Genomic DNA, 72,089 nt, shown 5'->3' on the forward strand with positions numbered 1-72,089 from the left:
CAGGGAGCCAGCGGGCTGGCCTGGCGCCATCACCCCAGCAGGGAACAGGCAGAGGGGTGGACTCTTGGATGAGCTCCAGATGAAGAGGTGGAACACTGCTGGGCACTGCTCTGTCCATGCACTCCAACCCCTGTGCACCTGCCACACTCTGCCGGAGGCCAGGGCACTGTGGGTGTGCCTGAGCACCGGGAGCGGTGAGGCCGGATGAGGCGAAGAGGCCGAGTGAGGCTGGGATTGGAGGCCAGGAAGGGTGAGGACAGCTCCTTGCTATCACTGGGACAGATGTCCCGATTTAACAACAGTAGAAACCCTGGCCCACTCCCCACTGCCCCTGCACCCAAGACGGCACCTCTGTCCCTGTGCTCCCTCCAATGGCATGCTTTTCCCCACACTGGCCTAGGCACTCGCACCCATCAATGCATCCAGCCCCAGGTGGTGGGGCCATGCTCCTGCCAGTGTTAAGCCCTGTGCTGGGCTCGAGGACGAGCCGATGACACAGACCAGGCCTCATGGGGAAGACAGATCCCACATGGGTGCTGCACACACTGTGAGGGTGGGGAGGCAGGGAGGAGAGGTGAGGAAACGGTCCACTGTGAGGGAAGCTGGGGCTTCCCTACAGGCAGGTGTTGAGACGATCATGCTCCCACCCAGCAAACAGCTTCCAAAATCCTGCTTGAGTGGTTCCTGCTCAGAAGTGCCTCCACCTATCCTGACAGAGGGTCTGGCCTGTCTGTAGCTGGCCTCCACCAAACTCTACCCATTGCAAGTGGCCATACACAGCCTTGCAGAAGGTGCCACACTCCTCTGAAGTCCCAGAGCCACCTGCGTGCAGCACTCTGTCCCTCTGGGCTTTCCACCTTCCACCCCACATTGTAGGCTCTGCCCTACATGGCAGGCTCCACCCCATATGACAGACTCCACCCACACAGCAGGCTCCACCCCATATGACAGACTCCACCCACACAGCAGGCTTCACTCCATATGACAGGCTCCTTCTACACCACAGGTTCCACCCCATATGACAGGCTCCTTCTACACCACAGGCTCCACCCCATATGACAGGCTCCTTCTACACAGCAGGTTCCACCCCATATGACAGGCTCCACCCACACAGCAGGCTTTTACCCCATATGACAAATTCCACCCACACAGCAGGCTCCACCCCATATGACAGACTCCACCCACACAGCAGGCTTCACCCCATATGACAGGCTCCTTCTACACCACAGGCTCCACCCCATATGACAGGCTCCTTCTACACCGCAGGCTCCACCCCATATGACAGACTCCACCCACACAGCAGGCTCCACCCCCTATGACAGACTCCACCCACACAGCAGGCTCCACCACATATGACAGGCTCCTTCTACACAGCAGGCTCCTCCCACTGCAGGCTCCACACCACCATTTAAGGGCTGCAGAGATGCAGCTGGGTCTTCACCTAAAGTGCCATTGCATTCTGCAAGGGACAGAGACCTTTCAGACCAAAGTGATGGACTTCACCAGGGAAAGCACACACTTCCAGCCACCCATGGCCTCACCCTGGGGTCCCAGGCTGACAAGGGCTTACTGTGAACTGCTCCTGGGACTCGTAATCTCATGCAGATTGATGTAAGCTGTGCTGAACTCCGTCATCATGCCACTGGACAGGAACTCTCTGGAAGAGAAAAGGTGACTCTTTAATGCAAACCCACCCAGGCACCTCACAGTTCTGCGGGCACAAGGGTGCCGGCTCCAACACTTTCACACCCTGACAATCATGAGGCAGAGGAAGGGATAAGTGAAGGATACTGACAGCTGGGACAGGAGCCAGCAAGCCTGTGTATGTTTGGGTGTAGGGCACTGAGCCCCCAGTCACCCCACAGGCCCCCAGATGGAGGACCCTGGCAGGGGTGCAGCTGTGGCATTCCCTCGGGCACCGGGCACAGGGACTCCGGTCACCTCACAACCCCGAGATGGGGGACCCTGCCAGGGGTGCAGCCTGGGTACCTCGTCACGGTGCACATTGGGCTCCATGTGGACACCCGAGCTCTAGCAGCAGTAGTCACACTCACACTTTCACACTCATAGTCCTGGGGCCATGAGGGAGGGCAGTGAACAAGATCTTCTTGCCTCCGTGGTTTCTGCTGAGAAATCTACATATAGTCTTATTGGGCTTCCCTTGTATGTGATGGATTGCTTTTCTCTTGCTGCTTTCAAGATTCTCTCTTTCTCTTTGACCTCTAACATTCTGAATAGTAAGTGTCTTGGAGTACATCTATTTGAATCTATTCTCTTTTGGGTATGCTGCACTTCTTGGATGTATAATTTTAAGTCTTTCATAAGAGTTGGGAAATTTTTAGTGATAATTTCTTCCATTAGTTTTTCTCCTTCTTTTCCCTTCTCCTCTCCTTCTGGGACACCCAAAACATGTATATTTGTGTGCTTCATATTGTCGTTCAATTTCTGAGTCTCTGGGAATTAAATTATCCTTTTTCCCCATATTTTCTTGTTCTTGTTGGATTTCAGAGGATCCGTCCTCCAGTTTAGTAATTCTGTGTTCTGCTTCTCGAAATCTACCATTGTAGGTTTCCATTGTTTTCTTTTTTTTTTATTTCTTCTACTATGCCTTTCATTCCCGTAAGTTCTGTGATATGTTTTTTCAGACTTTTGATTTCTTCTTTTTGTTTATTCCTTGACTTCTTTATATCCTCCTTCAATTCATTGATTTGGTTTTTGATGAGGTTTTCATTGTCTGTTGATATATTCTGAATTAATGGTTTGGTTTCAACTCCTGTATCTCATTTGAATTGTTGGTTTGTTCCTTTGTCTGGGCCATATCTTCAATTTTCCTAGTGTGATTTGTTATTTTTTTGCTGGTGTCTAGGCATTTAATTACCTTAATCAGTTTATTCTGGAGATTGTTTTCACTTCTTTTATCTAGGGCCTTCTTGCTGGATGAATTTTCTCTCTATCTGTTCTCTGACCTTCAGTTCACCTTTTTCTGGACCTCTAGCTTAGATTTTGTTTTGTTTAACAGAGAAGAATTTTTCAGTTCATGTTTTCTTGTTTCTTGCCCTGCCTGTACAATGCCTTTGCCCCCCTCCCACCCTTAGGACAGTTTACTTAGGTATTATAGACCCCAGCTGGATTTTCCCAGACCAAACTGGCCTCCCATCAGGAGGAAAGAGTCACCTGCATTGGTTTTCCCTGAGGGTGAGACCCAGCAGGTTGAAAGACTTTCCTGTGAAGTCTCTGGACACTGTTTTTCTTGTCCTGCCCAGTATGTGGCACTTGTCTGCCTGCAGGCCCCACCAGCATAAGATGATGTGGTACCTTTAACTCTGGCAGACTCTCCCTACTGGGGGCATGGCAGAGACAGAGGAGAGGTTGTAGGCTGGTTTTAATGGCTTCAAATTATGAAACCCTGGTGTCTGAATTCCTTGAGGGAGGGATTCAACCAGAACTGGGCCTCACCCCTCCCCTGGGGAAGGCACCAGCTCCAGACAAGCTCTCAAAGAAGCTTGTTTATGCCTATGCCTGGGGCAGTTGCAGCCTCAGAAGTCCTGCCACTATATCCAAAGGCAGCCAAGCCTCTATAGAAACACAGCCACAAAAACCACTGTTTCTTTTTTTTTTCTTTTTCTGTCAGCCCTGCCCTGTTAGCACCAGGGCAAAAATGAGCCAGCTCTACTCTGACCAGGTTCACCTGAACTGGGGGCCTATTTTTAGTAGTCAGAATTTGTGAATTAATTCCACACTTGAAGCTAAGTTGTGCTCAGCCCCTGCTGCTGGTCAAGTTCCTTTCCTTTCCCCTCTGGGAAGCAGCCTGTTGGGGAGGGGCGCTGGCTGCCTTGGCTTGGGGAACTCATGATTCTGGGGGGGCTCACAGCCAGTCCAGCTGGTCCAGACTGGGGTATGCTGTGTGTCTGGTCACTCACGTGGTCCCAGGAGCTATTCTGTACTTTTCCTGGTTATTTAGTAGCTGTTCTGGAGGACGAACTAAATCCCGCACCTCGCTAAGCTGCCATCTTGGCTCGTCCTCAATATGTACTATTTTTAAAAAAGGGCTATGATGCTAAGATTCACAAAACACAGATTCAGTTAACATTACTGAATTCAAGATAGCTTTTGTCATTACATATTTTATTCCACTGACAGATACTAAAATATAAACATTATCTTCCTGAGCTTCTCAAAAATCTCTGGTATTAAAGACGTCTTTACTTGAGATTTTATGTCAATAAGAATTCAGAATCAGGAAAGTTACATCATATATTTTGATGTGTTTCAAAAGTTTACAAGGGTGAATTTACAAATGGAGGAATAAAATGCCAAAAGTCAATATTTTCTAATGCAAAATAAAATTAAATTTAATACCAAAGCAGGAAATACCTTTAAATGAAGCAGAACCACTGGACCTATTGGAATTTATAGCCACCTTGCAAATCTTATCTGGAATCGTGCTAATGTTAACAGTATCAAGGGATTCAGGGTAACTGAGTTTCTCGGACTGGGCTCAACTCCATTCCAGTCAGGGTTCAAAGGACAGACTAGCTCTTGCTCCTACAGAATGTAGTATAGAAGAGTAACTTCCATCCCATGAAGGGTCAATCGCTGAAGTTATTATTCACAGCTTAGGTAGTGTGTTCTACATATTTGAATTTTCCATCCCAAAGTTATTTAATTGGTTTCTGAAGCCTGGCTTCAGAGAGTTCATCTTTTATGTAACAAATGGTTATTTTCACCTTCAGCCAAAATCTGACATAGGGAAAGACAGACTTTGAATACAAAATCTTAGTATTTGAAGGACTACCCAGGCCAGTTACAGATTCAAGACACCTGTAAGCAGGGATCTAAAGCCTAATATTCAATCTCACATGCCCTTAAGAAAGTCACTAAAAAGGGCAGCCAGGGCAAGGGGTGGGGTGGTGTGCTGCTTACCTTCACACTTAGGGAAGTCTAAGTTCTAGACACTCGCACCAAGAACAAGAATATAAACCACTATGGCCATTCTTCAGGTATAGAAACAAAATTGCCTGAGAAGCTGAGAATAGTCATCACCACAGCTGATATTCATGTATGCTCATGATGAGCCAGACAATCTAGGCCCTTCACAAATGCGGATTTATGTAGTCACCACATCAACGTCATGAGATGGGGACTAGTTTTATCCCACTTTTGTAGATGAGGAAACTGAAGCAGAGGATCACAATAATGGAAGAGTGGAGGCAAGAGTCACTCCCAGGAAGTCATGGACTCAGAGTGATGGGCCTGAGAAGAGCTGGGACCTAGGATAATTTAACTCCTATGCCACAAGACCACAAACAGAACACAAGCACAAGCAAGGTATCAAGGCATGCATTGTGCTTTGTTCAGAGGGGGCACAAACACAAGTCAGTGTGGCTATGGTAGGGGACGTGAAAGAAGCACTGGTGCCCTAGAGTTACATCCTACTGCACTACCAGGCTGGGTTTATTCTGCTGGCCCCTACTTCAGTATGAATCTCTAGCAAGAGAGTCCTCTGATCCCTCTCTTGAACAGACCTTTTAAGAGGAAGAGCCAGGTAAAAGTAGCATACTCAGCCACAATACTTATATCTGGTTAATACCTGGGCTGCTCACCACTTTCTGTGGGACACCTACAGGGGCTAGCAAACTACAGTTGGTGGGCCACACCTGCCCACCACCTGTTTCTATGAATGATGTTTTACTGGACAAGCTCACTCATTTACATAGTGTCCATGATCCATGGCTGCTTTTGCATTACAACAAAAGAGATGATTAGTTGTGAAAGAGACCCTATGGCCTGAAAAGCCAAAATTTTTTTTTCACCATCTGGACCATTAGAGAAAAGTTTGCTGATCTCTGTACTAGGAAGTTCCAGAGAACAAAGACACTGGAAAATTCTGCTGTAAAACTCAGGTGATTTCTCAGAAAGCACTGAAACACTCATAGAAAAAGGTATTTTAAAATAGTGCATCCATTTTTCAGTGAGAAAGAATTTCACATCATCTGGCTCTCACCCTTTATCTCCCGAGGCAAGTTCCTTCTGTCCAAGTGTACTGGGCCCACCTGTCCGTTACTCATTCACAGGGGCCCTCTTCTTCTCCTCACCTTCCTCCTTAGGAATGACTGAGCTGTGCCCCCAGGTTTTGCTGCTTTCACCTGGTGCCACTGTAAATTACAATGGATGGGTGGGATCTGGAAAAAGACACACAGAGCCCTTCCCAGATTAACCTCTACCCTGCCAGATCAACGCCCACATTTGGAGCCTCAGGGAAAAAAGTTAGACTTCATAAAAAAAACCTCTGTACCCAAGTAGAGCCTTCCAGGAAAATAATGAAAGTCTCAGCCACCAATCATTTACCTTTCTCAAAGCACATAGAAAAATTTCCTAAATTCCCCTAAGTCCAATGCAAAGCTGAAGCTCAGACCAACCAGACATCAGAGTTCCAAACGGATCTGACTTAAGCAACTTACTCTGTCGGGTGGGATGGGGAGGCAAGGGTGAGTGATGAAAAGAGAGGTGGGAGAGAAGAAGAGAAGGGGTTAAGGAAGATGAAAAAGGCAAAGCAAGAAAGGGCTGGAAACAAAGAAAATGAGGAGCTCAAGCTTAAGGAGAAGAAAGTCAAGAGTAGGAGGTGATGGGAAAAAAACAGGCCTAGAGAAATATAAAATATAAGAGAAAAGGCGCATTCTTCTGACATGGATACCTTAGAGCAACAGTCAAACCCTCGGGACCAGGCTTCTATCTAAACTGTGTGAAGGGAGCCAGTTACCATCAAACAGGAAGTTGAAGGGACTGAGGTAAAATTTAGAGCATATGAAAGCGCCCATCTGTTAGAGCAAACTGTGGACATGTGTAAAAGACCCCAGTGATTTGATCTTTGAATAAAAGTCATAAATCCTGTTTTTTAGTTTCAGTTTTTGTTTTGTTTTTTTTTTTTTGCATGGGAAGGCAACAGGAACTGAACCCGGGTCTCCAGCATGGCAGGCAAGAACTCTACCTGTTGAGCCATCATGGCCTGTCCCTTTTTTTTTTTAATTTAATTTTTTTCCCTTTGTTTTGGTGAAACCTCTCTATCTATCTATAAATTAGGAAAATTATTTCTTTAATTTATTTTATTTATTTACTTTTTCACACTGCAATATAAGCAAAATTGGTCCAGATCCAGCTGACCATAAAAAGTATTTAGCAAGTTTCTTCAGGACTCAAGACTTTGCAAAAGCCCTTCCCTGGGAAGGACGGACAAAAGAAACACAATGGTGCCCCAAATATGGCAGAGGACATGCCTGGGCCCCAGGTCAGGGTACCAACCTGTATCAACACAAGACACTAAATTGCAAATCACGGTGTATATAAGTTGAGCTACCACTGATACCTCCAAAACCTTTTGCTGATATTTGACTAGGAATAAAAGGTAGTTCTGGGTCAAGATGGTGGCTTAACAACGTACACGTTTCAGTCCGTCCTCCAGAACAACTACTAAATAACCAGAAACAGTACAGAACAGCTCCCGGAGCCATGAGAGTGACCGGACACACAGCGTACCCCAGTCCGGACCAGCTAGACCAGCTGCAAGCACCCCCCAGAACCGTAAGTTCCCAAAGCTGCGGTAGCCAACGCCCCTCCCCCACAGGCTGCTTCCCAGACGGGAAAGGACTTTACCAGTAGCAGGGGCTGGGCACAATCAAACACCAACTGTGGAACTAATTAACAAATTCTGACTACTAAAAATAGGCCCCCAGCTTAGGTGAACCTGATCAAAGCGGAGATTGCAATTTTTGCCCCAGTGCCAAGGGGGCAGGACTAACAGAAAAAGGGGAAAAAAAAAGAAGGAAACAGAGATTTTTGTGGCTGTGTATCTACAAAGGTTTGACTGCCTCTGAATACAGTGGCAGGACTTTTCAGGCTGCAACTGCCCCAGGCATAGGCAGAAGTGAGCTCTTTTGGGGGCTTGTCTGGAGCCTGTGCCTTTCCCAGGGGAGAGGTGAAGCCCAACTCAGGTGGAATCCCTCCATCAAGGAATTCAGAAACCAGGGCTTGGTAATTTGAAGCCATTAAAACCAGCCTACAACCTCTCCTCTGTCTCCACCATGCCCCCAGCAGGGAGGGTCTGCCAAAGTTAAAGGTACCACATCACCTTATGCTGGTGGGACCTGTAGTCAGACAAGCACCACACACAGGGCAGGATAAGAAAAACAGAGTCCAGAGATTTCACAGGAAAGTCTTTCAACCTGCTGGGCCTCACCCTCAGGGAAAACCAATGCAGGTGACTCTTTCCTCCTGATAGGAGGCCAGTTTGGTCTGGGAAAATCTGGCTGGGGTATATAATATCTAAGTAGACACTCCTAAGCATGGGTGGGCAGGGAAGGCACCACACAAGCAGGGCAAGAAACAAGAACTGAAAAACTCCCCTCTGTAAACAAAACTTAAGCTAAAGATCCAGATGAAGCTGAACGGAATGTCAAAGAACAGATAGACAACAAATTCATCTAGCAAGAAAACCCTACATAAAAGAAGGGAAAACAATCTCCAGAATAAACTAATCAAGGTAATTAAATGCCTCAATGCCAGCAAAAAATAGCAAATCACACTAGGGATATTGAAGATATGGCCCAGTCAGAGAAACAAACTAACAATTCAAATGACATACAGGAGCTGAAACAATTAATTCAGAATGTACAAACAGACATGGAAAACCTCATCAAAAACCAAATCAATGAATTGAGGGAGGATATAAAGAAGGCAAGGAAAGAACAAAAAGAAAAAACTGAAAGTCTGAAAAAACAAATCACAGAACTTATGGGAATGAAAGACACAGTAGAAGAGATGAAAAAGACAATGGAAACCTACAATGGTAGATTTCGAGAGACAGAAGATAGGATTTCAAAACTGGAGGACGGAACATCTGAAATCTGACAAGATACGGAAACTGTAGGGAGAAAAATGGAAAAATATGAGCAGGGACTCAGGGAATTGAAAGACAATATGAAGCGCACGAATATACATGTTGGGGGTGTCCCAGAAGGAGAAGAGAAGGGAAAAGGAGGAGAAAAACTAATGGAGGAAATTATCACTGAAAATTTCCCAACTCTTATGAAAGACTTAAAATTACAGATCCAAGAAGTGCAGCGTACCCCAAAGAGAATAGATCCAAATAGACATACTCCAAGATATTTAATAATCAGAATGTCAGAGGTCAAAGAGAAAGAGAGGATCTTGAAAGCAGCAAGAGAAAAGCAATCCATCATATACAAGGGAAGCCCAATTAGACTATGCGCAGATCTCTCAGCAGAAACCATGGAGGCGAGAAGACAGTGGGATAATATATTTAAATTATTAAAAGAGAAAAACTGCCAACCAAGAATTCTATATCCAGCAAAATTGTCCTTCAAAAATGAGGGAGAAATTAAAACATTTTCAGACAAAAAAATCACTGAGAGAATTTGTGACCAAGAGACCAGCTCTGCAAGAAATACTAACGGGAACACTAGAGACAGATACAAAGAAGAGAGAGGTGTGGAGAAGAGTGTAGAAAGGAAGACTATGAGTAAAGGTAAAAAGAAGGAAAATTAGATATGAAATACAAAATCCAGAAGGCAAAATAGTAGAAGAAAGTACTACCCATCCAGTAATAACACTGAATGTTAATGGATTAAACTCTCCAATCAAAAGACATAGTCTGGCAGAATGGATTAAAAAACAGGACCCATCTATATGCTGTCTCTACTCTAAGGACACGAGGCCAAGGACACAAATGGACATTTACACACCAATGTTTATAGCAGCATTATTAACAATTACCAAGAGATGGAAACAGCCAAAATTTCCATCAACAGTTGGCTAAACAAACTGTGACATTTACATAAGATGGAATATTATGCAGCTGTAAAACAGAATAAAGTTATGAAGTATGTAACAATATGAATGGACCTTAAGGACATTATGCTGAGTGTGATTAGCCAGAAACAAAAGGACAAATACTGTATGGTCTCACTGATATGAACTGACATTAGTGAAAAAACTTGGAATATTTCCTTCGTAACAGAGACCATCAGGAGACAGAAATAGGGTGAGATATTGGGTAATTGGAGCTGAAGGGATACATATCGTGTAACAGGACTGAATATAAAAACTCAGAAATGGACAGCACAATACTACCTAACTGTAATGTAATTATGTTAAAACACTGAATGAAGCTGCATGTGAGAATGATAGAGGGAGGAGGGCTGGGGACATAAATGAAATCAGAAAGAAAGATAGATGGTAAAGATCGAGATGGTATAATCTAGGAATGCCTAGAGTCTATAATAATAGTGAAATGTACAATGTACAAATTTTAAAAATGTTTTTGCATGAGGAAGAACAAAGGAATGTCATTATTGCAGGGTGCTGAAAATAGATGATAATACTTTAAAATGTCACCTTATGTGTGAGACTAAAGCAAAAAAATGTTTATTTGTTACAAAATTTATACTTTGACTAGAGCATTTCCTAATATAACTCATGTAGATAGTTTGATTGAATGTCATAAGTACTTGGAATCTCAGGTAGGACATTAGACTTTGTTGTTTTGTCCAGAGTGATGCCCCGATGAATCCCAGAGTGATTTGATCAGTGACTGGAAAAGTATTTACAAGCTCCCTTCGGGGAATGGTGAGAGTGGGGAGAAATTCAACTTCCCCAAGTTGAATTCTTCATATTCTCACAAGCAGTGTGGACAACCAAAGCTATAGGCTGAGCCCCCAGTCTTGGGGTTTGTTCATATGAAACTTAACCCCACAAAGGATAGGTCAAGTCTACTTAAAATTTAGGTCTAAGAGTCACCCCCAAGAGAGCCTGTTTTGTTGCTCAGATGTGGCCCCTCTCTCCAGCCAACATGATGAGCAGTCTCACCACCGTCCCCCTCTCTGCATGGGACATGACTCCCAGGGGTGTGGACCTTCCTGGCAACGTGGGACAGAGATCCTGGAATGAGCTGAGACTCAGCATCAAGGGACTGAGAAAAACCCTAGAATGAGCTGAGAATTAACATCAAGGGATTGAGAGAACCTTCTCGACCAAAGGGGGAAGAGTGAAATGAGACTAAATGTCAATGGCTAAGAGATTCCAAACAGAGCTGAGAGGTTATCCTGGAGGTTATTCTTATGCATTAAGTAGATATCACCTTGTTGTTCAAGATGAAGTGGAGAAGCTGGAAGGAACTGCCTGAAAATGTAGAGCTGTGTTCGAGTAGCCATGTTTCTTGATGATTGAACAATGATATAGCTTTCACAATGAGACTCTATGAATGTGAAAACCTTGTGTCTGATGCTCCTTTTAGCTACTATATCAACAGAAGAGTAGAACATATGGAATAAAAATAAATAATAGGGGGAACAAATGTTAAAACAAATTTAGTTTGAAATGCTAGTGGTAAATGAAAGCGAGGGGTAAGGGGTATGGTATGTAAAATCTTTTTTTCTCTTTTATTGTTTTATTTCTTTTTCTGTTGTCTTTTTGTTTCTTTTTCTAAATCGATGCAAATGTTCTAAGAAATGATGAATTGCAACTATGTGATGATATTAAGAATTACTGATTGTATATGTAGAATGGAATGTTATCTTAATGTTTTGTTTGTTAATTTTTTTTAATTAATAAAAAAGTTAAAAAAACAAAAAAAAAGAATAAAACGTAGAGGAGACCATAGTAAAGTTAATGAAGAGAGACAAAGGGAAAGGCAACAGGTATGCTTATGTACGTACATGTACATACGTGCCGTCGAGGACAGGTGGCAGAAGTTATGGATGAAGCAAGCCTGGACCCGTTGGTGGCTGGACAGAGCAGGACACCTGGTGTGTTCTGACCCCAACTAATTTAGCAAATTGTCTCACACTGGATGGCATGAAGGCGAGGAATGATGGTGGGGTTTGCAGGAGGACTAGAGTGGCTGCTGATCAGACTTTTCCTTTTGTTCATGGATGGAGATGCCTGCACCGTGAACTTCTGCTGGAAATCTGCTTGAGGAAACACAGAGAGATAGCATGTGCATTTGAATTTTCCCATAATGAAATTCAATTAAGAAAACTGACAGGCATGAAAAGCTCATTGTTCACCTGGAAAATGTTCTCTTTCAGAATTCTCTTTTTCCCAAAGGGACATGGAAGGCAGAGATACGGAAAGGAGGAAAATTCATTTTCTGAGTGACCTTTCATTAGACAGTCTTCAGAAAGCTGTCTATATAATATACACTTACAGGTAATATATGATTATATATCTAGAATAGCTTTTTAGACAATGAGACCTTGTAGATTATTTTAGGAAATTTAACTTAAAATTCTCTATTTCATATGATCTATTAGTATTTGCCCCTTTTTCTCAGGGAACAAAGGAGGGGGACTGATGCTTTTTACTAAGGAGGGGGCAGAGGTGGGTATTACGAAATAGTCTTTGGTGAGAAAACCTAAGGAAATGAGGGAGATGGTCCAAACTCTAATATCTTCCAAAGGCAGTTATGGTACAGCAGAAAGAATGTAGAACTTAAAGGACAGTAAACCAGGGTTTGCGTTTAGCTCTGAATTTCTGAGTTTCACTTTCCTCATCTGTCAAAGAGGAATAACAACAGCTGTTGTCTGCACCTGGGTCTCCCCACTAAGTTGTATTCCCTGCACCTGGCAATATGCTCAACACATGTTAGATGCTCAAGAGGTGCTCAAAGACTCAAGGTTGTGTGAAAAGAAATAGATACGCAGCAAGGAGATCAGTAAACACATCCCATGAATGCATTCACTGAATTTCAGTGAATTAATTCCCTTGTCTATACTTAAGCTACCATTGAAAGCCAACCACTGCTATTCCTATCATGCTATTTTTTCTTAGTTCCTTATACTTCTAATAGGCTTGCTTCCTTGGGCCTTATGTATCAGAACACAAGTGAACATTTTTATCTATACATACATACATACACTGGAACACTCACCTTCTTCAATGGGTGCATTATACACCACAAAGATTCTAATTCATAGCTTCATATTTCTTTGCATTTTTCCCAGTCTGTACAAGTCAAAAATGTATATTTTTTTAGCCAATGTGTTTCTAAAGCTTATGTGTAAAATCAAAGTCCTGTGAGTTAAACATAAACTCAAGTGCATTCAGAGAACTAGTCATTTAAATAAACCTTGACATGAGCTATTCTGCAAAGGCAAGATTTCTCCTGCCTCACACATATACACCTTGAAATCTACAAACTGCTCTCCCACCCCACCCCAATCACATGCTTCCTTCTCCAAGTCTGCCTAAAAGGAAAGGTGCCTATGTGAGCAGCCATGCTTCTAGCAGCCTGGACCACACTCACCTATCAGTTCACTCTCTGTGTTCAGTCACAGTCACTAATGCCCCTAAAGTGGGTGAGATTTTCAGGAGGCCAGCGTCTTTGTACTGAACAGAATGGCCGATTTCAACAAAGGTCCATTTTGAAACCCTAGGTCTTGTGTTTCCAAAAGCTCAGTCCCTACTATTGGGACAGAGTAGGTAGGGATCCTTGCCCATACCAAGCCCTTGCCCCACCCCACAACCAGGCTCTCTGTTCTTACTTCCAGCAGGCTCCTGGCCACTGACCAGAGGGAAGGCTGATGCGGTTGCCATCCTTAAGCTTCAGCCGGCTCTTCCTGAACTCGCCCATGTGTTTTTTCAGTCGGGGCTTCTCCTGGCACAGCTGGTGGAGGATGATGTTAAGCTCCCACTCCAGGATGTCGATCTCCTGCTCAGCCAGCTTCTGCTCCCTGCACCACAGCAGCTCTTTCAGGTTCTTCTGCTGGAGCGCAGCCCTCATCAGCTCCTCCTCCCAGGTGCGGAGCTCCTGCAGGACAGGTGGGAACCATGAGAGAGTATCGGGACACTGAGTGCACAGCGGTTAGGGGGGTAAGGCCAGAGAGCCCCAGAGGGCAAGTGCTCGTGGCAACCTGAGGGACTGGCCAGGCCCTGCAGAACTTGTACTAGGTGCCCCATGCTCCAAGTCTCCAGTGGGGAGAGGAGGCTGGTAGTTAACTGATCAATGAGCCCCTAACCCCCATGGATGGTGGGGAAAGGAAGGCGTAACATAGGCATACTGAGGATGCAGCCAGAGTAGCTAAAGCCACAGGCCAACCCCTAGAAAGGGAAGCTGCAATCTCCCAGCTACCCCTTGAACCTTGTTTAAAATTGCCTGTGGCTGAAAACTATAGTCCTGTATTTGAAAAACACAGTCTTATTTCTATTCTACTTTTTTTCATTTTATATAGGATTAAAAAAAGACAAACAGAACCAAATTAATGTGATTTAACTTAAAATATGGTCACTGCAAATGAATCACCCTGTAGGCATCACCTAAAATTCAAATAAAAACAAATATATTTTCAGGATGGCTGTTCAAGAAGTATGTCAGGCATGCCATCTAAATCTTAGTTTATTTGGTGAATAAATCCACTGAGGCACATGGTTTTAACTCTCATCTGGTCCAAAAGGATAATAATTTGCTCTGGAAAGATCAGGAGAGCACAGCAAGAAGAGAGAACATTCCCTGAAGTCTTTGCCAAAAGAAGCTCACCTGCTGTTCTGCCACATACCCCTGAAATGAACTTTCAATGAACATGTTAAGATGTCATCCCAGACCACGCTGTGCTTCTGCAGCAACTCAAGACAGCCAGAGAATCTCAAAAAATGCAGACAGAGAACTCTCTTTTCCTTCTCAGAAGGAGAGCAGAATACAGAAAGCTGGATGAGTAGAAGTGGGGTAAAAATCCCATTTTCACTCCCATATCCTGAGCCAAGAATGCTCCTTTCCATTTTGCTCTGAGAATGGGGGTGGAAGCATACAGGTGGGCAGAACCTCTTTCCAGTTTCTCCTTTATCCTTCTGCATGAATTTATAAATGAACACAACACTGGTTCTCAGGAAGAGGGTGGAGGGTATGGAATCAGGAAACAGGAAAGAGAACAAAGGATGTGCATAAAAGTTTAAAACCTAGAATATAAACTATTAACACTAGTTCACCTTTGTGGAACTGAAGTGAGGTGGCAGTTGGAGGCTAAGACTTAAGAGGACTTAATATCATTAACCAGAGACCCACACCAAAAAAGCAGGACGTTTCTTTCAATAAAGGAGCTACAACAACACTTTGACAGCTGAAACTTGAATTTTCCCCAGTGAAATGCTCCACTACGAGAAGTCATTCTGGACTAAAATAAAGTATAGCAAAAAAGGAACTGAGAAGTAAATAAAAACATATATATATGTGAATGTGTGTATGTGTGTGTGTGAGAGAGAACAGGTATGGGGAAAGCTGAGCAGGCAGAAAAAAAAAGAACAGAGTCAAGATATGAATAAAATACTTTTATGTACTTTTCATCCAACTTGCCCCCATCCCCAAGAGAAAGTCAAAACAGCCATGAAAGTGATAGAAAGGAGATACATAGGAAGATGATTAACACCTTGAAAAGTGTTACAGGGTAGCGGCATCATGGGATTGACAAACGCTTCCTGACCAAAAGGGAAATGAGACAAAATGAAGTTTCAGTGGCTGAGAGATTTTAAACAGTAAAGAGGTTATCCTGGAGGTTATTCTTATGCATTATATGTAGGTATTCCTTTTTAGTTTATGGTGTATTGGAGTGGCTAGAGGGAACTCCCTGAAACCACTGAGTTATGTTTCAGAAGCGTTGATTCTTGAAGATGACTATATAACTAACACCTTTTACAATATGACTGTTTGACTATGAAAACCTTGTGTCTCATTGCTCCTTTTATTCAGGGTATGGACAGATGAGTGAAAAAATAAGGTTAAAATAAATAAATAATGGGGGGTGGGGGGAATAAACGGTAAAAAATTGGGTAGATTGACCTACTTGTGGTCAATGAGAGGGAGGTATAAGGGGTATGGAATGTATGCGCTTTCTCTTTTTTCTTTTTCTTTCTTTTCTGGAGTGATGCAAATGTTCTAGAAATGATTATGGTGATCACCAACACATGATGATAATGTGAGTCATTGATGGTACACTATGTATGGACTGCATGTGTCTGAAGATTCCTCAGTTAAAAAAAAAGATAATACAGAAAATGTAAAGCCAAAATAAAAAAAAGTTACAGGGTGGGTACCAATAGTTGAATAATTGCTGAGTCAATGAATGAATGAACTACAAATAGGAAGAAGAGATAGAAGATAATTTTCTAAATGCAAACCATTATGTAAACAGGTTCATCACAACTTCCGCCAAGAGGGCAGTGTGACAGACACTGTGGGCCTCCATGGACGGAAGGTAGGAAGACCTGGGCAAACCCCAACCCCAAGCCCAGACGTCCGGGTGGCCAGGCCCTGGGAGCACAGACACTGCCCAGCACTCACTTAGGCTATCACAGAAAACTCTATGGCAGAAGGAAGGCTATGATTACACACAACTACCTCACAGGCTGGCTTTGATTAGCAACCAGATTTATGGGAAAGGAAAGTCTATTCTTTTCAAGTTTATTATGATGCTGACTGTAGGAAACTAGTTTCAGAATTTAAAACTTATATATAATTGACATAAGATGGTTCAAAATGCTACATTAAATAATACACTTTAATACCTACATTGTTAATGAACAAACACTTAGAGGAGATGAGATCTAGACATGATGCTAACACAAGGCAACATGTAATAATCAACATAAAAACTGACCAAGTGTGTTGAAAATAATTCAAAACCATCAAAGAATACTTTTAGTCAGGATTATCAGAAAAATCTGGTAAACTATTTAGAACAAGCCAAATATAAAAAAAAACTTTCAAGTGTATTTAACTTTACTGATATTTTAGGGTGCTTTAAAATTTTAAATGATTCTACTTTTTTCATTTGTTTTTCATAATGTAAAAATAAGCCACTTGGTATATGAGATACACAACCTTTGTAAGCAATCTCAGGTTTGGTAAGTACAGTACTAGAAGAGTTTACATACTTAAGGATATCAAGATTCATTCTTTTATATCATAAATATAAATTTTAGAAGAAATTCTACCTTTCTCTCATCCACTGGACTGTCAGTTATATGGACCACAGGTCTTGGGTGAGATTTAGATGACCTAAAAGGGAAAAAAGTTAGACTTTTTTTCTCAAAAATTTCAAACACAACTAAATGAGAATATATATATATGGGAAATAAAGAGGTCTGTATAAAGGATACAAACATTTCAGTAAGTAATAGTTTGATATGGATCAGAGCAGGAAGAGGGAAAAAAATGGAAATAACTTGCATGTTGATACAAGCCAGCAAAATTTGCAAATAAAGACCTCCTGTGTAAGAAAGACTCTTGGATTCAGTCAAAGCATTCCATACCCCAGAAACCGGTACCCAGAAGAGTTCTCCAAGCTGAGGTTTCTACACGACTGTCAGTGTTGGCCTCATGCCACCTGTTCTAGTCTGCTAGCTGCAAGAATGCAACACAACAGAAATGGATTGGCTTTTAACAAAAGGGGATTTATTTTGTTAGTTCTTCACAGGAAAGGCAGCTAACTTTCAACTGAGGTTCTTTCTTACATGGGAAGGCACACAGAATGGTCTCTGTCGGCCTTCTCTCCAGGCCTCTGAGTTCCAACAACTTTCCCCAGGGTGATTCCTTTCTGATTCTCCAAAGGCCTAGGCTGAGCTGTGAGTGCTGAGATGAGGTATGCTGAGCTGCTTTGGCTGTGCTACATTGCACTCTCTCATTTAAGCAGCAACCAATTAAGTCAAATGTCATTCATTGCAGCAGGCATGCCTCCTAGCCAACTGCAGATGTAAGCAGCAACAGATGAGATTCACATACTATTGGCTCATGTCCACAGCAACAAAACTAGGTGCCTTTCACCTGGCCAAGTTGACAACTGAATCTAACTACCACATGTCCACCCCTCGTCAACTTGGCAATGACAAGCATCACCTTAAACAGGTGTAAAAAATTCTCTTCTGGCTGCAGACCTGTGAATCCCAAAACAAGTTATCTGATGCCAATATGCAAAGGAGGACAGTCACAGGATTGGAGAAACTGGAAGGAAAACCTGTATGGCACACACCACTGGATTTCAAAGTCTGAAAGTCATTTATCCTTCAGCTTTAGAAACTGGCAATCCCACCCTTTCCGAGGGCCTATGCAGTGGCCGGCCTCTTTCCAAATCAACCTCAAGGAACATCGAGGAGACCACCTTTTTTTTGGCTCCACTCTCCCCAGGCATCAGGGCCACCCCTGGGCTCTCTGCCATTTCCAGGGCACATGCTGGACCCCACCATGTGGGGGCAGCCAGGCTCTTCCCAGTCCCCCAATGAGCATGTTCTACCTTCTCCAAGGCCTGAGGCTGCACAAGGTTGGAGACTCATCCTCACCCTTTAGGGTAAACTCACCCTCTCCATGTATATGGGTGGGTCCACTCTCCAGGCTGAGGTTTCTTGGCTTCAGGCCTGAGCTTCCATGGTTCTCACTCTGCAAACTCCAATCTCTCCCTTTTGTGTCTACCTTTGTCCAGATTGGCAGCGGTTCCGTTTACACCAACAGTCTCTTCAAGCACTCCAGGAATTCTCCTTCATTCTCTTCACAGTTCCTCCAGAATCTTCCCCTTAGCCATCCAACACACCGTTCCAACATACCTGGTATTTGCAAATTGCAGCAGCACTCCACTCTCAGATACCAAAATCTGTTCTAGTTTGCTAGCTGCCAGAATGCAATATACCAGAAACAGAACGGCTTTCAAAAGGGGGATTTTAATGAGTTGCCAGTTTACAGTTCTAAGGCCGAGAAAATGCCCCAATTAAAACAAGTCTATAGAAATGTCCAATCTAAGGCATCCATCCAGGGAAAGCTATCTTGTTTCAAGAAGGCTGATGAAGTTCAGGGCTTCTCTCTCAAGTGAGAAGGCACATGGCAAACACAGTCAGGGCTTCTTTCTCGGCTGGAAGGTCACATGGCGGTCATGGTGTAATCTGCTAGCTTTCTCTCCTGGCTTCCGGTTTCATGAAGCTCACATGGAGGCATTTTCCTTCTTCATCTCCAAAGGTCTCTGGCTGGTGGATTCTCTGCTTCATGGTGCTGTAGCATTCTCTGCTCTCTGAATCAAATGGGTGGAGACATGTCATCACCTAATTCAGTTTAACAATCACTCTTGACTAAATCACATCATCCAGGGAGATGATCTGATTACAGTTTCAAACATGCAGTATTGAATACAGATTATTCTACCTTTATGAAATGGGATGTTGGTTAAAACATGGATTTTCTAGGGGGCATACTTTCTTTCAAACCAGCACACCACCCGAGCCCTCAGTGGGGCAGCTGAGAGGCAGTGACACCTCTCCCCCTGGTAGAGAGAGGCAGACCTGTGTAGAAAACAAGGAGCCTAGGTGAGGAGGCCAGCACCTGTGTGACCAGGGCACCCAGCTCGGGGTGGTATAGGCTCCACCACCCCTGAGCAGCACCAACAGCTGCGGGGGTCAGTCAATGCTGTTCTCAGGTCAGAGACACGAGGATGTCACGAGTGCAACCTACAAGCTATCTGTTCCCAAAAAAAAGAGAAAAGGACAGAACAAAAACCAGCACTGAAAAAGCACCCCACCAAGGTAGACTCCTTAGGGTCCCATGGTTTTTGTTGTTAAAATTAGTTAAAACAATCACCGCACACCTAAACTAAGAAAAACCAGCCTTTGGTTAACATGGCAGTCTGCGGACCTTCACCAGAAATTAGGTCACAGGCATCAATTAGTAGGTTTAAAATAAGTGGGGTTGAGGCAATATTTTCAAACACCCATTACTGGGTCGTGACTGGCATCAGAACAGAAGGAGAAGGATGAAGTTTTTCACCCAGCAAGAGCAAGGACTGCTCTACACAGCACATTCTGGTTCACGCCCATGTGAAAACACACTGCGGTGTGCATGGGGTTCCTGCAGGAGTATGCACAAAGCACTCAAATCTGCAAACTGCCAACTGGGTGTGCACAGGGGAGCAGGAGGCTGGGGAGGCCCAGGCACTCTTGGGAAGGTGGGGGACTCACAGCTTGATGGCTCTGTTCCACATGATGATGTGGCTGGACAGAGAGAAGGCCTCCATGTTTATGATGGGAATGCTGCCTCATCTGGCACCCACATACAGCCACCTACTCTGGAAGGGCAGATGGCAAAATTTCACCCTGGCTGAGGAAAAACCCAAAAGCAATGAGAGATAAGGCACACAGGTTTCAGGAGGTGTGTGAGAGGATCCCTCACACATGTACTTCCAGAAAACGAGGAGGGTGGACTGCCACCCACCACGTCCCTCCCCACGGGGGCAAGAATGCACGAACACGTGGACTGGGGCAGGAGGAGGCAAGGGTCAGGAATCGGGAGCAGTCTTGGGGTGCCTAGCACATCCTTGGTGGTCCAACCACGCATCCTTCCAAGCCACCATGAGATGAGTGTCACTGGCCCCGTCACCATCCCCACCTGGGCTCAGGCTGCTTCCCGGCAGGACGCTCCCGCCCCTGGCTTTCACCTGGCTTTCAGTCCACAGGCCAACTCTCATGGGCCTGGAGGAGTGGCCGGGTCTAGTTCCTGGCCTGTAGGCACAGGCTCTCTGCTCCAGCCCTCTAGAATGTTCCCCTGGGGGTCAACTAGGGGAAAGCACGGCCCTCTACGGTGTTCACCTGGGAGTCAACTACGGGTTAGCAGAGCCCTCTTCAGTGTCCATGGGGGAGTCAACCATGGGTTAGTAGAGCCCTCTACAGTGTTCACCAGGGAGTCAACTACAGGTGAGCGGATGCCACAATCTCAAGCACTTAGTGAGAAGACATCAACACCCCTGAACATACAGGAAGAGTACTGAGGGCTTAAAGGATAAAGTAATTAAAGAATAACTGAGAAGTCTTCCATATAAAAATTAAAACTAAGACAATTCCACTGAATATTAAAAGAGACAGCATTATTAGAACACTTAAGACTATGCATGTGTCTGTATTTATATCTCCATAGTGACAGAAAACATAGATTTATGGGTTATGTAACAACTCTAAGAACGTGACCCACGATGAAACCTAGCAATTTTCAGGAAGAAGCCATGAAACAAATGTCACTGGACATTTTGCCATTACGGTAGCTTGGAGCTCTGTATACCAGAAAACATGCTCTTAAATTTCATCCATTCCTGCGGCTGTGAATTCTCATAGATAAAACCTTTTGATGAGCTTACTTCAGCTAAGGTATGGCCCAGCTCAATCGGGATGGATCTTAATCTTACTACGGAAGGCCTTATAGGGAAGGTCAGAGAGAGAAAAAGATACAGGAATAGCCAGAAGGAAATACGGAAAACCAGAAGAGAAGTCAGAGGCCAGAGAAAGCAGCATGTACACTATCACATGATAGAGGCGACAAGGACCAATCATGCTGGCAGCCAGACCCCAATCACCACCGTCTTTGGAACGGAAGCATCACCTTGATGACACCTTGATTTGGACCTCCCACAGCGCCCTGGACACATGTGGGAGAGACAAGGATGGGGAGGGATATCGGTACATATAGGAGAGACTCAAAGGGAGAAGAGAGCCCTCAGCACATGGACAAGAAACTCGAGGATGAAGAAGGACCATGTCACATGTAGGAGATGTATGAGGATAGAGATGGACCACGGCACATGTAGGTGACACATGAGGATGGAGAGGGACCTCGGTATGTGTAGGAGACACACGAGGATGGAGAGGGACCTCAGTACATGGAGGAGACACACGAGGATAGAGGGGGAACTCGGTATGTGTAGGAGACACACGAGGATGGAGAAGGACCTCAGCACATGAGGAAAACACGAGGATGGAGAGAGACCTCAGCACACAAAGGAGATACATGAGGATGGAGTGGAACCTTGTCAAATGCAGAAGCACAGGAGGATGGTGAGGGACCTTGTAAATGTAGAAGCACACGAGGATGTAGAGGGAATCCCTACAGCTACTTCAGGGGCTGGCTCTGCTGCTCTGTGGACAGGGAGGAAAAGCAGGCAGCAGGGGTCTACACACAGCACCTGGTCTCTGGGGTGCAGCGACATGTCCACTCACAGGGTCCAGCACCTCCCAGACAGCAACATCCTGCATTACACCTTGCATGCCTGAACCATCTGAGTGCTTCCTGTCTCTGCACTGAACGCTGACTAACACAGCAAGGAGACACACCAGACCCGAAAGTCTCTGGAGGCCAAAAAAACCCACTGATGATGATCTGAAGCTAGACCAGGTCAACCTTCCCCAACTGAACATCCCTGGTCCACACCAAGCGAGGCCTGAGCCGGCAGCTTGCATCATGACTGCCACAGATCCCACCACAAAGACCCCTGCCCTGGCAATGCACCAAATTGCCACTAATACTCCAGTTCTGCTCCTGTGGGTGCCTGTGTTAACCCATTACATAAGACACAGCCCTTTTCTGATTAGTCTTTAAAACTTCATAGAAAATTTCATTACATTCATATGACAGAATATTTTCCACTGTATTTTAATTTACCAACATGCTGACCTTGGTCAGTTATAACTTTCATATGCCAGAACGTATCACTATTGTCAGGGGCCAAAAATTAAATCAGGCTCCTCCCTCCCCGGGCTCCCTCCTACCCGGGCTCCTTCCTCTCCAGTATCCTCCCACCCTGGGCCCCTTCCTCCCTAGGCTCCTCCCTTTCTGGGATCCTCTGTCCCCAGCCTCCTCCCTGCCTGGACAGTGTGCCCGGTGGCCTCCCCTGGCTGGCCCCTTCTCTCCAGTGTCCTACAGACTCTAGCCTCTGCAGGCACCCTCCTGCCTTCTCTCCCATGACCTTTCTTCCCCATGAGGCCTCTGGTCAAAGCACAGGACCCATTCTGAGCCGGCTGGGCCACACCTTCATTGAGGTGGCTTCATCAGAAGCTCCTACTGACAATGGGCACACACCACACGAGCAGACTGCGTTGCAGAACATGTTTTTCCGGGGTGCACAGGGCCCGAGCCACCGCATGTGCTCAACAGGGCTCTACAGGTTGAAAGGAAAGGACAACAGACAAGAGCTAGAAGCTGCCTGAAGAAGCAGAGATCTCTGGTGGGGCAACAATGTGGATACCTGTAATGACAGGACTAGTGTAATCTTGGCTTGCAACTGCACTTTTTCTCTCCCTCAGGATCTAAAAGGCAGGTGGATAGAACACAATGATAATTCAGTGGCTTGGGACTCAATCCACACATAACGTGAGACAAGAACTACATAAAGGTGGGGGGCTGGAGGGGTATAGCAACACAGTTTGCATTTACTACTGGAGTTGGTGTCAAAGTAAACAAGACTGCTAGTGCTTAAGGACCTTAAAGTTAAGCCCCGGTAACTACAAACAAAGCATCAGAGAAAATCAAGCTCAGGGAGACAGAAATTAGAGTACAAGTTGCAGGGGCAGGGTGTGGGGTGGAGGGTGGGACAGGGAGGTAAGGCACAGCATAAAAGCAGGGCAAGAAACAAGAAAAGAAGAACTGAAAAATTCTCCTCTGTTAAACAAAACCTAAGCTAGAAGTCCACAAAAGGCTGAACTGAATGTCAAAGAACAGCCAGACAACAAATTCATCCAGCAAGAAAACCCTAGGTAAAAGAAGTGAAAACAATCTCCAGAATAAACTAATTAAGGTAATTAAATGCCTAGACACCAGGAAAAAATAACAAATCGCACCAGGAAAACTGAACATATGGCCCAGTCAAAGGAACAAACCAACACTTCAAATGAGATACAGGAGTTGAAACAATTAATTCAGAATACATGAACAGACATCAAAAACCTCATCAAAAATCAAATCAATGAATTGATAGAGGATATAAGAAAGGCAAGGAACGAACAAAAAGAAGAAATTGAAGTTCTGAAAAAATATATCACAGAACTTATGGGAATGAAAGGCACAGTAGAAGAGATGAAAAAAATAATGGAAAATCACAATGGTAGATTTCGAGAAGCAGAACACAGGATTAGTGAACTGGAGGACAGGACATCTGAAATCCAACAATCCGATGAAAATATAGGGAAAAATGGAAAAAAATATGAGAAAGGACTCAGGGAATTGAATGACAATATGAAGTGCACGAATATATGTGTTGTGGGTGTCCCAGAAGGAGAAGGGGAAAGGAAGAGAAAAACTAATGGAGGAAACGATCACTAAACATTTCCCAACTCTTATGAAAGACTTAAAATTACAGATCCAAGAAGAGCAGCATATCCCAAAGAGAATAGATCCAAACAGACACACTCCAAGACACTTACTAAAATCAGAATGTCAGAGGTCAAACAGAAAGAGAGAATCTTGAAAGGAGCAAGAGAAAAGCAGTCCATCACATACAAGGGAAGCCCAATAAGACTATGCATCAATTTCTCAGCAGAAACCATGGTGGCAAGAAGACAGTGGGATGATATATTTAAATTACTAAAAGAGAAAAACCACCAACCAAGAATTCTATATCCAGTAAAATTGCCCTTCAAAAATGAGGGAGAAATTAAAATTCTTTCAGGCAAAACATCACAGAGAGAATTTGTGACCAAGAGACCAGCTCTGCAAGAAATACTCAAGGGAGCAGTAGAGATAGACACAAAAAGACAGAAGAGAGAGGTGAGGTGTAGAGAAGAGTGGAGAAAGGAAGACTATGAGTAAAATGAGTAAAAAGAAGGAAAATTAGGTAGGACATATAAAATCCAAAAGGCCAAATGGTAGAAGAAAAATGCTACCTGTACAGTAATAACACTAAACATCAATGGATTAAACTCCCCAATGAAAACACAAAGACTGGCAGAATGGATTAAAAAACTGGACCTATCTATATGCTGTCAACAGGAGACACATCTGAGACCCAAGGATAAACATAGGTTGAAAGTGAAAGGTTGGGAAAAGATATTTTATGCAAATAACAATCAGAAAAGAGCAGCAGTAGCTATTCTAATACCCAACCAATTCGACTTCAAATGTAAAACAGTGAAAAGAGTCAAAGAAGGAGACTATGTATTAATAAAAGGAACAATTCAGCAAGAAGACATAACAATCATAAATATTTATGCACCCAGCCTGAATGCACCAAAACACATGAGGCAAACAATGAAAAGAGAAATAGACGCGTCTACCATAATAGTTGGAGACTTCAATTCACCACTCTGATCAATGGAGAAAACATCTCAACAGAGGATTAATAAAGAAGCAGTGAATTTGAACAACACAATAAATGAGGAAGACTTAACAGACATTTATAAAACATTATACCCCACAACAGCAGGATACATCTTTTTCTCTAGTCCTCATGGATCATTCTCAAGGATAGACCAACCATATGTGGGCTCACAAAGCAAGTCTCAATAAATTCAAAAAGATTGAAATCATACAAAACACTTTCTCAGATCATAAAGGAATGAAGTTGGAAATCAATAATAGGCACAGTGTCAGAAAATGCACAAATATTTGGAGGCTCAACAACACACTCTTAAACAACCAGTGGGTCCAGGAAGAAATTATAAGAGAAATCAGTGAGCATCTCGAGGCAAATGAAAATGAAAACAAAACATATCAAAACTTATGGGACGCAGCAAAGGCAGTGCTAAGAGGGAAATTTATTGCCCTAAATGCTTATATCAAAAAAAGAAGAAAGGGCAAAAATCGAGGAACTAATTGTCCACTTGGAAGAAGTAGAGAAAGAACAGCAAACTAACCCCAAAGCAAGCAAAAGGAACGAAATAACGAAGATCAGAGAGAAATAAAAGAAACTGAGAATGTGAAAACAATTGAGAAAATCAACAAAACCAGAAACTGGTTCAATGAGAAAATCAGTAAGATTGATGGACCCTTGGCAAGACTGACAAAAAGAAGAGAGAGGACACAAATAAATAAGATCAGAAATGGAAGAGAAGACATAATCACTGACCCCACAGAAATAAAGGAAGTAATGACAGGATACTACGAACAACTTTATGCTAATAAATACAACAATGGAGATGAAATGGACAACTTTCTAGAAAGGCATGAACAACCAACACTGACTCGAGAAGAAATAGACAACCCCAAAAACCAATCACAAGTAAAGAAATTGAATCAGTCATTTAGAAGCTCCCCCAAAAGAAAAGTACAGGACCAGATGTCTTCACATGTGAATTTTACCAAACATTCCAGAATCTTTCTAGGAAGCCAACATCCCCCTCACACCAAAGCCAGACAAAGATATTACAAAAAAAAGAAAACTGCAGACCAATCTCTCTAATGAATATAGATGCCAAAAATCCTCACCAAAACTTTAGCAAATTGAATCCAGCAACACATTAGAAGAATTACACATTATGACCAAGTAGGATTCATCCCAGGTATGCAAGGAGGGTTCAACACAAGAAAACCACATCAATGAATCAAAGCAGAAAAACCACATGATCACCTGGATTGATGCAGAAAAGGCATTTGACAAAATTCAACATACTCTTCCGTTCAAGACACTTCAAAGGATAGGAATAGAAGGGAACTTCCTCAAAATGATAGAGGGAATATATGAAAAACCCACAGCTAACAACATCCCCAATGGGGAAAAACTGAAAACTTTCCACCTAAGATTAGGAACAAGACAAGGATGTCCACTGTCACCACTGTTATTCAACACTGTGTTGGAAGTTCTAGCCAGAGCAATTAGACAAAAGAAAGAAACACAAGGCATCAAAATTGGAAAGGAAGAAGTAAAATTCTCACTGTTTGCAGATGATATGATACTCTATGACCAACACCCTGAAAAATCCACAGCAAAACTACTGCAGCTAAGAAATGAGTACAGCGAAGTGGCAGGTTACAAGATTAACACTCAAAAATCTGTAGTATTTCTATACACTAGTAATGAACAATCTAAGGGGGAAATCAAGAAAAGAATTCCATTTACAACAGCAACCAAAAGAATAAAATACCTAGGAATAAATTTAACTAAAAAGACATAAGGCCTATACAGAGAAAACTACAAGGAATTGTTAAAAAAAAAATCACAGAACGCCTAAATAGATGGAAGGGCATACTGTGTTCATGGATTGGAAGGCTAAGTATAGTTAAGATGTCAATTCAACATAAATTGATTTACAGATTCAATGCAATACCAATTAAAATCCAAAAAAAACCTTACTTTTCAGAAACAGAAAAACCAATAACCAAATTTTTTCAGGAAAGGCTGCGTGTACCAAATAGCTAAAAGTATCCTGAGAAAAAAATGAAGTCGGAGGTCTCACACTACCTGATTTTAAGGCATATTATGAAGCTACAGTGATCAAAACAGCATGGTACTGGCATAAAGATAGATATACTGACCAACAGAATTGAATACAGTATTGAGATACAGACCCTCTTACTTATGGACAATTGATCTTTGATAAGGCAGTCAAGCCAACTCACCTGGGACAGAAGAGTCTCTTCAATAAATGGTGCCTAGAGAACTGGATATCCATATGCAAAACAATGAAAGAGGACCCAAACCTCACACCCTATACAAAAGTCAACTCAAAATGGATCAAAGACCTAAACATTAGATCTAAGACCATAAAACTGTTAGAAGAAAATGTACGGAAATATCTTATAAATCTCATACCTAGAGCCGGGTTTCTAGACATTACACCCAAAGCAAGAGCACTGAAGAAAGAAAGACAGAAATGGGAACTTCTCAAAAGTAAACATTTTTGTGTGTCAAAGAACTTCATCAAGAAAGGAAAAAGACAACCTACACAATGGGAGACAATATTTGGAAACAACATATCAGATAAAAGTCTAGTATGCCCAATGGGAGGCAATATTTGAAAACGACATATCAGATAAAGGTCTAGTATCCAGAATTTATAAAGAGATTGTTCAACTCAACAACATCAAGACAGCCAACCCAATTGCAAAACAGGCAAAAGACGTGATCAGACACTTCTCAGAAGAAAGACAAATGGCCAAAAGGCACATGAAGGCATGCTCAACTTCCATGGCTGTTAGAGAAATGCAAATCAAAACCACAGTGAGATGTCATCTCACACCCACCAGAATGCCCATTATCAATAAAACAGAAAATGACAAGTGCTGGAGAGTATGTGGAGAAAGAGGCACACTTATCTACTGTTGGTGTGGCTGTCAAATGGTACAACCGCTGTGGAAGGCAGTTGGCTGTTTCCTCAAAAAGCTAAATATAGAATTGCCATGTGACCCCGCAATACCATTGCTAGGTATCTACTCAGAGGACATGAGGGCAAGGACACATACAGACATTTGCACACCAATGTTTATAGCAGCATTATTTACAATTGTCAAGAGATGGAAACACAGCCAAAATGTCCGTTAACTGGCAAGTGGCTAAACAAATTGTGGTATATACATACAATGGAATATTATGCAGCTGTTAGACAGAATAAAGTTATGAACTATGTAACAACATGGATGGACCTTAAGAATATTATGCTGAGTGAGCATAATAAATATTATGCTCCACAAATATTATGTGGTCTCACTGATATGAACTGACATTAACTGAATAAACTTGGGAGAATTTTGCTGGTAACAGAGAGACCATCAGGAGATAGAAATAGGATAAGACATTGGGTAACTGGAGCTGAAGGGACACAGACTGTGCCACAGAGCTGAATGTAAAGACTCAGAAATGGACAGTACAGTACTACCTAAGTGTAATATAATTATGTTAAAACACTGAATGAAGCTGAATGTGGGAATACTAGAGGGAGGAGAGCTGGGGGCACAAATGAAATGAGAAAGAAAGATAGACAACAAAGACTGAGGTGGTATAATCTAGGAATGTCTAGACTGTATAATGATAGTGACTACATGTACAAATTTTTAAAATGTTTCTGCATGAGGAAGAACAAAGGAATGTCATTACTGCAGGGTGCTGAAAATAGATGGTAATTAATATTTTAAAATTTCAAATTATGTGTGAGACTAAAGCAAAAAATGTTTATTTGGTACAAAATTTATACTCTGACTATTGCATTTCCTAATACAACTTACATAGATGGCTTAACTGAACACCATAAGTACAAGGAACCTTGCAAAGGACAGGAGATTTTGTTGGTTTGTCCAGAGTGATGCCCCAATAAATCCCAGAATCATTTGAACAGTGAATAAAAAAGTATTTGGAAAGTCCACTTCAGGGAATGGTGAGAACGGGGGAAAATTCAACTTCCCCAAGTTGAATTCCTGATATTCTCACAAGCAGTCTGGACAACCAAAGCTATAGGCTGAGCCACGAGTTTGGGAGTTTGTTCATATGAAACTTACCCCCACAAAGGATAGGAAAGCCTACTTAAAATTAGGCCTAAGAGGCACCCCCAAGGAAACGTCTTTTGCTGCTCAGATGTGGCCCCCCTCTCTCTAAGCCCAACATAACAAGTAAAATCATTACCTTTCCCTCTTCATAGGACATGACATCCAGCGGTGAAAGTCTCCCTGGGAAAATGGGACATGACTCCAAGAGCTGAGTCTAGCCCTGGCACCACGGGATCCACAATGCCTTCTGGATCAAAAGGGGAAAAAGAAATGTAATAAAATAAGGTATCAGTGGCTGAGGGAGTTCAAGTAGACTCAAGAGGCTGCTCTGGGGGTACTCTTACACAAGCTTCAGCTAGACACTGCTAACTACCATGGTCTGCCAACTCCAACCAACACCATTCCTGCCAATCCTAAAGAACACCCCCGGCTTTGTCAGAGATTCTACACAAGCTTCACACACTAACATTACTTCTAGAAACCTACAAACTCTAGATGGTTCCTAGGCCAAGTAAGTCCTGAAATGCAGAGCGATGAGCCTCTCTAAGAACATCAACTATTTCCATCCCCCCATCTTATATTGCTGATACCCCTCTGCAACATGAAAAAGTTAGAATGCGCAGAGTCCAAATATCCCTAAAGACTGGGAGAAGGGTCAAATGAGAAGGAGGTGTTTGTGAGAATTTAGAATGTAACAAATGAGCATGACTGCTAAACCACTATATTGGTATTTCTATTATGTCACTAGTGTCTTGGAGCAGCTAGAAAACACAAAATTGTGGAACTGTAACCCATATCAAACTCTTGTTTGATAACTACTTCTAACAGTGTACTTCAAAATAGATTCCTCATTGCATAAATGTTATATTCACAGTAAAAAATATAAAAAATAAAAAGATGCAAAGGGGCCCACTATAGGTGAGGCCAGCCCCCCTCCTCTTTAACAGATGCTTGGAGGAACTCAGAAAACCCCGCCAGACAGATGGGGTCCAAGCCCCCACGGAGAAACATCTAAAACCAACCACTACAGGGGGCTTTTGCACACCATGGCACCAACCTCCTCAACAGGCAAAAATCAAAGCACTAACTTCTTAACGGAACATGATGCAATTTCATATTTTCAGCCACTCACTGCACATTTTAGGAGAAAAGCCAAGATCAAACATTCAAAGGAAACTAAAGTCGGCCGGTTAAGCCAAAAACGCTCCCACTGAAGGCTTCCAGGCCATGCCGGCGGGGTCAGAACCCTGTGAACAAGGACCCTAACACTGCGGCCCAGCCAGCAGGCTGCTCCCCAGGCCGGAGTCCCGCTCCCCGCTCCCTGACCCGGCTCCGCCGCCCCTCTTGCGCCCAGCCGCCCCACTCCCGCGCACACTGTCCCACTTCCACGCCCGGCGCCCCACTCCCGCGCCCGGCGCCCCACTCCCTGCACCCACCGCCCCACTCCCGCGCCCGGCACCCGACTCCCAGGCCCGGAGTCTCACCACCCGCGCGTGCTACTCCCCGTGCCCCGCGCCTCGCCGCCCGCCCAGCGCTATGCCCCGCCGGGTGCTCCCCCACCCCCACTCGCACCCGCTACCCCCCTCCCCAGTGCTCTGCCACCGCGCGCCCGCCCCAGCTCACCTTGCCGAGCTGCAAGTGCTCCCCTGCAGCATCTCGGTGATCTCCGGCTCGCGGCTGCCGGGTGGCGCGGGCGGCAGCGGCGGCTGCGCGGCCGAGGACGATCCGGCAGTCAGGCCGTCCAGCCCTTTCCTGAGGTGGAACTTCCTCATGGTCTCGGTGAAGCCCCTCCCGAGGGTTCCAGCGGCCCCAGGGCGCGCGCAGAACCCGCACAAGAAACACTGCGACTGCGGACCCGCGCCCGTCTGCCCACTCACCCGGCCACGGGCGGGCCCCGCACCGCCCCCGCCGCTTCCGCTCGGGATCCGGCTCCGGCTTCGGCTCCGTCCGGCTTCGGCTCCGTCCGGCCTCCGCTCTCGGTCGCGGCCGCCCGGCCCCACGCAAACGCCCGGAACCCCGGGCCAGGCTGGCCCGCCGCTGCCTGGACCGCCGCGGCTCCCTGAGGGCCAGCAACCAGCGCCAACGCCCGCCAAGCCACGACAGACACCAACGGCCGCGACCCTCACGCGGCGCCATGGGGCGGCAAATGAGTTTCGGTGAGCAGGCGGCCGGCGTGCGCAGGCGCGGTGCGACCCACGAGGACTCCGGCGTGCGCAGGCGCATCGTGTTCGCACCGCTGAGCTTGCGGTTGGGTGTGCGCAAGCGCACCAAGAGGACCCCGTGTGGCGAACTTGGACATGCGTATGCGGGTCATGGCCGAAACTCATTTGCTTTTATTTTTTAAACATGCAAAGAAATAGAAGGAAAACTAAATGTTCTGCATTTTTTGATGGGATTATGTGTTAACAGTTTACAAATTTTGTGCATGTGCAATATAGTCATTTCCTTTTTCTTCCATAAATAATGCGTTGGCATACTTTACAATTATTATGTTTTATTTTAAATTGAGTTCTGCTTTTCAAATGTTTTAACATAAATCTATTATTTTAATGATATCTTTTTGGTCTCAAGATCTAAGATCATCTTATATATATTTAGGATCCTATCTGAAAATACGTGTGGTTTTTTTTAATTGTTATTTTGCAAAACCTAAAATAAAAGATTGATTCGGAGGCTTATTTATTGACAACCTCTTAGGTTTTCATATTTTGTGGTAAGAAACATGATTTTGGCCAGCTAAAAAGGTGTGCACAGTTGAAAACACTTTCAAATTGTATTGATTTGAAAGGTAAATGCAGAAATCTTTGGATAGGGATTTGAATTTAATTTTCAAGTCTACATTGTAAGGTGTCAATTGCATAGAATGTCATGTTTTTCTGAAAGGTGGTTTTTTAAATACTGATCAGCACCTATCTACCAAAAGGAAGCAGATACCAAGGTTTTATCTTTCTGTTTAACTGTAATCAAATACATATTCACATTGAATTATATCCTGTGCTTACCTTAAATAAATACAGCAGACATGAAAGGAGCTCATCACTATATATAGTTTGTGTCATTGTGGGGAGAGCATAAGTGGCAGGGAAGAATTGAAATCTAGTAGACTTGAGGCTTAGGGCAAGGTGCTGCTCTTGGAGTCTATGTTTCTGCATCTAGAGACAGATGAGGTATCTCAATTTATAGCTCTCCATGATCATTTAAATATTTAATAATACACGGGATATTTAGTTATAGGCTATAAAATGTGTACATCAAATGTAATTATTTTTTGATTAGTGGGTTAGAATCCTTATTTTGAAAATGTAACTGTCATTCCCAGCTGAGCATGTTTGATGGCTTTCCATTGCCATACAAAATGAAAATCCTTTGATGTGTCCTCATGCCTGCCTACTAGTACTTCAACCTCTTCCCTTGCTATGTTCCCCTCTCTCCCTCCATGGCCAGTCATGCCAAGCTATGTTTGATCTTCGAGTGCTTCATTGCTACAGCATTTAGCAGAGATTTTGAGAATATATCATGTCTCAGGTTCCCTACTGGAGATGCAGTGGTGAACTGATTAGTTAAGATCCTGCTTTCATAGCACTGGCATATACAAGCAGCAGCTACCAGTATGATGGCCTGGTATATAAGTTAATATAATGGATTTAACAATGGCTGTGTGTGAGCTGTAGCAAGATAGAGGCTAACTGATCTAAAGGGGAAGGGTATTATTCAGTTTATCGATGCTGTGCAGGAATGCAACTCTTGTGTTTCTTGTTCATCTTCTTATTTTCCAAATGAAATCAGATATGGAGTTTTCTGTGCTATCTCCTAATAGTTGCATTTTGACAATAGAACAAAGCAACAAAATACTATGCTGTAAACCAAAATATTTTTGCCTGCTGGATGTAGTTTTCAAGGTCTAATCTGTCACTTATTTTCTAGAGGTATCCAGGCTCTGTCTCAGGGGCTTGACCTATTTTGTTTCATTCACCTGTGATTTCATTTCTGCTTTCAGCAGCATCATTTATTTCACTTAGACAATGCCTGTTCATCTTTCACATCTCAGGGAATAGCTCCTGAAATTCTAGACCAGTTAATCTTCCATGTCATTCACTCTCTTCACTTTCCTTTTATTAAGGTCACATTTACTTGTTATAATTATTATTGGTTTCAGTGACTCTGTCTATAACCTTCCAGGCTGTGTCTGCCTTGATCACCAACCCTAACGTCTTCCCAGAAAATTGCAAAAGAATTTAGGTGGGGTGGCCTTAAGAAACCTCTCTTTGCTAATAAGAAAACAAGTGTCTCCATTTACTTTCTAGAAGTTATCATCAAATGAGCCCACAATCAAGTTAGGAATATAATTTTGGTGACAAATAGGATATTTGGGTGGCCAACTCATTGCTATGTGACCCAAAAAGGGAGGTGAGTAAAAATAAAATCTGTGCTTAATTGTGAAGACAATTCTCAGTGAAAAATTCAGTCTTTTTGCCACTTGAAGACATAGCTAACAGAACAACCATTCAGGGGCCACAAAATCCAGTTTGCCTTTCTCAGTATCTGCAAAATTTCCCTGTATTGTGATGGCTTGGAATCCACCCTCCAGGGATAGTTTATAATATATCAAACAGTGCTAAAAAGAATAAAGGTTATTTTTGCACAGGTTTTTGCTTAGGTTTGCATGGGTTTTGCTATAGTTTTCGTATTTGGTTACAATAAGAAATAAGAAAATATATTATTCCAGGAGAGGATAAGAGCCGTGTGCTGGTCTGAGGGGAGGTATGCCCCCTAAGAAAAGCCATGTTTTGATATATCCCATTTCTTAAAGGTAGAATACTCCCTATTCAATACTGTATATTTGAAACTGTAATGAGATCATCTCCCTAGGTGATGTGATTTAGTCAAGAATGGTTGTTTAACTGGATTAGGGGATGACATGTCTCCACCCATTTGAGTGGGTCTTGATTGGTTTATTGGAGTTCTATAAAAGAGGAAACATTTTGGAGATTCAGAGAGAGCAGAATGACATAGCCATGAGAAGCAGAGTCCACCAGCCAGCGACCTTTGGAGATGAAGGAAAATGCCTCCCGGGGAGCTGCATGAAACAGGAAGCCAGGAGAAGACGCTAGCGGATGATGCCGTATTCGCCATGTGCCCTTCCAGATGACAGAGAAACCCTGACCGTGTTCACCACGTGCCTTTCCAGATGAGAGAGAAACCCTGAACTTCATCGGCCTTCTTGAACCAAGGTATCTTTCCCTGGATGCCTTTGTTTGGACATTTCTTTAGACTTGTTTTAATTGGGACATTTTCTTGGCCTTAGAACTGTAAACTAGCAACTCATTAAATTCCCCTTTTTAAAAGCCATTCCATTTCTGGTATATTGCATTCCAGCAGCTAGCAAACTAGAACAAGCCATAAGGGAACCCTGAAAAATTGGCCCACTTTCTTGAAGATTCCATTTGAGCCTAAATTATGAGAAGATATATTTTTATATTGATTTGAAGGGAACTCTATTGTTGTGAAGAATGGAAATTTATTAGGCTAAGTGAGAAATATACAAATCATGTTCAGTTAAAGGATTTTCACAGGAAAATATATAATCATGCAGTTCTGTGTATTTGAAAATATTTTCTATTATATTAGAAAAAGTGAAATAAATCAGTAGAATTCGGTGAACATCATTCAGTCAGCAAACTGCAGATCTTGGTCAGCAAGAATTTGGAACTATAAGGATGATAGCGAAAAACTCTACATTTTGATTTTCTTGAAATTGCATGAAAGATAGAGGAACTGGCCTGTACAAGGAGATTGCACTGAAAACTGAAGTTTAATAAGCACTTGAGGAGTAGATCAAACAGGTTACACTGGACTGTAAGCTCAAAAGTTTCTCAGGCATAATTTTGTTCTGTTATTCTTACCACTGGTATGGCTAAAATGAGTGTAGAAAAGCAACTCATTGTGGATGAGTTATGCCTCATCTGTTCTGCCTGACTGGCATCAATATTTTGGGGAAAACTAGCATTGGTTAACTGTTGACTTGATTCTCTTAGTGGCGCTTAAACATTGGTTGGATTACCTAGCAACTATGACAATGCTCCTGTCTGCTCTTTCTCAAATTTTCAATCTCCCTCCCTCTCTCTCTCTCAAAATAGTACTAATTCTTAATAAACAAATAGTACTTAAGGACTTTTAATAAAAAACAGAATTCCTTTATATTACTTCTCATCCTCAATGGATAAACCATTCTATTTATTCTGTAGGTATCTACAAATGTGCCTTAATTTGGGTTCCCCCAGAAGCAGACCTTGAATCCATGTGTCAAGTGCAAGTAGTTTAACTTAAGAAGTACACGGAACTCCACAAAGGAAATGTGAAAGGAACATGGGGAAGAAAAAGCAGCTAATATAGGGTGCATTGTTAAACCAGTTACTGTTAAGGGTAATAGAGGTTAATCCTGTAAGACAACTCTAAGAAATGGTATAAAATACATACCTCAGAACCATCCCACTTGCTGTTGGAGAGAGTGGGTATTTATACATCTTGTTCTATTGGGTAGTCATTGAAGTCTGCTCAAGTTAGGTGTTAACAGAGCAAATCACTGTTGATTTGCTCACAAAAGAATGGGCAGAGTGGGCTTCTAGAAAAAGCCATGAGGCAGAGATGCAGTAATTGGCACATGAAAGCCAGCTGAAAGACATGGAAATGATAAAGTCCAAAGGGCAAGACACTGAGAGTTTCTACTGTGATATAGTTATACAAAATGTGTTGATGTTGAATATTTTTCATAAGTTATTGATTTTTCTGCTCCCAAATTAAAGATTGAAATTATTTGAACCATAGCCCCAGTTCTTTTCTTACCACCAAATAATTAATCATTTTTCTACTGCTGCTTACCTTATAATATATCTTAAATAATGCACATTCTTATTTGTCTGCTAAAAATGTAATTTTGATTCCTCCCTATAAATCCTTTCCCTTACTTCTCCTCCATTTCTTTCACTTTCCAGGTCCTTTCTTTTGTTTGTCTTCTTTTATAATTTAATTTACCTTCCTACATGTATCACTACATTTTATGATTATATGCTCATGTATAATAAATTAAGTCCTAAACTGTATGCTTCTAGAGGTTATACATTGAAAATTAATAAATAATACCATCAAATCTATGGAATCTCATTCCAAATAGCATCTAATATAGAGTCTTCTTGAAGCTCTATAAGCATCTATTTTATCAAAAATGTGCATTTTCCATTGGGATCACATAAACTAAACATTAAAATTGCCTAGCAAATTATCCTATTAAATTCAAACATTGAATCTAGAACTTGCCCATTTTTCTTCAGATTCACTTTGAAGTCAAATCTAAGACCCAGGTATATAACATATGTGGAATCAATTTGTACCCATCATATAAAGTTAATACATTCTTGTGTGTGTATGTGTGCATTTTCAACCAATATGAGGAGGATCTAGAAGATGCCTCATGTGAAATAATCATTCCTTATAGGTACTATGATATTTTCTAATACAAAAGTTGTGAAGATGTGAAGAATCAAATAAATATCTGTGTGAGGAACAAAAAGAAAACAAAGATCTCCAAGGGATAAAGGATCAAGAACTAAGGAGATATTGAGGTAGATTGTTAAGGAAGAAGAACCAAAGGAAAAGCCTGATACCATGAATCTGCAGTAGACACTCAGAAAGGAAAAGGTAAGCTTGAAAGAGTAACAGCACTAATAATGATATGGATTATATTTATCTGCCTATATTGAACCTTACATTGCACCAGCCACTACGGTTACAAACTGTTCTTATTTGCATTCTACATTTGAGAAAAATGAAATAGAGAAAAATCTCCAAGGTCCACATTATAGTTAAGTAAAGAACTTTAAATCTATTTGTTTCAGATCCTACACATAAGCATTGCACCCAAATTCATGCTATTCAAACTCCTTAAAATCAAAATGCAATAATGCAACAGGACACAGCTTCAGTTGCTTGTGAAGAGTTATATTATTAGTTCCTCTTTCATAGAGCATGGAGATGATAAGGCAGAACAGGGAATGATTTGGTTCAGATACTAAAATGACCAACATGTCCGCGATGAAACCAACTTATACAGGGCAGCCTCTGCAGTTAAGTCTTATAAGAAGGAGTTGGAGAATCTCAGATTATAGATTCCTACAGGAGCTTAATGAGAGATTTAAAGCTCTTTTCTTGTGAGTGTTGAAAGGGGAGGAGTAAATCGTCAGGCTCAGGTTTAAAATAGAAGGTCCGCTGAGCCTCTTCAAGTCGTGCTTGTATACGCTTTATTCTCAGTGCTCCGTGATTATTTCTTCCCATAAGAAGCTTAATCTGATTAAATGAACATATGTAACTTATTATTTTCACTTAACAGTAATATATCTATGTATTATTCTTTTCTCTTAACAGCGATATGTCTGCAAGCCCCTTGCTTTAAATCGGTGGCTGTGAAAACAATTAAATACAATTCTGTGGTTAGAGGCTTTTTCTCACATTGCACTTCTTGTCATTATAAACTTCCTCAGCAAAGCCTGAAATGAAAACCATTTTACTTGCTGAATAGTCATAAGGTTAATATGAAAAATAAAAAAACAAAAACTAACTAGGATTTGTGTATGTGTATTATTTTATATGCTTATTTTTTCACTAAAAATGTATTTCCAGATTGAAGATGGGAGAGTATTGAAAAAAATAGTTTTGGAAAACACAAACTTAGTAATTCTACAGAAATCAATATTCCTCAAAGTTGATGAAAGAATACAATAATCACTGTAGATATTCACTAAATAATGTTCACTTTAATAATTCACTAGTCATTTCGAGGTACACACCCCATGCTGTGTGTCTCTAATTTGAGGTAAAATATTTTTTTTATTTTTTACTTTTAAAATATTTTTATTGATGCATCATCACATGCATACAGTCCATACATAGTATACAACTAATGGCTCACAATATCATCACATAGTTGTGTATTCATCAGCATGTTTGTTTTTTAAGAATATTTATATCACTCCAGAAAAATAAATAAAAAGAAAAAAACCTCATACCTCCCATACCCCTTACCCTTCCCTCTCCTTGACCACTAGTATTTCCATCTACCCAATTTATTTTACCCTTTATCTTCCCTACTATTTATTTATTTATTTATATCCATATATTTTATTCACCTGCCCATACCCTGGTTAAAAGATGCATCAGACACAAGATTTTCAAAATCACACAGTCACATTGTAAAAGGTATACTTTTATACAATCATATACAAGAATCAAGTCTACTGGAACACTTCATTAATATTTTTTGAGCCAATAACCGAGTAGACCAAAGATACACTCAGGGAATTTTTTGATTAGCTGACATTGAAACAATTTTCACCCTTCTTTTCTTTCTCTCTCCCTTCCTTCTTTCCTCTCTTCCTTTCTTTCTTTCCTCCTTTCTCCTTTCCTTCCTTCTTCCCTCCCTCCTTCACTCATTTGCTTTCTTGCTTCCTTGCTTCTTTTCTTTATCAGAGAATATTCTGATCTAGATTATTACACACATTAATCACTGAACAGCTTATATGTAGAAGACCTAACTTCCATGTATTGCTGCTGGAAGTCGTTATTATTTTGTAGGTCTAGTCATTGAGAGGCTCTGTGACTTATATCTCCACAACATTTTGGCTATGTATTTCTTTAGGTAAAACAATTTAATGAGTAAGTGTTGTTCAGAGAGTGTATATGAAATATTTCACTTGGGAAACTTTGAGGATGGTGAATATGCTTTTATAATTTTCATGTGTATCCCCTATGGAAAACATACCAATCTCTCCTTCTACTAAATTTCTTGAATACTGAGTTTAGCATTAATATTTAAGCACTGCTGCTTACTGTTTGCTTGATTTTTGAGCAGTTCATCCATTGCAAGTTAATAATTAAAGGGAATAAACTTGCCCCTTAAAATATCCTGATTTAAACTTAATGAAATGGCTTCAACAACTACAAAATAATATGATCTCTTTTTGCCCATTTCTAAATATATTTATTTATCTATCTATGTATCTATCAACTATCTATCTATATCAGTAATCTACAGATAACTAGTATGGTTATATATAAGACAAAATGTATACAAATATGCAAAACAGTGACATTGAGTATGTTTGGAAAGAATTCAGATTAAGCAAATTGATTAGTTGAAAAGTGACAAATGTGAAGGAAGTATTTTAAACTGGCAGTAAATATTTGCATAGATTCTGGGCTTATTTCTTTCAGGACATTTATCCTTTCCTATAATTTTGGGAAATAGAACCACTATTCCAGAGGGAAAATGTATGGGCAATAACAAAAGTCACCTATTTGTATAAGAAATCAATAAATTTAACATTCAGGATGGTGAATGACAATCTTGAGGAATATTATGTATTATTAGTACAGGTAACTAATTCTTAATGAGGAACTCATCAGCAACTCCACAATTGTTAGATTTGATGGATTTTCCACCAATCTTGTGAAAGGTTAAAATAAATGACCTCTGATGCAGGACTTTTCATTCTGTCCATCATTTTTTACTATTGCTCTGGGTTGGAAAATACAGTAATTATGAGATTTAATCTAGAGAAAGTGCACAAGGCTTGCAGGATTTTTATATTTTACAGGATTATTATATTTAATTAGATATAGATGTTAATAAATACATCACTGGCTTTTGAGTTTCTGATATGAAATTTCCATCCTCTATATATCTTATTAGAATATGGTTTAGTCATTATACTTCTTATAAAATATTGGTAAAGTTAGGGACGGATGTGTCAACATATGAAATATGTAGGTTAATTCAGAACATTAAGATAAACAAAAAGAAAAATGACATTTTGGTGATTCCCATAGCAACTATAGAATTGTACAATGTAACACATTCACTATTCTGAAGGGAACATTTTTATTTTAACAAGAGATACATTGTTAAAAATATTTTAATTAAGGACATTTTTAAAAACCAGATAAGAGATCTAGCTATTTATTAGGATGAAATACAAGTCACAATTCTCAAAAAAAAGGTTATTTGAATTTAAGTGAAACAATGGTGCACTTAATTTTAAACAGTATTAAACTTAGTCATATTTTAAAATGCAGAATGAAGTTTTTCTTTTTTGTTTTCTATTTCTGTTAGCGTGCAAGTTTATATAATTCAGAGGGAACACGATGGTCAGTGTGGAAAATTTTAGAAGTGTAATCACTTCATGAAGTCCTACAATTTTTCTGGTCAGTACAAGGGAATAATTGCTTCATTTGTGTGTGTGTGTGTGTGTGTGTGTGTGTGTGTGTGTGTGTGTGTACTATGGGGGAGTGTGGCAAATGAAAAACAAATATTAATTACATTTACATTTTTTCAAGTTACCCTTGGAGAAGACCCAAGAAGCCATGTGCAAAGCAATGAGGGAAAGATGGTCGCAAGAGATAAAAAGGTGTTCTAACCCTTGATTTTTAAAAGTATGACATCTAAGTCCAGAGATGAGGAATCACATATCCAAGGTCATCTCTTTGTTTGTTTGTTTTCAGAGTAAAACACAGCAGCACTTTATTAACAACCTTGATAAGGTCACAAGGAAATACTCATAAATCTAAATGTGCCTTAGGCAGCAGAAAATGAATTCTATCAATGGTAGGATCCCAATGTTCCTATCTCATGGCAGTTCAGTGAGACTGTGACTTGTAAGCAAGGAAAGACAAGAGTGATATTTACACTATAAATTGATTAAAATAGGTCATTACTTTGATAAGGGTGAATGAATGTTCATATGCATTACTAGAAAAGGAGCTGTTTGAGTACCTATTAATTGACCCAACAGCCATATTAGGGGTTAATACTGTCTTTTACTGAACTGTGGTGTTGATTTCCTCTTGATTTAAGAAGTCCATGTTAATTTTTGAATAAGATGTGAGATAAGGTTCTTTTTTCATTCTTTTGGATATGGATATCCAGTTTTCCAAGCACCATTTGTTGAAGAGGTTGCCCTCTCCCAGTTGAGTAGACTTGACCTCCTTATCAAAGATCAATTGGCTATAGATGAGAGGGACCACCCTGAACACTCAAACTTTCATTCCATTGGTCAGTAAATATATCTTTATGTCAGTATCATGCTCTTTTGACCAATGTAGCATTGTAATATGCTTTGAATTCAGGTAGTGTGAGACCTCACATTCATTTTTCTTTCTCAAGATATTTTTGGCTATTCGGGTCACCCTGACTTTCCTAAAAAAATTTGGTTATGTTTTTTTCTATTTCTGCAAAATAAGTTGTTAGGATTTTGATTGGTATTGCATTGACTCTATAAATCAATTTGGGTATAATTGACATGTTAATTATATTAATCCTCCAATTCATGAACACAGTATGTCTTTTCATTTATTTAGGTCTTCCTTGATTTCTTTTAGCAAGGTCATCTATTTTTTTCATTGTTTGTTTTTGCTCCCCAAATAGAAACTGCCATTCAATCCTGATGGGCAGTTTCATTTATACCATGTTTTAAAAATTTATTCACCAAACATGTATTGAGCCCCTTTCTCAGAGCAATGTGCATAACAAATTAGAGACTAACATTATATTTGTCCCATGTGCTGAATCTGGCATAGGGAACAGATTTCAATGAGAATGTCATCACATCATCATATGGGTGACTAATATTGAAATGGGAAAGAACAAAGTACTATAGAAAAATATTCTGGGGAAACATAAGCAAGTCTAAGGGGCTCAGGAAAGCTTTTATTGATGAAGAACCTGGTATGTTGTTTTTAATATTCATTTTATAGGTTAAATTTATGCACATGACTTCTGGTGGGGGGGAAGCAATGGCAATACCTGAGCCTGTAAAATGTTATAGGAAACACTGGTATTAGACAGATGGCAAAGCTTCCTCTCTGGTGGCTTACTGAAAAACTGTTTTGTCAATTCATTTCTGTAATCTTTATTTTTAGATCCTGGAAAAGAAGCAGTGATATATATAGTGAGAAATAGGCCTGACCCACAAATTTAATGAGTCTTTGGTTAATGAATGCCACCTGTCTTATGGGCTGTTGTCCAATATAAATTTGGAGGTAGAAGTTAAATTAGAAATATTTTTGCAAAGGTCTAATTAAAAAGGAAATAAACAGAAAATAACTTTTTTAAACCCACAACTGTATGGTCTCATATTAACTGAGGCTCAACAAAATAAGATAGTGAAAAAAAGTTAGGTCTGAATTGCTCAGCAATTGAAGACATAACCTAGAAAGCAAGTGCACAGCTGTTACTAGAGTGATTATACAAAACCTGGAGTTCTTTCCAGGTTAAATGAGCTTGAAAGGAGAAGAGAAAGTCTCCCACATGAGAGGCTTCAATTTCCCTGTGATTTCCCACTCAGTAGCCAGGTGGCACTGAGAGTTTATGAACAGGAGAGGGATAAAGATCATGATTTGGTCACACAGTATCAGGTAAACTCTCTCGGTAAATGAAACTGTAGTTAGTGAAGGACCAGAAAATCAACTAGTTGGTGTAAGAAATGACACCAAGAAAAGTGTTTCTGTGCTGGCTGCCAACCAGGGTCCTCTCACTGCTGCAATGGCTTCCTGCATTTCTGCCCACATGGCCCTCTCTATTTTCAATCAAACAATGGCAATTGCAATAACTGTCCCCTCTATGCTTCAAACCTCTCCCTCTTCCTCTGAGTCTCCCCGACTTCCTCCTCTGCCTCTGATTTTAAGGTTTATGTGATTATATTAAGCCCACCCAGAACCCACCCAAATAACACAATATAATCCTTGCTTTCAAGAGGACTTGATTAGTAGCATTAATTACATCTGCCAATGTAGCACACACTACATCTGCTTTAGTGTATAAATAACATGTTCACAGATGTTATAGCTCATCATATTCACAGTCCCATAGACCAGGGCAAGAATATTTTTATGCATTGTTTGTAATAATAAAAAAATTGGAAATAAAATAAAATGCTTTTAAATGGGCAATAGTTAAGTTCAAATTTATTTACATTTAAATTTGCATTCGTAAATTGAGTGGTAGTATAAAACATAAGATTAATCTACATATGTTGATACAGAATGATTTACATGTGTTGATGCAGAATGATCAATAAAGATGGCTTATTTTTCCTGTGGAGTAGGGGGAAAAATCTTATATGAACATGTAGGGTGCAAGAGCTGAAATGACAGAAGGCCTTAGCTATGCAGATATTTATTTTTTTTCAGAAATGACTTGAAAACACATAATTTTTATTAAAATAAAAATACATGCAAGGTGGGGCACAGTGGCTGAGAAGGCTGAGTTCTTGCCTGCTACGGTGGAGACCCAGGTTCGATTTTTGGTGCCTGCCCATGCAAAAAAACACCGCTTTGCCCTCCTACCTACAGCTCTCAACATCATCTTTTTTATTTCCCTCAAATTAATCACTATTATTTATTTGTTACATAAGGAAAATAGGTACTATTTTGATATGCAGAACTATTTTGGATATGTTATATATGTTTTACATAAATAATACAGTCAAGAATAACTTGTTTTGAAATTTGCCTTTTCTTTTAATATTTCCTGGATCTCATTCTGTATCAATGTATGTAGATCAATCTTATGCTTTATATCACCACATAATTTACAAATGCAAATTTAAATGTAATATAAGTGTAAATAAATTTAAAATTAACTGTTGCCCATTTAAGAGCATTTGATTTTATTTCCATTTTTTTTATTGTTACAAACAATGCATAAATGAGTCCTGGGTACATTTCTTAAGGCTCATGTGAAAATATTTCCATCTAGAAGAAATTATGAATAAAATGGAATACATGTTAAATACAAATCTCCAAAATTCTTTGCCAATTCACATCCTAGTAAGAGTATGTGACATTCTCCATTTCCTCACCAACACTTTCTGTTACTATTCTTTGTGATGTTTATTAGTTGAGACTGAAAAAATAATCTTGTTTATTTTACATTTAAACATTTCTATGTGTCTTAACAATGCAAATATCCTTTGTATTTTTTCCACTGAAAGATCTGTTTCTTGAGAACTTGTAGAAGATTGTTTTATACTTTTGTTTATAATGATTTTTGTTATCTAGTTTGCACGTGTGTATGTTCATATTCAGTGTGTGTCTTAATTTGGTTATTTTTTGCCTCTATTTGGTGTTCACATTTTACACTTTGTTTAATAAGGCCTTGCTAGGGTAAAACATGATCATACTACATTCTCTTCTATCCTCTCTCTCTTTATATATATATATAAAGAGATATATACACAAACATGCACATTCACCAACACACTATCTTTATTTTTTCTAAATGTTTAAACAGTTTTTTCAACAGCTTTCAGTTTTCATTCTAATGTTTCCCCATATTCCTTTATATTCTGCTTCTTTATCTATGCAACTCAGCTTGTGACCTCTTATTTTGTGATGATGTACCTACTACAGTGTCAATGTTTGATTTGCTATAACTGTAAAACATCTTAATAATTGGTAACAAATGTCCACTTTTTTGTAGTTTTTTTTCCAAAATTCCCTCACAGTTTTTTAATCAATACTTTCATATTAATTATTAATTCATATTATCGAGTTTCTTTAGAAACATTGAGGGCATTTTGCTTGGGATTGCATCAATTTTCTTGATTAATTTTAATACAGTTGGCATAACCACTGAGTTTTTCTCATCCACAAATAATCTTCAATTATTCAAGACTTGATTATGAACTTCAGATGGTGTTATAGTTACCTCTATAAAAATCCAATCTATATGCCATTTCTTGACTTTTATACATTTTGTCATTCTTTTGTGACACAATCATATTCATCAGGATTTCTTATAGTATTTTATTATATTTCTTTGTGCCAAATTTGCAGGGGAAAGATGAGGACCAGATACCATGACTGTTCCTTGATTGTTTCTGCAGCAAGCAGCAAGGCGAATCTTCCAGATAAAAGTGCTTCTAATTGCTCTGAATTTGAAAGCCATCATATAATTTGAACCCTATCTCTATAAAAAAAAAACTATGGTTCATGCTTAGCATTACCATCTGAAAGAAAACATTCTTATCACAAATACCTACCCCAAAAGGTACAAAATGCTGAAGCCCCTCATTTGACAGTGCCCCTTAACTCAACAACATATTTTTGTTTTGAGGACCCACCAGTTCTTTATTGTGGCAAACTCAGATTTTGCAGCATTACACTTTTTATATAAATTTTGGGCTACTTTGACTTCTCTCCTTTCTCAACTTCTTACAATATTGATCCTCCACTGATTATCTCTTTTCATTACATTCCATGGCTTGGATTTATATATATGTTCATGTACTTTCTATTGTACTGAATTTATTTTACTGAATTTGTGGTAAATGAGGGAGGTTATGACACAGTCTACCTCTTGAAAAGGGAACTAGAATCAATTTGTAATAGTATAAAAATAGGCATCATTCCAATGACTTCAGGCAATTAGGTGAAAAAGAAAAGCTTAAATATTTGTATTAACTCAGAAATATTTCATTTTATCTATAATATGATAGGGAAATATACTCTTATTACCCGTCATGGTTTTTAAATTATATTTAATATTCTCAGTTCATAATTAATTTTTCCTTAAATGGTATTTGAAATCCATTAAATTATATAAACTGTTCCAACTTGCAAATAGGGATCAGTATTTCTGTCTTTTTAAAATTATGCATTGAATGAATTCAAACCACTATGTTAACCAGTATTAAGTAGAAGTGCATTAAAAATAAATTAAAACTTATGACATTTCATTAGAGATTGAGTTACCAGAAGTTACTAAAATAAATTTAGATTCTAAAATTAAATGCATTTGAAAATTTTAAGAGTATATAATCATTTTTATCATATAAAACCATAATAAATCCTCACCATTATATACAGGTTATATTTGCATCTTAAGTTAGGAGCTTTATGTACACAAAAATCCTTTTGTTCATATTATCTCTCAGTTATAAAATGTAAAAGGTGACAACCATTCTTTCTGGGAAGAAGTGTCAGGCTGCCTGTTTCTATTACAAGGGCTAAAGAGTAAAACAAAGAACAACTTTATTTTTTCCACAAATCAAAATATTTTTCTGAATATCTTCTAATAAGCTGGTGATACTACCAAATTTGAAGTAAGAAAATGAGACTTTTTCCTTTTTGGCATATTAGTTAGGACTTTTCATTTCCCTTGTTTTCTTTAACATCTCATGGGATGGAGATATGAAATGGTTTAAGAACACACATAAAAACATAGACAAGAAAAATATTGAATTAGGAATTTATTTTATCCTAAAATGCACCATTTTTAAAGTCTAAACTATAGATAAACATTGCATTCAATGTACTTATTTAATTACTTTTCCCTGAAAATAGTGTATTAAATTAATTAGATATATTACATATGATATTATTTTAGGATTGAAATAAACAATCAGTAAAGTAAAAAAAAATCAAGATTTTAAGCATATATATGTAAATTACAAATTATGAATAGCTGTTCAATTTCTCTACGTGTCCTAGAAACCAGAGGAAAGGAGAAGAAGTTATCACTGGATGATTCTCATTTCCAGACTTATGAGTTCAAACTAGTTGTTTGAGCAAAACAAAGCTTTTTATCCTCATTCTGAGTTTTGAAATAAGATTCTCTCTTGAGATTTTAAGTGGGTAAGCTGCTGTGAGCACCACCACATTTCAACAATCCCACATCAGGTTCAATAATGAATAGGTGTTCACGGCATGCTTTTCAGCCAACCCAGTGGGATGTGAGTGGCAGGACAGTGCATTGGTTAGGAGCATTTACTCTGGATCCAGGTCTGTTGGGTTTGAAGCATAACTCTGTCACTTATATCTCCATGACTTTGGACATTTTTTCAACATCTTATGTTTCAGCCATAATCTTTAAAATGGGGAAATGAAGAGCCTGATCTCAGGTTTTTGTGAGGATTAAATGAGTTGTACTGTTTGAAAAGCTCTTTGAACAGTACATAACCTATAGAAAAGGCAAGCCAATATTTGCCAAATAACTAAATTGAATGTATTAATTTAAAGAGTTAGTATAACCATATTCAATACAAGAGACCATTTAAATTGTGTAGCCTTCAGTGTCCTTCCATAAATACAGTTGTGAGGAAAACAAAATACAGTTTAAAGGCAGCCAATAGGATTCCTAGAAGACACAGCCATCATTGTTTAAGAATAAATCATGCTTGTCTACTTTCAGAGGATGTGAAAGCTTAAGGATACTGACTGGTTAAAGACTAAAGCTAAAAATACATCCAAACAGCTATTACAAAGTGTTCTAAAACATACAGGATATGAAAAGTTAGAGAGCTAGCAAGGGCTACATAGAAATAAGGTGCTAAAATTTGTAGGAAAAAATCCTCATAAATTTATATTCCATTATACTGATTTGCTTTTCATAACATTTATCATTACCTGAAATAATATTATATGTTTGTATAATTGGTTTGTTATTCTGCACTACAATGTAACTTTCTTTAGAGTAGAAATTGAACCTGTTTTTTTCAACAGTGTATCTCAAACTCCAGTGCAGAGTTGTGCATGGTATAGGTATTCAATATTTATTTTAGAATATTTAGATGTGACTGAAGCCCATGAAAGATTACCCATGAGATCTTTCTAATTGTGAGTTGATTCTTGAGGCCTTTTAAGAGTAAGGATATCTAAGATTCAATGTCAAATTATTCTCACCAATGAGTTGAAATTAACAACCCCTGTCCACGGTCACACACATTCAGATGATCTTTGTTTGGGGAGCAAATGGGCATTGGCGGTGTTGAGCTAGATGCATCAAAATGGTGAAAGAGACAGCATGTGCATGATGAACTACATATATTGAGCAAAAGCAGGGACTTAGAGCAGGCAGTGTCCTTAATGAAGAAGCCCCAGCATTCACAGAAAACTTGGAATTTTGGTTTTCTTATTGAACATTTTGACATTTTAACCAGTATGATTTCCATGCACATGTATGAGGTATGTCCAGTTATTATTTGTACATAAGAGAACATGTTGAGAATGTATGCTTCATAGCACTGTTAAAAGGAATGAATGGGTTGGTGTACTATAGCATAAAAAGTACTATAGGCTAAAATGCTGTCCTGTCATCATTATTCAAATAAAATTATCACAGCTGGGTTTTCTATTCTTTGAGTTGTTGAGAGAAAGTAAGATATTTATACTTCCAATAGGAAGTAGTAAGTCAGAAAGAAATTCTCTTAGTGGATACATAATTCATCAAGAATGGCTATTTAAACTCTCCTAAAATTAGGACAAACTCACTGGGGGCTTCCGTCAGGGCTTAGAGTAGACTTAATTTCCCAGGGACCAAGTTAGAGTAGATATGACCCGTACACAGAATAACCAATGGCTGTGCTATCAGAATGAGAGCCCTACTCTTACAGGAAGTGGGGAAGTTAACATTCCAGGGTGGCAGGCTGGAGGGTAAAAGGCACTAAGAGTAGAATATAATTATAGGTGTCTGCAGAAGAAAATATGATAAATAGATAATATAGCAGAGTTTACACATATCGGGGCAAGAGGTTCTGGACAGAATTGGTAAGTATATAAGATTATGAGAAGCTGGTGTCCTTGTGATACAGAGTTCAACATCTTTACTATGCTAGATTACAGTAAAACAAAGGCTCTATGGAGGGAGAATGAATTGTGCTTGTCCTTGAAGGCTGAATAGGTTACTGATGGACAGAGAAGTAAAGAGAGTTAATGTAATCAAGTTCTGAAAAACAATTAATGGTGATTCTTTGGATTTGTAATAAAAAGAAATCTGGTACTATACTTGCTTCCTACAAAATAGTGCATATTATCCACATATGAAGATTTAATTAACAATTAAATACAATTTATTTATCATCAGTTTATATCAATAATTATCAGTCATTAAAAATTGAATATTTTATTGTATATATTTTTGGGAATTAATAGATTATTAATTTTATAGTTACTCCATAGCATGCCAAAAATGTCATGGCTCAAAAAAATTCTTAGTAAACCCCAAATAAAAACATAAATTTTCAGTTGGGTTTGTGAACTAAAAGTTTCAAGAATCTCCAAAAGAATGAACAGAACTTCCTATTGTTCTTTGCATTGTTTTTTAAGCATATGTTGTGCTGATTTCATTTCCTTCTGATAGTTGGGTAGCATTTGAATCATTGAAATAAAAGAGCCACATCTAGTGATAGAAATTTCTGAGAGATTCAGGAAGACAACACTGTATTAGCTAAATTACAGGGATTCTTCCTCTTCTTCTTTTTTTTTGCATTTTGTGTGTGTGTGTATGATTTTTGTTTTTTACTCATTGCAATAACCAGGGAACTTTATTCTCCCTAGAACTATAAGTCATAGAATCTTGGTCCATAAATAGGAATATTAAGAATATCTTAACTGTAATGAGCAGTAATTCAGTTCTATGAAATAAAATTCACTGGGATCTATGGAATACCATGACAGTTTAATTTCTCTAATTTATTACATTCCTTCACAATTTCTCTTAAAGATTTCATAAACTCACAATGAAAAGCATCACTTAAAATCAGACTTCAATTGTGGCAAATATAACCAGGCCTGGCTTTTTCTGGGCACTATATGATTAGCAAGGGCGTTAAGTAATGTGAAAGGCACCCATGGACAAGGGAGAAGTAAGCCCCAGGAAGTTCTCTCCTGCTGTAAGATCACGCCCCTGGTGATTTTTCAGGATCATTTAACAAACCAACTCTCCATCACAACTGAGCTTAAGTTTTTAGCAGGGCAATTTTTGAACTTCAAACACTCATTTGACTTATTTTCTGGTCAGTAAGATAATTTTGCATTGTTTCATGACAAAAACAGTTATATTTGCTTTATATTAGAAAATAGTGACTCAAATTTTTATTCCTTAATGATTTTACTCATCACTTTGTTATGGTTTAGAAATCAAGATGCCATTTTCTTTTATTAACTTCATTTTGCTTAAGAGCCAAGAATGAGCTTTACTCAAAAGTTTAAAAAATGAGTATGTATATAAGGTTTAATGTTTAACAAACAGTGTGTTTTGCTCCAACAAACTGTAAATGACAAGGAAAGAAAATCACTTGGTGCAATTGAAAACTAAAAGATCCAATTTGAGTTTAGTGGATGTTAATATTAAGAGAAAATCATGTAGCTCACCCATCTGCTTGGTAGGTTTCAAAAGTGCATTCAGCATGTCTTTATCCAATAATAAAGTAAATGTGTTAAAATGATAACATTTGTCAATCTAGGTAAAAGGTATATAGTCATTGTTCTAAAATAATACAGCAAGGTACCCTAAAGCACTGCAGTATATTCTAAATTTCCAAAGGAAATACAGCAAAATTTATCTTTTGCATCCTGCATGAACTACTCACTTCAAGAATTTCCCTTCTTGAGCATGAAATCAAGTTACATTGCTTTGATGACATAATATATTTAACATGTTGAATTTCCCAAGGTTGCTGGGGTTAACAATAACAAAAGTAAAATGTCAAAAATTGATATGGAGTGCAGGCAATGGTGGCTCCGTGGTAGAGTTCTCGCCTGCCATGCCAGAGACCCGGGTTCGGGTTCGGTTCTGGTGCCTGTTCATGTGAAAAAAGAAAAAAAAATCTGTGCAGAAGACTACATGAAGTTGGTGGTATCTAATCTGATTAGGGATTTGAGAATTTGTTTTGTGCCCATTAGGCATGCACATATCATTAGGAAGACATTGTGGGTTTAAAAAGTAAAATAGAAGTGTTATCTTTTCTTTCCATACATATTTTTTTCAAATGACCATTAGATATTAGAATATGCTCATTTGGGCATTTGAACATAAGTATTTTATGGATTTCTTAGGTATTTCTTTTTGATTGCTATGTGATGAAATGTTACTGAGACTCAAATGTTCTGTGAAAACTAGAATGTGAGTGAATCTCTCATATATAGTGCTTCTTTGTACTATTCTTACAAATTTTGCATAAGACTAATTAACAAATAAAACAATATTTTTTAAAAATGAAAGGTATTTACTGAGCTTTCATAGAATTAGTTTGGGAATGGTTACTTTCAGTCTTACTTTGCTATGGGTTTTTATCATTTATGGATATTGATTTTTGGCAAATGATTTAATTTTTTTCTGATAATGTGGTGATTTATTTTGGTTGATTTTCAAATTCTGAGCCTAAAATAAATGAGAATATCATGAGAGTGATCAGTGTGTCTCCTTATACAATAGTACATAAAGCATATTTATGAGGTGAATACAATGCAATAGAGTTCAACTTTCATTTAATCTTAAGCAGTTGTAAGTACATCTGATATTACACATAAATGTGATTTAATAAGTGAAATAAATAGATTAATCATGGATGTGGAGATATTTAAATCTTTCAATTACATATACAAAAATTTCATGATATATAGCTTCCTTATTAAAGTTGAATAATTACTTTGTTTACAGGTAGGTAAACATGTACATTACATGAATGCACCCTACATGAATAGCAAGTACATGTATTCATGGACACTACATAAATAATAAGCTATTTGGTGTCTGAGTTTTAAGCTTGGATTTTAGAGATTTATCCATTTTTTATTTAGTAAAAATTATACTGCACAAACTCAATCTATTTTAATATGAACAGTTACCAAGTTTCAGCCTCCAGTTTAACAGATATGGCAGCCAGTCCTAAATGAGATTATATGAATATTGGCTGGCTTATAGAAATGAACTTAGACTTTCATTGCTACAAGACTGAGGATTCCAGATGGCTAGTTTTTGTTTTGTCTACTTTTTTTTTAAGGTTTAGATTTTTAGACTTGAGGTTAGAATTGGCAGTCTAGTTGTGTCTCGTGTGGTATTGCTCAGCACGAAAATGAGCACATTTCTTTAAAAAATGTTTATTTTACACTTAATTCTCTAAAAAGTTTCAAAATACAGATAATATTGATTCTGTTGGTTGACACTAGAAAATAATATATATTGCTCATTTTGAAGATAGAAGCAGATATTGCTCTTCCTTTTCATTCTTCTTTTCATTGTTTAATTTACAGAAAACTATGCTCTTTAGTTTAATGTTTCATTACCTGCTAGATGGAAGCTGTAATGTATCTTCTAAGTGTATCATTGATAATCTAGTCCATCAATAATTTATTGTATTTTGGGGTCACGTAGAGATAGTGCTTTGTAAATTCCCAGGAACATTTGCTTACCTCCTGACTCCATTAATTATACAATAAGATTTCAAAATTGAATTTACTTGAGATTTTGGCTTTATAAAGTGAAAATTAAGTTATTTAAAAGCATGGTTTCAATAGTTCTCAAATAAAATAAAATTACTAATCTTGGAGTGATACTAAAATGCCACCCTGACTAATGGGGATATGACATCCTATGTTCTTTACATTTTATCTGTCCATAACTCTATTGATACCATGTACTTCAGCTATCTGTTTGTCTGGTTCTAAACAGCACAGAGTCAACTGAATTCTGTTGTAAACAGAGCGAATTCCTACTAATTTTAGAGTATTGGGGACATTGAATGCAATGGCAATAAAACGTGCACTGAATAGATAAGAAAGATCAAGATTCTATTTTATTAACCACTTATTCATGGAAGTTTCACATATTTGGAATAAATTGCAAGACTTTTTTTTTTTAAATGTTAGTTGACCTAGATTGCAACAGTTTATTTAAATTGCAAAATGTGGTATATATACAGAGAGATAGATTATTGAAATAAAGTTTTGAAAAAGGTGCAAGAAATTTTAAACATACTGTCAAATGTCCCTCAATGGAAATAGAATCAAATTGCATTTCTGCCAGCAGTGTATAGAAGTGCCCATGTCATAAAAACATGTATACTACTTTACACAAATTTCACTTCTAGGAATGCATACTTAGGAATGATGTATGGCCATAAAAGTTTCCTGTTTTAGGATGTCCTTTGCTGTGTTTTATATAGTGATAAAAAATTGGAATTAGCTTAACTGTCCAAATGTATGGCATTATTTAAATAAATTCTGAGGCATCCATGAAATCTCATATGTGAGATTTAAAAAAATAATGTTTTTACCCCCACCTCATTTAATTTAGTGTTCATTGATACACTGCATGGCCTATAGAAGTTAATCAATTCTTTTATGAATTAATATAAAGCAAAAATATTCCCCACTTTTTGTCTCCTTTATTTATTTATTGTATAGAATAAAAAACTGGATCATTTTCATGTGGTGAATAGATATACATGTTTTTTTTGCATGCACAGGCACTGGGAATTGAACCCTCATCTCTGGTGTGGTGAATGAATATATTCTTAAGACAAAATAGCATAAAGATATAATCACATTACTAGACATTGTTGGCAAACACGGGTCTAGAACCATTTATACATGTGGTTTTGAGCAAATAGCATCTCTTCAAAACTCAAAACTGAAAACAAAGGGAACCTTTCAAGTCTAAAAAAAATGACATAGTATCAGAGGAACTTCCAATGAAGATGGCTGAGTAGGAAGCCACAGGACTCACTCCTCATGTAAATTAGCTAGCAGACAAGAAGGAACTATGTGAAGCATATGTTTTAAGAATCTAGAAGCCAGGGAAGAAATAGGCAGAGGCCAGGGAAGAAGAGGAGAAAGAGGCTGAAAGACTGCAAAAAAGAACTGTCAATAGCTTGCACCATGGTAACTGCTTGTGCCCACTGTCAATGTGGGCCACCTTGGAATCTGGTCCCTGGCTAACTTTTGTGAATGGAGATGTTGTAAAATACTTCTTCTCCAAGAAGTGGTCGAGTAGGGGACACAGTCAAGCAGTGATGACAGCTTTTGATTGGCAAATTTGGATTGCAAAGTACTGGCTCTGTGATGTGGTTTTATTTTATTTTATTTTTTTGCATGGGCTGGCACTAGGAATCAAAATCAGGTCTCCAATATAGTGGGCAAGAACTCTGCCTGCTGAGCCACCATGGCCCACACTCTGTGATGCAGTTTTAGTTTGCTTCAGACAGGAATGGCTGTTGCCATTGTTTCAACCCAGCCCTCAGCAGGAATGTAGGAAATGGTGGTTCAAAGACACAGTGGCTCCCTGGAGCTACCAGGAACAGTTTGCTGAACATCTGCTGAGCAGGGCAGGAAAAAACACAGCTGCAGGGACTGGCTTTTGCCATCTTTCCTGACCCTCTCCTCAGGGCTCTTTGAAGCTAAATTGTGCCTCCATCATGAATCCCTTGCCTGGATTTACTGGGGAATACTAATTTGAGAAGGTCTTATCTGGGATGACTTTCCATCCAGAATTTTTCCTCCAGGTCCAAGCAGCTAAGAGGCAATGAAAGGAGTATAAAACAAACAAATGACTAAAAGCAGCTAGAGGCAACAAAAAGAGTGTAAAACACAAAACAAAACAAAACAAAACAAAGAAACTACAGAGGTTACAAAATCCAAATGAACCAACCAAAAAAAATAAATAAATAAAAACAGAACATGACAGGTCAATATTTCTAGAGAGGTAACAGGGAAATGGAAGCTTTCTCCTTGGGGTTAAATAATTACACAAATAATACAAACTTAAGCATTGCACCACATGTCCAGGGCAAGAATGACATGAAGAAGAACTGAAAAGAATTTGATCAGTTTGGCACAGGGAGTTCTAATGCTTAGAATAATTTGAACCAAATAATATAGAAGAACTCTAAAACAAAGCCATTCAACAGTATATAGACAAAAGAAAAACTGAAGTCCAGAGTGAACTCATCAAGATAGAAGGCAAGACATAAGCAAAAAAATTTACAACCATACTAAGGAAAAGGTTGGTATGGTCCAGTGGAAGGAAAAGAATTAAAATATCAGGACAGACATGGAATTTGGAAAAACTAATCAAAGATGCCTAAAAACATCTCCAAAATCAATTCAAGGAGATGAAGGAAAATATGTATAAAAATATAAAAGATATTAAGAAGAAGCTGTGTGAATATAAAGAAGAATTTGAAGGTATAAAAGAAACATTTAAAATGATGATAAAGAAAATCATAATAAAAGAGATTAAAATATACTAAAGACATATAGATTTGAACAGGTAGAAGAAAGAATCAGTGAACTAGAAGACAGGAAAAGTGAAATTTTATAGATAGAAGAACAGAAAGGGGGAAGTGGAAGAAGTTGAACAGGACCTTAGGTATTTGAATGGAAGCACAAAGTGTACAAGCATATTTGTCATGCCTATTCAAGAAGTAAGAGAAAGGAAAAATGGGGCAGAAAAAAGAACATAAAATAATAATAGCTAAAATGTCCTAACTCTTATGTGAGACATAAATATAGACATAAAAAAAGCACTATGTACTCCAACACATTAAATCCTAATAAAACTATGAAACACACGTTAGTCAGAATTTCAAATGCCAAGGATAACGAGTGAATTTTGAAAGCAGCAAAGGGTGCAAAAGAAAAGTAATTTATCACATACAAGGGAAGCACAATAAAGGTACATTTTGATTTCCCATGGAGATGAGAGGCAGCAGTATGATGTATTTACAATACTGAAAAAGGAAAACTGCCATCCAATAATTCTTTATCCAAAAATCTGTCTTTCAAAAATGAGGGAGAATTTAAAACATTCACAAACAGAAACTGAGAGAGTTTGTCAATAAGACACCTGCCCTACAAGAAACAGTAAATCTGTAAGATGAAAGCAAAAGCTAGGAGAGAGTGGTTAGGAGGAGAGTATAGAAATGAAGACAATCAGAAAGTGTAACTAAAAGAGAAAAAAATAAGAGCTGGCATACAACAACAGGATAAAATGGTTGAAGTAATTACTTCCTTTACTGTAATAATATTCAGTATCAAGAAATTAAATTCCCCAGTCAAAAGACACAGATGGGCAGAATGGATAAAAATTATGATCCATCTACATGCTGTCTACAACAGACTCATCTTAAACCCAATGACACAATTGGTTAAAAGTGAAAGATATGAAAAAGATACTCCAAGTAATAGTAACTGTGCCAGTTTGAATCTATTGTGTACCCCAGAAAAGCTATGTTCTTTAATCCTCATTCAGTACTGCATGGTGGTATCTTTTTTATTGTTTCCATGGAGATGTGACTCACTCAATTGTGGGTGGTAACCTCTGATTAGGTGGTTTCTATGGAGATGTGTCTCCATCCATTCAAGATAGAGTTGCTTCCTGGAGCCCTTTAAGAGGGAACACTTTTGGAAAAAGCTTTAGAGTCACTGGAACCAACAGAGCCAAAAGAACAGACAGAGGCCTAGGGAAGCAGTTGAATATTCCTGGAGAGAAAGGTAGATGACATTGTCATGTGTCTTTCTGGATGATATAGAAACCCTGAACAACACTGGTCTTCTTGAACCAAGGTATTTTTCTGTGGATGCATTAATTTGGATACTTCCACAGCCTTAGAACTGTAAACTAGCAATTTAATAAATCCCCCTTTTTAAAAGCCATTTGATTTCTGGTATGTCACATTTTGGTAGCTTACAAACTAAAATAGATATTGGTTCTGGAGAAGTGGGGTGCTGCTGTGGTTTGCAAATACCAAACATGTTGGAACAGCTTCTTAAATGGATAAGGGTAAGATTCTGGAAGACTTGTGAAAAACTTGACAGAGAAGGACTAGAATGCTTTGAAGAGACTGTTGGCAGAATTGTAGACTATAAATATACCTCTGATAAGCCTTAAACACATGCTGCACATGGTATTGCAAACTGGAAGGAAGGTGACCTTTGTTTTCAAGTTGCAGAAAATTGATCAAAAATGATTGCTGGCTTTAGATGGAAGGCAGATTTTAAAAGCCACAGACTTGGATATTTAGCAGAAGAGATTTCCAAATTAAATGAGGAATGTACAGTCTGGTTTCTCCTTGCAGTTTATAGTGAAATGTGACAGAAAAGAGACAAGCTGAGAACTGAACTCCTGGGTATAAAGAAACCAGAAATTGATGTTCTGGAAAATTCTGGGCTTACAAAAAGTGAGACCCAGAGAATAGTGCCCATGTAAGAATTTAACTAAACATTGAACCACTCAGTCATTTCAAAAAGAGCCAGGATTGGAGTTATCCAGGGAGGATTTGTGGCAAGCCCTTTTGTCTGATGGGCATGATCTGAGCCTACTGCATAGGAAACCAACAAGAGTGCTATGAGATCTACATAAAGAGAACCATTGCCAGTCTGGACTAAGAAGGCCAGAAAAGGGACACATTGGAGGAAAAATAACTTCAGAGACAGAACCATGGAAGCTAAGTTCTGGAGTCTAGAAACTATGGGCCAGGAGAATGGACCCACCCAAGCATGTGCAAAGGGTAAGTTTGCCTGGACAGCAGAGGGTGTGCCTTCCATCTCGTTGCTCTGGAAGTGTTGTGCTGCCTCAGACCTTGGAGAGTATGAAGCACATTCCTTGGGGATTGGGAAAAGCCTAGCTGCCACCCCACTGTTCTGGAGGGATTGAGTTATGTACTTGGAGATGGAAGAGAGCCCAAGTGTGGACATGATGTTTGGAGAGGGTGGAGCCAAGGAAAAGGTGGTCTCCCCGATGTCCCTCAAGGCTGCATTCTGAGAAAGATGAGCTGATGCATAGGCACTTAGAAAGGGTGGGACTGCTACTTTCTAAAGCCATGAAGATAAATAACTGTCAGACTTTGAAATGTAACAGAGTTTCTCCTACAGGTATGCAAAACTACTTGGGTCTGGTGATCCCTATGTTCCCTCCAATTTCTCTCTATGGAAATGGGAATATGTATTGTATTACTGTCCCTCCTGTGTATATTGACAGCGAATAACTTGTTCTGAGTTTTACAGGTACAGAGCTAGTGGAGAATTTTGCATTAGGGCAGGTCATGCCTGTAGCTGACTTTGATGAGATTTTGTTTTGTTTCTGAATTGTATTTTATTGTTACTGAAATGGTTTAAAGCTTCCTGGTATTGTGATAGAATGATTGTATTTTGCATTTGGAAAGAACATGTCTTTTTGGGATCTAAAGGGTGTAATGTGTCAGTTTGAATCTATTGTGTATCCCAGAAAAGCCATTCCCTTTAATCCTTTTATTTTTTTTATTTTTTATTTTTTTATTAACGGAAAGAAAAAAAAAAGAAGAAATTAACACAACATTTAGAAATCATACCATTCTACATATGTACTCAGTAATTCTTAACATCATCACATAGATGCATGATCATTGTTTCTTAGTACATTTGCATCGGTTTAGAGGAACTAGCAACACAACAGAAAAAGATATAAAATGTTAATATAAAGAAAAGAAATAAAAGTAGTAGTAATAGTAAAAAACAACAACAACAAACAAACCAACAAGCAAACAAAAACAAAAAAAGCCCTATAGCTCAGATGCAGCTTCATTCAGTATTTTAACATGATTACTTTACAATTAGGTATTATTGTGCTGTCCATTTTTGAGTTTTTGTATCTAGTCCTGTTGCACAGTCTGTATCCCTTCAGCTTCAATTACCCATTGTCTTACCCTGTTTCTAACTCCTGCTGAACTCTATTACCAATGACATATTTCAAGTTTATTCTCGAATGTCCGTTCACATCAGTGGGACCATACAGTATTTGTCCTTTAGTTTTTGGCTGGATTCACTCAGCATAATATTCTCTAGGTCCATCCATGTTATTACATGGTTCATAAGTTTATCTTGTCTTAAAGCTGCATAATATTCCATCGTATGTATATACCACAGTTTGTTTAGCCACTCTTCTGTTGATGGAGATTTTGGCTGTTTCCATCTCTTTGCAATTGTAAATAACGATGCTATAAACATTGGTGTGCAAATGTCCGTTTGTGTCTTTGCCCTTAAGTCCTTTGAGTAGATACCTAGCAATGGTATTGCTGGGTCGTATGGCAATTCTATATTCAGCTTTTTGAGGAACCGCCAAACTGCCTTCCACAGTGGTTGCACCCTTTGACATTCCCACCAACAGTGGATAAGTGTGCCTCTTTCTCCGCATCCTCTCCAGCACTTGTCATTTTCTGTTTTGTTGATAATGGCCATTCTGGTGGGTGTGAGATGATATCTCATTGTGGGTTTGATTTGCATTTCTCTAATGGCCAGGGACATTGAGCATCTCTTCATGTGCCTCTTGGCCATCCGTATTTCTTCTTCTGGTAGGTGTCTGTTTAAGTCTTTTTCCCATTTTGTAATTGGGTTGGCTGTCTTTTTGTTGTTGAGTTGAACAATCTCTTTATAAATTCTGGATACTGGACCTTTATCTGATATGTCGTTTCCAAATATTGATTCCCACTGTGTAGGCTGTCTTTCTACTTTCTTGATGAAGTTCTCTGATGCACAAAAGTGTTTAATTTTGAGGAGCTCCCATTTATTTATTTCCTTCTTCAGTGTTCTTGCTTTAGGTTTAAGGTCCATAAAACCACCTCCAGTTGTAAGATCCATAAGATATCTCCCAACATTTTCCTCTAACTGTTTTATGGTCTTAGACCTAATGTTTAGATCTTTGATCCATTTTGAGTTAACTTTTGTATAGGGTGTGAGAGATGGGTCTTCTTTCATTCTTTTGCATATGGATATCCAGTTCTCTAGGCACCATTTATTGAAGAGACTGTTCTGTCCCAGGTGAGTTGGCTTGACTGCCTTATCAAAGATCAAATGTCCATAGATGAGAGGGTCTATATCTGAGCACTCTATTCGATTCCATTGGTCGATATATCTATCTTTATGCCAATACCATGCTGTTTTGATCACTGTGGCTTCATAATATGCCTTAAAGTCAGGCAGCGCGAGACCTCCAGCTTCGTTTTTTTTCCTCAAGATGTTTTTAGCAATTCGGGGTACCCTGCCCTTCCAGATAAATTTGCTTATTGGTTTTTCTATTTCTGAAAAATAAGTTGTTGGGATTTTGATTGGTATTGCATTGAATCTGTAAATCAATTTAGGTAGGATTGACATCTTAACTATATTTAGTCTTCCAATCCATGAACACGGTATGCCCTTCCATCTATTTAGGTCTTCTGTGATTTCTTTTAACAGTTTTTTGTAGTTTTCTTTATATAAGTTTTTTGTCTCTTTGGTTAAATTTATTCCTAGGTATTTTATTCTTTTAGTTGCGATTGTAAATGGGATTCGTTTCTTGATTTCCACCTCAGCTTGTTCATTACTAGTGTATAGAAAAGCTACAGATTTTTGAATGTTTATCTTGTAGCCTGCTACTTTGCTGTACTCATTTATTAGCTCTAGTAATTTTGTTGTGGATTTTTCTGGGTTTTCTACATATAGTATCATATCGTCTGCAAACAGTGATAGTTTTACTTCTTCCTTTCCAATTTTGATGCCTTGTATTTCTTTTTCTTGCCTAATTGCTCTGGCTAGAACTTCCAACACAATGTTGAATAATAGTGGTGATAGTGGACATCCTTGTCTTGTTCCTGATCTTAGGGGGAAAGTTTTCAATTTTTCCCCATTAAGGATGATATTAGCTGTGGGTTTTTCATATATTCCCTCTATCATTTTAAGGAAGTTCCCTTGTATTCCTATCTTTTGAAGTGTTTTCAGCAGGAAAGGATGTTGAATCTTGTCAAATGCCTTCTCTGCATCAATTGAGATGATCATGTGATTTTTCTGCTTTGATTTGTTGATATGGTGTATTACATTAATTGATTTTCTTATGTTGAACCATCCTTGCATACCTGGGATGAATCCTACTTGGTCATGATGTATAATTCTTTTAATGTGTTGTTGGATACGATTTGCTAGAATTTTATTGAGGATTTTTGCATCTGTATTCATTAGAGAGATTGGTCTGTAGTTTTCTTTTTTTTGTAATATCTTTGCCTGGTTTTGATATGAGGGTGATGTTGGCTTCATAGAATGAATTAGGTAGTTTTCCCTCCACTTTGATTATGTTGAAGAGTTTGAGGAGAGTAGGTACTAATTCTTTCTGGAATGTTTGATAGAATTCACATGTGAAGCCGTCTGGTCCTGGACTTTTCTTTTTAGGGAGCTTTTGAATAACTAATTCAATCTCTTTACTTGTGATTGGTTTGTTGAGGTCGTCTATTTCTTCTTGAGTCAAAGTTGGTTGTTCATGTCTTTCCAGGAACCTGTCCATTTCTTCTAAATTGTTGTATTTATTAGCGTAAAGTTGTTCATAGTATCCTGTTATTACCTCCTTTATTTCTGTGAGGTCAGTAGTTATGTCTCCTCTTTCATTTCTAATCTTATTTATTTGCATCCTCTCTCTTCTTCTTTTTGTCAATCTTGCTAAGGGCCCATCAATCTTGTTGATTTTCTCATAGAACGAACTTCTGGTCTTATTGATTTTCTCTATTGTTTTCATGTTTTCAATTTCATTTATTTCTGCTCTAATCTTTGTTATTTCTTTCCTTTTGCTTGCTTTGGGATTAGTTTGCTGTTCTTTCTCCAGTTCTTCCAAGTGAACAGTTAATTCCTGCATTTTTGCCTTTTCTTCTTTTCTGATAAAGGCATTTAGGGCAATAAATTTCCCTCTTAGCACTGCCTTTGCTGCGTCCCATAAGTTTTGATATGTTGTGTCTTCATTTTCATTTGCCTCTAGGTATTTACTAATTTCTCTTGCAATTTCTTCTTTGACCCACTTGTTGTTTAAGAGTGTGTTGTTGAGCCTCCATGTATTTATGAATTTTCTGGCCCTCCGCCTATTATTGATTTCCAACTTCATTCCTTTATGATCCGAGAAAGTGTTGTGTATGATTTCAATCTTTTTAAATTTGTTAAGACTTGCTTTGTGATCCAGCATATGGTCTATCTTTGAGAATGATCCATGAGCACTTGAAAAAAAGGTGTATCCTGCTGTTGTGGGATGTAATGTCCTATAAATGTCTGTTAAGTCAAGTTCATTTATAGTAATATTCAGGTTCTCTATTTCTTTATTGATCCTCTGTGTAGATGTTCTGTCCATTGATGAGAGTGGTGAATTGAAGTCTCCAACTATTATGGTATATGTGTCTATTTCCCTCTTCAGTGTTTGCAGTGTATTCCTCACGTATTTTGGGGCATTCTGGTTCGGTGCATAAATATTTATGATTGTTATGTCTTCTTGCTTAATTGTTCCTTTTAATAGTATATAGTGTCCTTCTTTGTCTCTTTTAACTGTTTTACATTTGAAGTCTAATTTGTTGGATATTAGTATAGCCACTCCTGCTCTTTTCTGGTTGTTGTTTGCATGAAATATCTTTTCCCAACCTTTCACTTTCAACCTATATTTATCTTTGGGTCTAAGATGTGTTTCCTGTAGACAGCATATAGAAGGATCCTGTTTTTTAATCCATTCTGCCAGTCTATGTCTTTTAATTGGGGAATTCAGTCCATTGACATTTAGAGTTATTACTGTTTGGATAATATTTTCCTCTACCATTTTGCCTTTTGTATTATATATATCATATCTGACTTTCCTTCTTTCTACACTTTTCTCCATGTCTCTCTCTTCTGTCTTTTTGTATCTGACTCTAGTGCTTCCTTTAGTATTTCTTGCAGACCTGGTCTCTTGGTCACAAATTCTCTTAGTGACTTTTTGTCTGAGAATGTTTTAATTTCTCCCTCATTTTTGAAGGACAATTTTGCCGGATATAGGAGTCTTGGCTGGCAGTTTTTCTCTTTTAGTAATTTAAATATATCATCCCACTGTCTTCTAGCTTCCATGGTTTCTGCTGAGAAATCTACACATAGTCTTATTGGGTTTCCCTTGTATGTGACGGATTGTTTTTCTCTCGCTGCCTTCAAGATCCTCTCTTTCTCTTTGACCTCTGACATTCTAACTAGTAAGTGTCTTGGGGAACGCCTATTTGTGTCTAATCTCTTTGGGGTGCGCTGCACTTCTTGGATCTGTAATTTTAGGTCTTTCATAAGAGTTGGGAAATTTTCAGTGATAATTTCTTCCATTAGTTTTTCTCCTCCTTTTCCCTTCTCTTCTCCTTCTGGGATACCCACTACACGTATATTTGTACGGCTCACATTGTCCTTGAGTTCCCTGATACCTTGTTCAAATTTTTCCATTCTTTTCCGGATAGTTTCTGTTTCTTTTTGGAATTCAGATGTTTCATCCTCCAAATCACTAATTCTATCTTCTGTTTCTTTAAATCTGTCATTGTAGGTATCCATTGTTTTTTCCATCTTTTCTACTTTATCTTTCACTTCCATAAGTTCTGTGATTTGTTTTTTCAGTTTTTCTATTTCTTCTTTATGTTCAGCCCATGTCTTCTTCATGTCCTCCCTCAATTTATCGATTTCGTTTTTGAAGAGGTTTTCCATTTCTGTTTGTATATTCAGCATTAGTTGTTTCAGCTCCTGTATCTCACTTGAACTATTGGTTTCTTCATTTGACTGGGCCATATGTTCAATTTTCTGAGCGTGATCCGTTATCTTCTGCTGGCGTCTGGGCATTTAGTCAGATTTCCCCGGGTGTTCGACCCCACAGGTTGAAAGATTTTTCTGTGCAATCTCTGGGTTCTGTTCTTCCTATCCTTCCCAGTAGGTGGTGCTCGTGGCACACGCCTGTTTGTGGGTTCCACCAGTGAAAGTTGCTGTGGGTCCCTCAACTCTGGAAAACTCTCGCCGTAGGGGAGGTTCGGCAACCGAAGCGTCTTGGAAGAATGCCAGCCAGGCCGGGGTTCCAAACGCGGGGAGGGTCGCTGGCCGTCGCAGCACAGGAGAGCGTCCGGCCAAATTAGCCAGTCGGCCCGGGGCACCAAGCGTGGCGGGAGGGCGCCAGCTGTCGCAGCCCGGGAGAGTACACTGTTCCCAGCCGACGGGGGAGTCACGTGTTTGGAAGGGATCCCCCGGTCATTGTTCTCTGCAGTCTGGGGATTTCCGACCCAACTATCTCAGTTGTTCCGGGGGGCCTCGTGTGGTGGGGGCACCAGCCGCCGTGGCCTAAGGGGACCGCCTGTCCAATTCTACCAGCTGGCCCAGGAAGGTGGAAGGGAGGGACTCCGGTCGCTTGCCGTCCCACCCAGGAAAGCCCGTGCCCCTTGGTGATCTCACCGGAGCTGGTTCTCCCAGATAGTCAGCAGTTCCAGGATGGGGTACGCTGTCCCTTTGATCTCCTTTGTGGCTCCGGGAGCTGCTCTGTATTATCTCCACTCCCCCAGTAGCTGTTCTGGAGGAGGAAAGTTGAGGGCGGCAAGGCTGTCGAGGCTGGTAGCGGAGGAGCATGGTGAAGGCGGGGGAAGAGGGCACCGTGGTGGTTGGAGAGCAGCCGGAGCAGGAGGGGGAGGAGAGGGGAGAAGGAGGGCGGGCGGCTCGGCTGCTGCAGGGCGTGGGCGCCGCGTGGCGGGCCGGCGGAGAAAAAGCCCCTTTAATCCTTTTATTAGTTAGGGTTCTCTAGAGAAACAGAATCAACAGGGAACACTTGAAAATATACTATTTATAAAAGTGTCTCATGTGACCGCAAGAATGCAGAGTCCAAAATCCACAGGGTAGGCTGTGAAGCCAAAGACTCCGATAGATGGTCTGGATGAACTGCGCAGGAGAGGCTCACCAGCCAAAGCAGGAATGGAACCTGTCTCCTCTGAGTCCTCCTTAAAAAGCATCCCTTGATTAGATTAAGCATCACTCATTGTAGAAGACACTCCCCTTTGGCTGATTGCAAATAGAATCAGCTGTGGATGCAGCTGACATGATCATGATCTAATTCTATGAAATGTCCTCATTGCAACAGACAGACCAGCACTTGCTCAACCAGATAAACAGGTACCACAACTTGGCCAAGTTGACACATGTCCCTGACCATGACAGTCCTCATTCAATATATTGGCATCTTTTTTATTGCTTCCATGGAGATGTGACCCCCCCAATTGTGGGTGGTAACCTTTGATTAGATGGTTTCCATGAAGTTGTGTCTCCACCCATTCAAGGTGGGGTTGATTACTGGAGCCCTGTAAGAAGGAACACTTTTGGAAAAAGCTTTACAGCCATCAGAACCAACAGAATGCACAGAGTCCAGGGAAGCCATTGAAAATTCGTGGAGAGAAAGCTAGCAGATGTTGCTATGTGCCTTTCCAGCTGAGAGAGAAACCCTGAACCTCACTGGCCTTATTGAACCAACATATCATTCCCTGGATGGCTTAGATTGATATTTCTATAGCCTTGCTTTAATTTGTACATTTCCACAGCTTTAGAACTGTAAACTTGCAACTTACTAAATTCCTCTTTTGAAAAGGTGCTCTACTTCTGATATATCATTTTCTGGCAGCTTGCAAACTAGAACTGGTGAAAAACAAGAAAATTCACCAATATATGGAAGTTGAACATGATACTCTAAACTTCCAGTGGGTCAAATAATAAATTGCAACGGAAATCAATAATTATCTAGAAATGAATGAAAATGACAACACAATATATCAAAACCATGGGATGTAGTGAAGAAAGTGCTGAGAGGGAAATTTGTAGCCCTAAAGCCCTATACTAAAAATATAAGAAAGAGCTGAAATCAAAGACCTATCTGTATACCTTGAGAAACTAGAAAAAGAACAGCAAGCTAATCCAAAAGCCAGCAAAAGAAAAGAAATGATAAAGATTAGAGCAGAAATAAATGAAATTGAAAATTTAAAATGAATAGAGAAAATTGACAAAATCAAAACTTAGTTATTTGAAAAGATCAGTAAAATTGACAAACCCTTAGCTAGACTGATAAAAAAGAGAGAAGATGTAAGTAAATAAAATCAGAAATTATAAGAGGGACATTGTTACTGATGCCACAGAAAAAAAAATGTTCATAAGAGGATACCATGAACAACTTTATGTTAACAAATTAGACACATTAGATGTGAATAAATTCCTAGAAATACACAGACTATACTGACGCTAGAAAAGGCAGAAGGCCTAAACACACCAATTACAATTAAAGAGATGGAATCAGTCATCAAAAACCTCCCAACCAAGAGAAGTCCAGGGCCAGATGACTTTCAGGTGAATTACACCAGTCATTCCAAGGAGAATTAATAACAGTGCCATTCAAATGCTTCCAAAAAATTAAAGAGGGAATACTATGTAACTCACTCTATGAACCCAGAAGTACCTTAATACCAAAGCCAGATTAAGACAGCACAAGAAAAGAAATTTACAGACCATCTTCTGTAATGAATATATATCAAATACCCCCAACAAATACTTGCAAATCTAATCGAACAGAACGTTAAAAGAATCCTACACCATAATCAAGTGGTTTTTATCTGGGTATATAAGTGTGATTCAGCACAAGAAAATCAAAGTAATAAATCACATTAACAAACTGAAGGTAAAAAAAATATATGAACTTCTCAAGTGATGCACAAAAGGCATTTGAGACTACCCAGTATCTTTTCTTGATATAAAGTCTTCCAAACATAAGAATAGAAGGAAACCTCCTTCACATTATAAACAGCATATATGTAAAATCCATTCCGAAGATTGTATTCAGTAGTGAAATACTGCCAACCTGCCCTTTTAGATCTGGAACAGGAAAAGAAGGCCCATTGGTACAATTCTTATTCAACATTGTGCTAGAAGTCCTAGTTAGAGCAGTTAGTCAAGAAAAGAAATACAAAGCATCCAATTTGGAAAGGAAGAGGAAAGACTTTCACTATTTGAAGTTAGCAGGATTGTAAATATAGAAAATCCTGAAAAATCTACAACAAAGTTACTAGAGCTAATAAATGATTTCAGAGAACAGGTTGAATACAAGACTCACATGCAAAAATTCAGTTTTGTTTCTATACACTAGGAATGAACAATCTGAAGAGGAAATTAAAAAATACCCATTTACAATAACAACTAAAATAATCAAACATATAGGAATAATTTAACCACAGATGTGAGGACCTGTATAAAGGAAACTACAAAACATTGTTAGAAGATCCAAAGAAGACATAAATAAATGATAGGTCATTCCATATTGGATGGATTGCAATATTAATTATCACTAAGATACCAATTCTGCCTGAATTGATTTACAGATTCAATACATTCACAAACAAAATTTCAACAGCTTTCTTTGCTAAAATGGAAAAGAGATTATCAAATTTATTTTGATAGATAGGTTATCCCAAATAGCCAAAAGCATCTTGAAAAATAATGAAATTGGAGGACTTGCACTTCCTGACTTTAAAACAAATTACAAAGGTACAGTTGTCAAAACAGCATGATGCTAAAATAAAGATAGATATAATGACCCATGGAATAGAACTGGGAGTCCAAAATAGACCTTCACATCCACAGCCAGTTGATATTTGACAAGGCTGCCTTGTCCACTCAACTGGGACAGAATTGTCTCTTCAAAAATACAGTGCCGGGAGAACTAGAAACCTATATGCAAAACAATGAAAGAAGACCCTATCTCACACCTGACACAAAAATTAATGGAAAATGTATCAAAGACCTAAATATAACAGCTGGAACCATAAAACTAGAAGAAAATGTAGGAAAGCATCTTCAAACTCTTGTAGTAGGGAATGGTTTCTTAGACTTTACACCCAAAATACAATCAACAAAAGAAAAAAACTGACAAATGGAATCACCACAAAACTTAAAAGTTCTGCATTTCAAAGGACATTTTCAAGAAAGTGAAAAGTCAGCTTCCTCAATGAAAGAAAATATTTGGAAACCACATATCCAATAAGAGTTACATATCCAGAATATAAAAAAGAGTCACGCCATTAACAATAAAAACACAGACAATCCAATTTAAAAAGGGGTAAAAATACTTGAAGACATTTTTCCAAAAAGGAAATATGAATGACTTAAAAGCACGTGAAAAGATTCTCAATAACACTAGCTAGTAAGGAAATGTAAATAAAATCACAGTGAGGTATAATTACACACCTACTAGAATGTCCATTGTTTAAAAAACAGGAACCTATAAGTGTTGGAGATAATGTAGAGAAATAGGAACACTCATTCACTGCTGGTGTGAATGTAAAATGTTGGAGCTGCTGCAAAGACAGTTTGGCCTTTACTCAGAAAGCTATGTATAAAATTGCCATATGATCTGGCAATTCCTCTATTAAGTATACACTCAGAAGAACTGAAAATAGGACTCTAATAGACATTTGCACATCAAAGCTCATAGCAACATAATCCATAAGGACCAAAAAGATAGAAGCACCCAAGTGTCCATTAACAGATGAGTGGATAAACAAAAACATGGTATGTACTCTGATGGAATATTATTCAGTTTAAGAAGAAATGACCTTCTGATACATGCAACAACATGGGTGAACATAGAGCATATTATGTAAGTGAAATAAACCTGACAGAAAAGGACAAATAGTGTGTGATATAAATGATAAGAATTAATTATAATAAGCAAATTCATAGAATTAGAGAAAACAGGAGATAGAATGAAGGTAGAGAATGGGGAGCTGATGCTTAATTTGTACAGATTTTCTATTTATGCTATTTGGAAATGTTTGGAAATAGTGGTGATGGTAGAACATTGCTGTGAGTATAATTAACAGCACTGAATTATGTTTGCAAATGTGGCTGAAAGGGGAAGTTTTGGGTCATGTATGTCACTGAATGACAAGTTAGATGATAACACACAGGACTGTCTAACACAGAGAACCCTGTTGTGGATGATGAATTGTGGTTAATAGTACCAATATAAGAATGTTCTATCATGGATTATAACAAATTTTTGGCACTATTACTAGGTGTTAATAATAGGGTAATATATGGAAAAAAGCATACCTAATGTAAAATTATGGACTATAGTTAACAGTGATATTTTAATATTCTTCCATCTTGTAACAAAAATATCACACTATACTAGTCAAGGTTCTCTAGAGAAACAGAACCAACAGAAGATATCTGTAAATATGAAATTCATAAAGGAGTCTCATGCAACCATGGGAATCCAGACTCGATAGGTAGGCTGTAAAATTGGCAATTCTAATGAGGGGTCCTGAGAAATTCCACTGGAAAGTCTCACTGGATAAAGAAGCAGTAAAAATTCTCTCTTCTCCCTTAAATGTCTTCAACTGATCATATCAAATCTAACTGATCAAATTATTGTGTCTGCAGGACACATGCCATTTGTTAATGGCAGATGTAATCAACCACAGCTGCAATCAACTGACTGATGATTTAATAACCAGCCTCCTGCTTATCAACTATCCAGAAAATATCCTTGCAGCAATGGTTAAGCCAGTGTTTCCCTGACAAGAAAATGGTATCATCACTGGCCAAGTCGACAACTAGCACCTAACCATCACACACATAATGCAAAATGTAGGCAATAAGGGAGGGTATGTTGGAATGTTGTGTTTTTTTACATAATCTTTCTATAAACCTACAATTTCTTTAATTGAAAAAAGAAAAAGATATATCATCAAAAGTGAAGGCAATCCATATGGTAACAATTGTAAAATCGCTCTTGGTGCTGCGCCAATGGAAAAGATTATGCTTCATCCAGAATTAGTTTGGCATTCCTGAATCCCCTGTTTTTCTTTTCCAATTGAGGAGGAAAACTAATTCCTGTTTTGCACATCTTTATTAATCAAACAAAACTGGGGAACAGATGTGGGATTCTTTAGCCTTTATGGGGGTAGACAGAAGGAAAGCCACAATTTTTAGACTCGCCATGTTAAATAATGCCCATGAGACATAGTTTTGGAGATTGAGCCATTGAGATGCAAAATCCAAATGGCAACAGTATATTTTAAAATAAAAGTAAAGAAGTTGTACTTCTTTGCATTCATTGATAATAACGCACATACACACTGCTGTTGGTTATTGATTAGAAGCCAAGGAATCATACTTGCTTACAAGTTAAATTTTTCAGGTTTCCCGTTTCAAAGGAATGTATAATAAACACATGCTTTGGTTGAAGAAAAATATACTATTGGATATGTACAATTAGTATTTTTCAGATATGAGACTAAAATTTTGAGGGTCAGTGCTAATTTCCCATTGTAGCACATTTAAATATGTGGTACACTGATTCTTCACTTACAAAATTTTGCTTGGCTTTATAATAATGTGCCAAATCAATTGCCATATGAGAATAACTGTTGCTGACATACGAAAGTCAATCTTCAATATCTTAATTTTCAACAATTGAACTATTCTATTTGATTTTATGGAAACACCTCAAGAAATTATTATTTTCAATAAATATAGTTAGGCTAATAAATTAGACTAATCAGAACTACTCCAAATATGTCTCTTATTAAATGCAGCATATACTTAATGTACTACGGAGGACAAAATCCAAGAAAATATTACGCTTAATATCTCTGCTTTCACAGAATTTGGAATATTTTCTTTAAACAAAATCATTAGCCTCCTCTTTATTAAAGGCAATAAATAAAGGTAAATATGTCCTGTATTTTAAGTATATCACATGTTGAATAGTATAACAATTTCAACCCAGAATCAATGAGATCATGAATACTCATGAATTAACACCGTTTTATATAATCTTCTCTTTAGAAATAAGTATTAAAACTTTCTATCATGTATTATATATTTTTCCTAATTTAAAGCCAAGACCTGGTCCCAAACTACTACCAACAAATATTATGTCTGTATTATTTTTGTTATATTTTTAAAGTTTCTATTTCTGTTATTAAACCATTTGCTTTGACTTTATTATTTCAAAACTACTATTAGTGAAAATCAGAAAAGTTACCAGCATAGTATAAAATTCCTACTATGTAACACACACTGAAGAAGCCCTAGAATTTAATGTGTGAAATAGTTTTCCTATCCTCCAGCAGTTTTGATCTAATCCTGATATCGAGAAAAAAAATATGTAAGACTCCAGGGGAATTCTCAAAGGATCTGCTAAAGATAAAGCCATACTTAACAAATTTGAACAACCAAGTTAATGATCTCTTTATAAGCTTCCACCTGCCTTGTGAAAATCCCCATAGGAATTCACCTTCTCTCAATAATAGCAATAGTTTTAATGGTTTTAAAACTAGTAATGAGTGTTCTTTACTCCTGGAGGGAAATTAAAATAAAAAGTGAATATTGCATTTGGAAACAAGAGTATAATGACAATTATGAGGACAGTAACATGCACTGAATCCTTTCTATGTGATGGGTATATGTTTCTACTCATAATTTGCCTTGAAATTTCTGGAACAATATGTAAATGACCAATATATTTTTGAATATATTTATGTACTTTTCTACAAGTGTCTTACTACTTGACAGAAAAATTAAAATAAACAAGATAAAAAGGGGAAAATAAATAATGTCTTAATTCTTTCACACAATCATAATAGCTTTTAACACTCAGGTAACACATAAATAACTTGTAGTTGTTATTTTGAATATATTATATGGCACATGTGGGTATGCTTAATTTTAAATAAATTAAAACATATGTTATACCTTGTTCTTCATTGTGATATTTTTTCATTTAGCTTTGTTATAGTGACTATAAACCAATAAAAGCAAAACTACTTCATGGATTTCACAAACTATGAAGCATTTCTTACAATGAACTTTGAGTACATTAATATTAATATCGCATTTTATCATAATTGAAACTAAATTTCAGAGAAATAAAGTGATGAAGCAGTTTAGATTCATTAAAGTATTTCCAAAACATGTGTGCATGCATGCACACATATCTAACACACATTACTAGCAACATATCATTTCATATTCTTAGAGCCAATTAATAGAAATATCTCTATGCTAATCTCACTGTAAAGTATAGTTCGTCACACATAAAATTTTCTTGCACATATGAGAACCTTCTTACCCCCTTCCCTATTTTTCTAATAGCCATCAGTTTTTTTGTTAGTTTAAAATTAACTTTAATTAAGAAAAACACACACTTTAAAAAATTCAAAAAGTTTAAGAAGTCTATGATGTAAACTATATCTCTCATACTTATCTTCCAGTTACATTT

General features: G+C 38.8%; 1 protein-coding gene across 1 annotated transcript; it reads right to left on the bottom strand.

Annotated features, from left to right (window-relative positions):
* Positions 1–1,322: 1,322 nt before the first annotated feature.
* Positions 1,323–31,536, bottom strand: LOC143673059 (uncharacterized). Its single transcript, XM_077147428.1, has 6 exons — positions 30,833–31,536; positions 29,346–29,456; positions 16,996–17,059; positions 13,582–13,822; positions 11,740–11,981; positions 1,323–1,657 (listed from the first exon to the last, which is right to left on the bottom strand). Exons 1-5 carry the CDS (start codon positions 31,534–31,536, stop codon positions 11,842–11,844), a joined length of 1,260 nt encoding a protein of 419 aa, XP_077003543.1. The 3' UTR covers positions 1,323–1,657; positions 11,740–11,841.
* Between the last annotated feature and the right edge of the window lie 40,553 nt (positions 31,537–72,089).

Source organism: Tamandua tetradactyla, unplaced genomic scaffold (genome assembly GCF_023851605.1).
Source record: "Tamandua tetradactyla isolate mTamTet1 unplaced genomic scaffold, mTamTet1.pri scaffold_103_ctg1, whole genome shotgun sequence".
Lineage (NCBI taxonomy): Eukaryota > Metazoa > Chordata > Mammalia > Pilosa > Myrmecophagidae > Tamandua > Tamandua tetradactyla.

Bases quoted from the DNA above. Each gene is read 5' to 3' on its own strand.
- LOC143673059 (XM_077147428.1), bottom strand. From the start codon at position 31,536: ATGAGTTTCGGCCATGACCCGCATACGCATGTCCAAGTTCGCCACACG. The intron at 17,060-29,345 runs GTAATGATTTTA...TTTCCCTTTTAG, and splicing joins TGTCCTATGAAGAGGGAAAG to GTCATCTAAATCTCACCCAA. The intron at 11,982-13,581 runs GTCAGTGGCCAG...TTCCTCAAGCAG, and splicing joins CCGCATCAGCCTTCCCTCTG to ATTTCCAGCAGAAGTTCACG.